Source organism: Clinocottus analis, unplaced genomic scaffold (genome assembly GCF_023055335.1).
Source record: "Clinocottus analis isolate CAN_PGR_092001 unplaced genomic scaffold, fCliAna1.0.p SCAF_34, whole genome shotgun sequence".
Taxonomy (NCBI): Eukaryota; Metazoa; Chordata; class Actinopteri; order Perciformes; family Cottidae; genus Clinocottus; species Clinocottus analis.
The window spans coordinates 1,275,730-1,346,578 of NW_027176087.1; the positions used below are offsets into that span (position 1 = coordinate 1,275,730).

At 44.6% G+C, this 70,849-nt stretch overlaps 4 protein-coding genes across 9 annotated transcripts in view; 3 read left to right on the plus strand and 1 right to left on the minus strand.

Annotated features, from left to right (window-relative positions):
- The first annotated feature begins 25,473 nt into the window (after positions 1-25,473).
- LOC137799043 (fructose-bisphosphate aldolase A-like) lies at positions 25,474-30,337 on the plus strand. The gene is made up of 8 exons (XM_068596128.1): positions 25,474-25,572; positions 26,726-26,842; positions 27,636-27,902; positions 28,375-28,535; positions 28,724-28,807; positions 29,019-29,193; positions 29,278-29,477; positions 29,598-30,337. The coding sequence occupies exons 2-8, from the start codon at positions 26,731-26,733 to the stop codon at positions 29,688-29,690; spliced, it is 1,092 nt and encodes a 363-aa protein (XP_068452229.1). The 5' UTR covers positions 25,474-25,572; positions 26,726-26,730; the 3' UTR covers positions 29,691-30,337.
- Positions 30,338-32,060: 1,723 nt separating this feature from the next.
- On the minus strand, positions 32,061-43,129 carry gps1 (G protein pathway suppressor 1). Of its 3 annotated transcripts, XM_068596134.1 has the most exons (15): positions 42,970-43,119; positions 41,773-41,837; positions 40,611-40,703; positions 39,793-39,974; positions 37,004-37,168; positions 36,184-36,319; positions 35,979-36,056; positions 35,832-35,892; positions 35,027-35,112; positions 34,318-34,412; positions 34,125-34,230; positions 33,903-33,983; positions 32,903-33,040; positions 32,667-32,801; positions 32,061-32,460 (listed from the first exon to the last, which is right to left on the minus strand). In XM_068596134.1, the coding sequence occupies exons 2-15, from the start codon at positions 41,803-41,805 to the stop codon at positions 32,386-32,388; spliced, it is 1,464 nt and encodes a 487-aa protein (XP_068452235.1). In that variant the 5' UTR covers positions 41,806-41,837; positions 42,970-43,119; the 3' UTR covers positions 32,061-32,385. The 3 variants fall into 3 exon arrangements, with proteins under 3 accessions (XP_068452235.1, XP_068452234.1, XP_068452236.1); XM_068596133.1 differs by lacking the exon at positions 41,773-41,837 and having other exon boundaries at positions 42,970-43,129; XM_068596135.1 differs by lacking the exon at positions 41,773-41,837 and having other exon boundaries at positions 32,061-32,549; positions 42,970-43,129.
- Positions 43,130-44,071: 942 nt separating this feature from the next.
- LOC137799047 (mitochondrial adenyl nucleotide antiporter SLC25A23-like) lies at positions 44,072-54,687 on the plus strand. Its single transcript, XM_068596132.1, has 10 exons — positions 44,072-44,780; positions 50,257-50,380; positions 50,558-50,645; positions 51,480-51,591; positions 51,764-51,922; positions 52,430-52,582; positions 52,942-53,055; positions 53,302-53,469; positions 53,932-54,082; positions 54,173-54,687. Exons 1-10 carry the CDS (start codon positions 44,568-44,570, stop codon positions 54,355-54,357), a joined length of 1,467 nt encoding a protein of 488 aa, XP_068452233.1. The 5' UTR covers positions 44,072-44,567; the 3' UTR covers positions 54,358-54,687.
- A 4,576-nt stretch (positions 54,688-59,263) lies between these two features.
- Positions 59,264-70,849, plus strand: part of pdxdc1 (pyridoxal-dependent decarboxylase domain containing 1) — a 28,793-nt gene continuing 17,207 nt past the window's right edge. For 3 of the 4 annotated variants that reach the window (XR_011079415.1, XM_068596093.1, XM_068596092.1), the window contains exons 1-13: positions 59,264-59,452; positions 60,796-60,889; positions 60,985-61,053; positions 61,600-61,683; positions 61,984-62,133; positions 62,400-62,589; positions 62,926-62,994; positions 63,077-63,155; positions 63,262-63,346; positions 63,629-63,677; positions 64,084-64,185; positions 65,427-65,552; positions 65,647-65,697. Coding sequence is in view for 3 of the 4 variants with exons in the window: in XM_068596093.1 (XP_068452194.1) it covers positions 60,813-60,889; positions 60,985-61,053; positions 61,600-61,683; positions 61,984-62,133; positions 62,400-62,589; positions 62,926-62,994; positions 63,077-63,155; positions 63,262-63,346; positions 63,629-63,677; positions 64,084-64,185; positions 65,427-65,552; positions 65,647-65,697 (1,131 nt within the window). In the remaining variant the exon portion in view is untranslated. The remainder of the gene's footprint in view (positions 59,453-60,795; positions 60,890-60,984; positions 61,054-61,599; positions 61,684-61,983; positions 62,134-62,399; positions 62,590-62,925; positions 62,995-63,076; positions 63,156-63,261; positions 63,347-63,628; positions 63,678-64,083; positions 64,186-65,426; positions 65,553-65,646; positions 65,698-70,849) is intronic. The other variant, XM_068596094.1, reaches the window with a different exon arrangement.

Here is a 70,849-nt window from a genome sequence, read left to right on the forward strand (position 1 = left end):
GCCACTGGTCCCTATGGACATATGCAAACCGAGACTCTTGGTGTTAGGTCTCGTGCTGGATTATTAAGGGTTAGTTTGGAGTAGAAGCAGATGATCCGGTGTTAAAGGTTCCACATCATTCAAGTCATTTGTTTTCGTTCATTCATTATAGCTTCCAACTCACAGCAGATCCTAAGGCCTCATCATTCAGAATTTGATCTTTTACCAAAGAGCACAGAATTATTTTGAGTGACTTAATGAGTTTCTCCCATACGCCTCCGTTTGTGAACGCCTGCCGGGTTAAATATCCTTCTCTTCCTTTTTTTGTCACGATTGGGTGCAATCGTTCCAGCTCCACGTTCGCATTGCAAAAGAGGAAGAAACCTTCTAGAGAGCAACAGAGAAGGATCCTCTATTTCAGGATGTTTAATAGAAACAATCGATGTCATGTGTACAGAATGAACATAACTCTCAGATGTCCTCTGCAAAGTCTTCAACACTTACTTTGCAGAGGACATGTGGTGTTTTTGTTTGAGAGCATATGATTTCTTCCTGAATGACTTAAGGTAGGTGTGTGAGTATTTTAGAAAGATTTCAGATATGTGGGATTTTTTGGGTGAGACTTTGCGCTTACTGGCACGGCTGATCTGTTAATCCTTCTGTTTACTCTCAAGAGACCTTGATCTAGAATTTGATCCATTTTTGATGTGGGGCTGTTGTTTCTGTCTTTCCTGCAGTGATTTCCTTTTCAAGGAGGGTAATGTTTTGTGCAAAGTTGTTCAAATGCAAATAATAAATGCTCAAAATGCCTTTGAGCATTTTTTATATCTCCCACAGTCAGATCTGCACTCAATGTCATTTTTAGGGATATGGCCCGTTTCTTCAGTTATTTATCAAATGATTTACTTTAGCAGCAATCCAATATGTTTCATCTTTCCTCTGAGTGATCTCCAAGAGCAATCTTTTCAATTTTAATATCCAAGCTAGCTTTTTTCAGGCTGTTCCAAACCTGAGTAGTTTCAATCAGTTTACTGCTGGGACGTTTTCCTTTAATACTCAGTGTTCACAATCACATCTCATTTTCACTTTGGGATCATCTGAAGAAAGATGACTTTGTGACCTTTTGTCCTTGATCTTTGCCCACTAAGATTATCTTTTAGCATCATTTCTGGTCATTGTAGCCATCTTTTAACTTCAGGAACATTTCAATGAAGCGTCATCTGCAGGATTCGATTCGTCCACGTATCTCCACTGAGGCTCCGTTGTCAAGTCATACCTGGTAAAACAAATCAATTAAAATAAAACAACTGGCAGTGCCAGAACTTTGCTCACTGGCATCACAGAAGTGGTGCAACTGTATTGTTCCCAATACAGTTTGTATTGTCTGAGACTATTTGATGCAGCAAGTGTTGCTGGGGCGAAGCAGAATGATTGGTAGAAGAGGGACTGAGGGATTTCCACTGAGTTAACCAGAGAACATGGCACAAAGTAAAAAGAGAAACAGTTTCTTGTTACCCCGTGAGTCTGCCCCGAGCACAAAGATACTTCAAAGTGAAGATAGCGTTCTCAACACATTTATTGGTTTCTACAGTTCCACGCCTCCTCCAGCAGGTGCGCTCTTGGCCGAGCGCACCTGCTGCGTCAGGTTCCTCCGTCGGCTGATTGTCGTGTCTTGTCTGCTGCTTCAGGCAGACTGAGTCCCTGCTCTCCTCTCTTGCTCCTCCATCCCTACTAGAGTTTATGTAGGGAGACACACAAACACCCAGATCAAGTCCAGCTGAGGCCAGTTAAGCCTCTTCCGGCACCGTTCCCTGAACCACTCTGTGCCCACTGCAGCTGAGCCCGACCACGCCCACCTCACACAAAGCCAAAGGCGAAATACATGACTCTGAAAATAGAAGTCACGCTGACCCAAAATACCAGTAGATGTAAACTTGAACCCTGACAGTTGCTTGTTCCCCACAAGACCAATCAGGTGGCTGCTTGTTGAAACTAGATACCAAGACGTCAGCGTTTGTGAACTTTGGAAGTGTTCCCCTAGAGCGGGGGTCGGCAACCTGCGGCTCTTTAGCGCCGTCCTAGTGGCTCCCTGGAGCTTTTTCAAAAATGTATGAAAATGGAAAAAGTTGCGGGGAAAAAATATATTTTTTGTTTTAATATGGTTTCTGTAGGATGCTGTAAAAATGTGTAGAAAAATATAAAATTTCAACACTTCTGTCAACGAAGATTTGCATCATAGCCTGCGACACGTTTGTTTCAGCTTGGCACGATGCCAGGCAGGGTGTTGCAAACAAACCTGCGGATGTGTGACGGGCCATGAACCCCAAAGGGAAAAAGAGAAAGTTAGCTGAGGAGAACAGAGGATTCAACAGTTCTTGGACCAAATCATTTGCTTTCATTGCCAGTGCGGAAGCATTGCCTGCATGTTTGCTTTGATGAGATGATCCGAGTGTCTGTTGAGTTCACTGCAGAGGTTCACTGCACTAGATGGAGTTCATCTCCCCCTTTGGGCTGCATTCACAAACAACCCGACTTAGCGAAGACCGGACCGGTGCGCCACGGGCCGTTACCGGCACCTTCGGCCCCGTTATCGGCCTCACATCGGCAGCCAGGCGGTCCTCAGACCGGCCCCGTTACCGCCTCTCACCGCCCCTTTTCTTTTCCTCCGCAGAGTTTAGAAATTCAAATATGCTTAAATTCAGCGGGAAAGCAAGAAAACAATAACACAAACACACAATTTTAAACGTATTTGTAATAAACAATGAAACTATTTTCTTCGCGACGACGACGAGAAATACGCGCCGCCGAACAGCTGTGGGAGGGCGTGACTTAAGATCGTAATGAGTGACAGTCACGCTCAATACCTGACACTTGAGAGCCCCGATACCTCCGTCTCTCTGCCGGCGGTCGCGCGAGTTTCTCCCGTTTGGGGTCAATAGGATGTCTGCGCAGCGGATAGGTTTACAGATGCGCTCCTTAGCGCCATCTATCGTCGGAGTTTAAAAATTCACGAATGCGCCTCAGACTTTTTTCTTGCCATGAGATATTGGTTGTGTCGCGTGTGAAAACATGAAAACGCGCGTGTCACACGGCAAAACCGTGAGAGTTGGTTGCTCTGTTATAAGGCTTATATAAGGCTTTTATTTTTTTGCGGCTCCAGACAGATTTGTTTATTGTTTTTTTTGCTCCAACATGGCTCTTTCAACATTTTGGGTTGCCGACCCCGGCCCTAGAGGCTGGCTTTCACTCAACTTGCTACAGGCGTTTCACTGACAAAAAAGTGACAGAAAAAGGCCACACCGCTTTCTGTGCACCTCAGCAAACAGGAACTGCCGGGTTGCTATGCACAGGAACATGTGGTCAGTCGGCCTTCTCGGTTGGAGAAGCAGAGCAATGGAACCGTCACCCAACACAAGACAATTTTCAGGTTTTAAATAAAGGTCTTAAGTTATGGTTTAGAGATAAACAACATTATTCACACTCTTAACACCCCTGTTACACACACTATTGCTTTATGTATGTATTCTATTTTTTCACATTATATATTTTAAGTATTTTTATTATGGGGTGAAGCAGAAATCTATTGAAAATTAGCGTTTTTGCTATATGCACCCAACACAGTGCATCTGTTTCTTTGTGCATAGATGTAGGTTGTTAATTCTGTGAAGGACAATGGTAAGAAAACAGGGAAGACAGGGTAGGGTGTGAAAAAAATAAGGATTTTATTGCCCCTGATAATATTTACAGGTTGAGGAACAAAATCAGAATGTGAAAAATTAACAGATATTTTACACCTCACATCCGTAGCTCTCCACAGCACAGGAGAGGTTGTGGAGAGCTAGCTTTCAGGGCAGGATATATACGAGCCGGCAAGTCCATGTTTAATTGGCTGGGGGAGAGGAGACCTCTCTCCCTAGTGATTGGAATCGCCTGGCCGCTGAGAACACCCCTCTAGCTGAGATATAATGGCCCAATCCAATCATCCGGGCCAGTCCATTTAAGCAGGTGTGCAGCAGCAGCGTCAGTCTTTCCAGGGTCTGGGCTGCAGGGAACTCCCATTGGGCCTGTCGCTGTGCCGGCTACTTCCAGCTGTCACACACTCCCCTCCTTCTGGTATCACGCCATGAAAGCGTGATAAAAAAGGTCAGCACTAGTGTTATCTTGCCCGGGAATGTGCTGGACAGTGAAGTGGTAGGGCTGCATTGCCAGGTATACCAGCGGGTGATACGGCTGTTGGCATCTTTCATTACTTCCATCCACTTCAGAGCTTTATGGTCCGTTTCCAAGAGAAATTCTCTTCCCAACAGGTAATACCTGAGGGAGTCCAGGGCCCATTTTACCGCCAAGCATTCCTTCTCCACTGTGGAATAACGTGTCTCTCTCTGGAACAACTTCCTACTAGTGTAGACCACTGGGTGACGCTCGTTGGCCTCTTCCTGCAAAAGTACAGCTTCCAAACCTCTCTCTAAGACATCTGTTTGCAACACAAAGTCTTCAGGACGATACAAAAAAGGGTTCTTAAGCAGGGTATCCTCTAGGTCCAGCGGAGCACACTTTGCTTCCTCACTCCACTCCAACTGCGTAGGGTTCATGCGCCGGGTCAAATCTGTGAGAACAGCGGCACGAGAGGAATAGTTAAGCATAAATCTTCTGTACCGACCTGACATCACTAGAAATAATTCCAGTTGAGTCTTTGTCTCTGGAGATGTGCAGGACTGGATGGCTTGGAGTTTGTGGGTTTGATAACCCCGTTGCCAATGATATAGCCAAGATATTCAGTCTCCGTTTTGACAAACCGGACTTTGAGGAGTTGACAGTTGGCACTGTCCAAAGACTGCTTTTAGGTGGTCCATATGCTCCCCCAGGTGTCACTGTGAAAAACAATGTCATCCAAATAGGCTGCTGCTTAATCAGAAACTCCAACCAACACATCGTCCATTAATCTTTGGAAGCCATGCAGTACAAACGGCATTACGGTGAACTGATACAGACCCCATGGTGTATGGAAAACCATCAATTTACAGGACTGCAGATTGAGTGGCACCTGCCAGTAACCTTTGCAGAGATCAATAGTGGTTAGAAACTTTGCAGTTTCTCCCTCGTGGACAATATAGGCAATCACACTCTGTGGCTCAGCTATTTCGTGCTTTTTTTCCCAATGAGTTTTAAGCAAAGGAAGGTGGCCCTCTTACCTCATGTCCATACAAGCGTTCGAAAGGATAGAAAGCCGTTGACGCCGGAGGAACCTCTCTGCAAGCAAAAAGCACATAGGGTAACCATTGTTCCCAATCGGATCCCGTATCATTGATGAACTTCCTTAGCATTTGTTTGAAGCTAAAAACATCTTTTTAAATCCTGCGAAAGAACTCCCATCTTTATTTATTTGTTAAGATGAAATGTATTGTCAGTATGTGTTAACAACTTCAACCAATTGCTAATTTTAAAGATGATCATGTTAGAAATTCAATGTGTTGCTATCATCTGGTTATGAGTATATTTTTTAGTATATTCAATTGATTTTCATTGTGAATGTAGCTTTCTATGCTCTTATATTTTATTGTATTGTATATATATTTATAGTATTTTTCTTTTTTTATGTTTACTCTAACTTTCCCTGGGGATGAATAAAGTGTATATCTCTCTATCTTTATTTTGCTTGTACATTATAATTGTATTTTTTTTGTTGCAGGCACGATCAATTGAAGAAGGCTGACCGTCAATTTCCCCCGGCAGATATTTCATAATCCCAACAGGCGCAATATGTGTGAGATGGTTATTGTCGAGGCACTACTGGCAGAAATGTTGAGAGACAGGCTACCTCTTCTGTCAGGCACAGAAACAGCTGAATCAACGGATTGAAGCAAACTGAGTGAAAGCCAAACAGAAAGTGACTGGTCCGCCAAGATCAAGTTGAAGGGCTTCTGTCAGAACTACAGAGGACACGAGGACACGTTACACTGCGGCATTAAGGTCCTTCTATGTGACTCTCCCACAATGACATGCCTACATCAGATGACCTGAAGGTGAATGAAGCCAGATCTGTTGTGCCACTCAAACTGTACTATCTCATCTGATGGATTATAGGTGTAACTGAGGAACCAACACTGGAGGTCTTCCAGATGATTTGAACCAAAAAGTGACATCTATGTGTCAACACATTGTTTAGCTCATTCTAAGGGCCGTAAGCAGACCCCTAAAATCGTTGTGTCTTGGGATAACTGTTTTACAACGTCTGTCTAGTAACTAGCCTTGTCCAACTTCAACTAGTCGGAGGCAGATGCAAATACCAAAAGCATTCTCAAAGAAACCTCCTTCAATACTTCTGTGGGAGTACATTGACTTTGGGGAGGAGACGCTGTCATGTCATGAAAGTATTCCATTACAAGTGGAGACATGCAGATGGAAAACTACAAAGCCTGAAACACATTTCTGTAGTAAAGTGTCCAAATTGCTCATCAACTCCTCATAGGCTACTGGACCCTATTTAAGGTTTTGACCAAGCTTTATGCCAAAGCTCAGCAAAGCCAATGAAGAGACGCTGACTTTACACAGTGCTTAGTGATTAGACTGGGTGAATTTCACACACGCATGTCCTACCTTAGTATTTTAGGAAAAAGGTTTGGAAATGCAGGACTCATCAAGTCTGAATTTGTCGCCCCAGGATCGATCAATGGCGTGACCAGTGGTCCTCAACACAACCGCAGCAGGAGGGCACACAAACGTTGTATGAGTCTGCAACGCATCAGATTCATAACCTTTCTTTGCCACCAGAGGACAGAGCTGAATTTATGCATCAATTAGATCAAACATTGGATGTGTTGTGTTCTAATAAGGAATTTGACATGATGCGTTCAAAGTATTTAGACGTTGTGTTCACTTGTATACATGGGTCATGACAAATATCTGTTCAACATTCTTGTTAATAAGTCAAGATGTGGCTTGCTGGATGGCCTAAGGGCACCAGATTGCTGCTGCACAAATAATTAGCTGGCATTATCCTGTTGTTGTTATTTGTGTGTGAGTAATGTGGGTATAGAAATTGTTGTAAGGCTGCATGTGTGTGTGCATGAATAGGCCAATGTGGTTGTTCTTGCATTCAAAATGTGTGAGCATGTCCCGAGGTTGTATATTTTTGCATGCCTATATTTCACTTTGCCTTATTCCCAGACCACAGAGAGCCCAGATAAGGAAGCCATTAGCCCAACGGCCGAGATCTCAGAACTGCTGGTATTTTATACTCAGAGAAAATAGATATTTTTTATGGCATTTCTGCTTTCAGCTTAGGCCTTGAGATTGGGTGGTTACAGGAGGAACTCGTTCACACTCTTGTCTTCCTCGTGCATTTAGCTTAATAACTGGTCTCTTTTTCAGGAATACCCTGATCACATTCACAGTTACACATTCACCTGGAAGCTTCCCAGTAAAACCACCGTCTGATCTGCAAGGCAATGAGCTGCTCCACTGGAGCAGTTCGGATTAAGAGCCTTGTTCAAGGCCATCTCATGCTACGTTCACGCTGTGCAAGTCACATAAAGTGTTGCTCAAGCACTCTTATGTAGTTAAGCAAATTAAATAGCACTGACAACTAATGGCACAAATATGTTTAGTTCCATTGTTTGACTTAATGAAACTGGAACTGTGCCGAGAAAGATGAAACATATGATTGGTAGATGCTTTACCGCATAATTGTCACTGACAATATGTTAAAGCCGACATAACAAAGTGACTTTTTGAAGGTGGATCTCCGGTGATTACTGTTGAAGTACGATGGCCAGTGTTCCACTAAAGATGTTTTGTTTTTAATAAGGGAGGTAGTAAACCCAGACACCACAATGGACCTTCAGCTTGGTCAAATTGTTATGAAGTCCAGTCACACGCTACAACTAGGCAAGCACATATCCCTACTTTGATGCAAGGCTGCATTGAGGGTACCTCCAAGATGACAGCCTGCCACATCAACCTGACCTTGCTTGGAAGCTGTTTCTCACGATGGCACAAAATCACTTGAGAAATGCTACAACAAATATGACTAAAAAATTGATCTTAGATAGAAAGATAATTACTTTATTGATCTCCGAAGGGAAATTAAAGGTCCAAATAGCTCGAGACGTCACACAATATAATATATACATACACACAATATTGAAAAGGACTGTATAAAAAAAATAAAAACAAGTTGGGTGGGAAGGCGTCCAGGCTGGGGTGGAAGGAGAGGGGGGGGGGGGGGGGTGTTGTGCAGAGGGCTAACATAGCCAGTAGCGAGTGAAGATTTGTTAGGTTAAAACAGTTTGGGAGTTGGGGGCTGTGCATGTTTGAGGGGGAGGAGACTATGCAGAGAAGTCTAACACAGTAGCTTTGATAGACTTTGACAGGTTGAACAGTTGTATGGCTCTAGGGATGAATGATTTACGCAGCCTATCGGTTCTGCATGGCAGCGAGCGCAGTCTGCAGCTGATCACTCTCTTCTGTTGAGTGATTGTACCGTAGAGTGGATGTTTTTTATTGTCCATGATGGTGACAGTTTGGTGAGGGTCCTTTTGTCTGGACTGAAGTGATGCACTCCAGTTTAGCACCGACCACAGAGCCAGCTTTCTTCACCAGCCTGTCCAGTCGCCCTGCATGCTTCTTCTTCGTGCTTCCTCCCCAGCACACCACCGCATAGAAGAGGACGCTGGCGACGACAGACTGGTGAAACATAATCTTGCCGGGCTTCAAGCAATGTGATTGTATCTAGCCCCTGTGAGGAGCTACTGGCATCCTCATGGCTTTGCTTTGTGCGAGACCACATGTTCTGGGCAGCAGGTGACTAGCAGCTGATACAGGCCCAAGTAAAGCTGTGTTTGCAGACACTGGCTGCTGCACGTAGCTTCACCTGGACTCTGTGATCGCTTGGCTGGTGGCTGTCGGGGGAACCGCTCCACTGCTCGATCTCGCTGGACGGCTTCCTCAAAAAAAAACCTCCAGGGCTGTGAGCCGCTCCTTGCTTTTCTCAGCTCCGTCTGTAACATCCTGACCAAATTTTGTGAAGCAGCGCCTCCCCTGTCGCGTATCCTGTGATTCGTGGCTGTAGTGGAGGTGTGGCATTGCAGTTCAGTTTACCTCATAGAAATCTCACCTCAACCCAAATAAGTAGGCCTACAACACTGCAACCAAGGTAATAAAATGGAATAGCATCCAACAGCATTCTGATACAAATATGAAGCATGCCCAAATAGCAATTATGATACATAGATGCTGAAATGGCATGTAATGCTTGAGTTTCGTAAAAATAAAATACAAACTATGTTACAGCTGTCCATGTGTGTGTGTTTTACTAGCTGAAACTAATGCAGTGTGTTATCCTATCTAACCTGCGTTCAAACAGCAAGTCCTATGCTTTCCCACGTTGTTAGTCCAATTTTAGACAAACTGAACCACTGTTACAACTCTACCAAACTCTACATGTGCATAGGACCCAGTGAACACCAAGGCCACATTTACACATAGCCGGGTATTTACAGAAACAAATATTTCTGCCCCGCCGTTTTCAAAATAACATCGTACACACAAGATCGTTTTCCAAAAAGTTTTGTTTACATTAACCCTCATGAATACTCCAAGCGTATAACTATGCCAAACTTGTAGGCGGCAGTAAGCAAACTGTAAACGGAGGACGCTTACATTTGACGTGATGCATTTTTAGTTGCATACAGTGACGTTTGAGGACCTAAAACTCCTTTTGACCGAGTACACACGCAAATACAAAAACAGAGAAATGATCATTTTCCATGATAAAACCTGTTAAAATGAAGTGTAAATGAAAGACCAAACCGCATCAATATATGTGTGTTTTCCCCTCCGTGTAAACGGGGCCTAAGGTTGGGTACCGAAAACCCTCGAAGACCGGTACCTCCCGGACCGAAACGCAACGCAGATTTCGATGCTTCCTTTCGGTGCCAGAGACGATAGAAATAGTTTTTTTTAAATACTACTCTGATGACTCTGTCCTCCGAGAAAATGCTGAAAGGTAAACAGTCAAGAGGATGGCTGTTTCACAAAAAACTATTCGAACAACGCAATGTGCAGCAAATGCAACAACACAATTGCGTGTAAAGAAGAGAAGCAGAACTCTGAGTAAGAAAAGCTTCGTTTTAAATGCTGGCATCTAAAGAAAGAAACAAGAAACATACACTTTTATTAATCCCCTTGGGGAAATTCTTCTCTGCATCCTTGACCCATATGAACCTCAAAGAGGTTCTGGCAAACCATCCGGCGGATCAGAAAGGGAAAGCAGGGCCTACCCCAGGCTGTTCTCAGCGGGGGAGGGGAACTGCTGACTCGGACTGGGGACATCGTCGGACGGTGGAAAGAGCACTTTGAGGAACTCCTGAACCCGGCCAAGATGTCCCCTGGGGAGGGTGCAGCGCCTGAAGACCTTGGGGTGGGTGCACCCATATCCCTGGCAGAGGTCACTAAGGTAGTTAAAGAGCTCCTTGGTGGCAAGGCGCCGGGGGTGGATGAAATCCGCCCTGAGATGCTGAAAGCGCTGGACATTGCTGGGCTGTCTTAACTGACACGCCTTTTCAGTGTCGCATGGGGGTCGGGAACAGTGCCCATGGACTGGCAGACCGGGGTGGTGGTTCCCATCTTCAAGAAGGGGGACCGGAGAGTGTGCTCGCACTATCGTGGTATCACACTGCTCAGCCTCCCGGGAAAAGCTTATGCCAGGGTGCTGGAAAGGAGACTCCGACCGCTTGTCGAACCTCGGATTCAAGAGGAGCAGTGCGGATTCCCTCCCGGTCATGGAACAGTGGACCAGCTCTTTACCCTTGCGGGACTACTGAAGGGGTCTTGGGAGTTTGCCCAACCAGTCTACATGTGCTTTGTGGACTTGGAGAAGGCTTTTGACCGGGCTCAGCCTTAGAGATAGGGTAAGGAGCTCGGACATCAGGAGGGAGCTTGGAGTCGAGCCGCTGCTCCTTCGTATCGAAACGAGTCAGCTGAGGTGGTTCGGCATCTAATCTGGATGCCTCCTGGACGCCTCCCATTAGAGGTTTTCCAGGAACGTCCAACTGGGAAGAGGCCCCGGGGAAGACCCAGGACACGCTGGAGGGATTATATCTCCCAGCTGGCCTGGGAACGTCTCGGGGTCCCCCAGAACGAGCTGGAACATGTTGCGGGTGAGAGGGAAGCCTGGGTCAGTCTGCCGGGTGTGCTGCCACCGCGACCCGACCCCGGATAAGCGGCGGAAAATGGATGGATGGATAGTTAAGTTTCAGTTCAGGCACCGTTTAGGCACGGTATTGTTTAAAAGTATTGTTTTAGCACTGGTTTCGGGGGAAAAGTAAAAGTAAAAATACCCATCCCTAGTGACTTCAGGACAGTAACTCTTTTGATGGTCGTTTGTTGCACTGCTCACAAGTAAATACAGATACAAAATCAAGTAATATAAATAAACAGGGGCACAGTACTAATATATATATATATATATATATATATATATATATATATATATATATATATATATATATATATATATATATTAGTACTGTCAAACAATTAAAATATTTAATTGCGATTAATCGCATTTATTTCATAGTTAACTCACAATTAATCACTTTTTTTTTCATTTTTATGCTCTTAACATGAAAAAGTGGATTGGCTTGCTTCATGCACATGTTATATTTTATTTTATTGAAAAACAACTTATAATTAAAATTATAAAGTGCACATTTCAGGTAAACAAGGGCGAGAGAGGTAGAGAGAGATAATTTTAATTACTTATTGTTTTGTTATTATTGTTGTTATTTTTGTTATCTGTATAAGTTGTGTTTTTATGCTTCAGCAATATTGTTGTTGCAACATTCATGCCAGAAAGAGAGCGAGAGAGAGGTGAACATAGCAGTCAGGCTTCATAGGTCCTGTCGTTGGATGTGATGTGTATTTTATCAGCTAGATCCTCGTCCTCCACAACGCTAACAGGCTACTCGCAGTAGCATCATTTAGCTTTGGCTGCAGTGAGTGTGTTCTTGGTTGTGGTGTCCATGTGTTTCTGTCTGAAGTCATCCGTTCCTGTCTGGCTATGACGAGGGGGCGCAGAGTTAGCATCTGTGTGCTCGTCCATCGAGTGGTGTTTCAGCCTGGATAGCTACGATGATAGCTCAGTTCACAGTGACAAATGGATCATTCCACTTCGGTCTTGTTGAGGGAACCCTCTGACAACTCGTTGAAAGTAAACTTTCCATTCATTAGCATCTTATCATTCATTTTGCCGTATCGCGCTCACCATTCATTCATTTCAAACTGTAACATTAGCCTAGCTCCCAAGCCCCAACGGCGTAGCTATTGTTTTGCTGTAGCTCAGGGGGATGAGTGGTCGTCCCCCCACAGTTCACGTTCACGTGTCTCTGAGCACGACCCTTAACCCCTGGTTGCTCCCGGGCGCCTCACAGGGCAGCCCACTGCTCCTTCATCAAGGACGGGTCAAAGCAGAGAAGAATTTCCCCAGAGGGATTAATAAAGTGCTTGTTTCTTTTTTTTCTTTTTTCTTTCCGGTTGAGCATCATCCAGCGTTAAAAAATTAAAATGCGTTAACCCCGTTAAAATTTGTTTGTGTTAAGGCTGTTAATAACATGCTAATATGACACCACTAATATATATATATATATATATATATATATATATATATATATATATATATATATATATATACATATATATATACATATATATATATATATATATACATATATATATATATATATATATATATATATATATATATTTATATATATATATACCATCCTTTTGACCGTTTACCTTTTAGCATTTTCTCGGAGGACGGAGTCATCGGAGTAGTATTTTTAAAAAAAAACTATTTCTATCGTCTCTGGCACCAAAAGGAAGCATTGAAGATTGAAGACACAGCCGTAGACACAGCAACGGGGAGCAATTCATAAGTGTCTTGCTCAGGGACACAATGACGAGGACGAGCAGAGCCAGGACTCAAACCACCGATCCCCTGATTGAAAGACGGGCATGCTAGCCTCTGAGCCGCAGTTCAGCTATGAGGGCATAATGTGATCTCTTTTCTTTGTTTTTGTTAGTACATGAGCTGCAGCATTCAGAATCAACTCGAGATATTTAAGAGACTTTTTAGAGAAGCCTGATAATAAGGAACATAATAAGTAATAGTTGTTAGAATGTTTCCCCTTTGTTTTGAGACAGGCCCTCAACAAACCAGCAAAAAGTCACAACGGCCTCGTGTTCTTGTGACTTGTGATTGTATTGTGGTCCTTCTGGCTGCTGCTTTCATGATTAATGCTCCTTAATAGTTCTAATGCGTGGATACAACGTTCCCCTTACGGATGACAAGAAATTCTATCAATCCTCAAGATAAAGAGAAGTGAGTCACTCTGCTTAAGAGAGAGCGTCAGACACCTGACTCACTTTATCGTCACTCCAGTCTATTGTTCAACATGACTGTAGTCATTCCACTTCTATCTCTTATTCTTGTCCTCCTGCCAGTCCCTTTCTTCCCCTCGTCATTTTTCTCCCTATCCGTTGTCAATCAGCCTTTCTTTTCCAATCTGTGACACTGAAAGCATTTGACAGAAGCTGGCATGACATCATTCCCCTGTATTCTTCTGTTTGTCTCTCTTTTCACTGCCGGGCTCTTTCAATCTATTCTGTCCTCCCTTTGTTCCTCATTCTCCTCTGTATGTAATCTCTTGAAGGGATAATAGTAATAATATGGATGTGAGTGCTCTTGCTCAGTCCGGAACGTCACTGTTCACTTCTTGATATGCTTAAACTCTTTGAAAGGCTTATTTTGCTCATTTCTAGAAGATGAGTGTTTAGGTGAGGCCTGCCACTTCAAACACTTAGCTATGATTTGCTCGTGGCCCTGCAGGAAGTAGAAACATGAACATTTACAATCTTAAACTGAGAGCACAGAAACCAATACCTTCTCTTCCCAAAGTGTCACAGACGGACTCTTGGTCAGGACCCTCGGTGTCTGACGCACGGGAAGCTGAATTCGCCTTCACAATAATTTACTACATATTTAAAACCAGACAGACAAACTCATTAAAATATACAATAATTAAGATGAGTGTATATTCAATTCAATTTATTTTGTACATCCCGAAATCACACATTTGCCTCTGAGGGCGTTACAATCTGTGGCTGAAGTCGTCCACGAATAAGAGGATCAGCGCTAATGAGCCTTTCACTAATAGACAGACTCTTATATGTTTATTAATCCCACAACCAGTTCAAAAGCAGTATCTTTAGAGCAAACGGACCGACTCACATCCAAAATTAAGGCAGAGAAAAATAAACCTAAGAGCCCAATATGATCAGAACCCTAAAGCATGAATAACAATGAAGTAACAGAGTGGATAATTGGGCTGAAACAAGGTTCAATAACCAGATAAAGTCCTCGCACTCACACGCCTCTTTTTCAGAATCAGCTTTATTGGCCATGTGTGAACATACAGAACATGGAACTTGACTGTGGTTTCACGTCGCTCTCATCGTACATGTATACATATTATATACAGTAAAGAAGATAAATATTAGAAACCATTAAAGACAACAGTAGTGCAGATGCAGGTGTCTGATTAGTTGTCCATCAGAGTGACGGCCGGTGGGAAGAAGCTGTTTCTGTGTCTGCTGGTTTTGGTGTGCAGTGCTCTGATAGATGACAAGAATATAATATCTTGGCTTTTTTGATTGACATCGCTTAGCGCCTGAATAAAACTGAATTTAAAGCTGCAGGACAATTTAGTTAAATACATCTTTCCAAAATCACATTTCTGTTTGGAATGCAGTCTTTATTTTACTTTGAAATGAGAGAAGATAAAGTATTTATTTTTAGAGTATGTATTATTTGTATTTAATCCAGTTCAATTTAATTTTCTTTATTTAATTTGACCATCAGTAATTGACTATACAGACGTTAATACAACTGCTGGCTACTTCAATAAATGTGGCACAAAATCATATAGTGCAGATTTGACATTATTGTGATGTTCAGGACCTTTGTGCGAGGAAATTCTCTCTAACTGGACCATGCTGATTTGAGTTGAATCTCTTGGTGTATACCACGGTCAGGCTCTTGTTTGTGATGATGTGAGGAGCTGCAGCTCCATCAGCACTTTCAAAAACAACCTAAAAAGTCTTGTAAGTGAAGTGTATTTTAAATTCTCCTTCGGGCGCTAGAAAAAGACATTATTTTCCTGTTCCTGTCTCTCTTGTCTCTTGCTTTCTCATTTATCAGAAAGCATTTCCTCTCTCCAGCCAGGCTTTCAGAGCGATGTGCAGCAGTCATCAATCTGTCTGTCTCCCTGAATGTGCCCCATATAATGTGAGAAGTAGTTATCAATCTGTCTGCAAGTCTCTGAATAATATGAGAACGAATGCTCTGTTAAAGAGTTGCTATTACGTTCTCGCTTCAGCAGCTTCGGACTGAAGTCATCACCAGAAAGCCGTTCAGAAACAAAGCCGGGTGGCCCATAAATTAAAAAGAGTCAGTGAGCTTCATGGTCTCAGACAGACAATTTAAAAAGACTTCCTTATCTCATCATTTCCTGAGTTAAAGAAAGATCCCCTCAGAGAGGCACATTTCAAGATGTTCCCTCGTGAGTATCATTTTGAAAAATGTCACATATCCGTTTAGAGCAGCAACAGTTCATCAGTTAGTGGCTTTGAAATTTGCTAAATCTTGTGGGAAAGTGTTATGATTCTCTCACACTCGACTTAAATCACTTGTGTGTCAATTTGGTTCTTAATCACTTTGTAAGTGTAGATGTCTTTTTATTTTTTCAGAAGGCAAAGCGATGTTGATCGATGTGAGTGTGAGGACTGCATAGGGGCCGGTACCGGAAGCAGGGTTTTAGGGAAGTAGGGTAACTTCAGTGTTAACCTCAGTTGTATGACGATGGGTCACTTCTTCCCAGATTGCATTGCAGTGGATACTACACTGTGCAGGTTGTGGTCGACACATTCTTCTAGAGGTGTCTGTTGTTCTCTGTGAGCCAAAAACATCTCAAGTCCATCAAAGTCCTGCATTAAAAACCATCAGAACCATTTATTGCCATGTATGTTTTCACGTACAAGGCATTTGTCTTGGCAGGAGGTGCATGAGATTAAACAATACACAGAGATGGGAGCATGAAATATATACAATTAAATCTACAATAGAAAATAAAATGAGGATAAAGTACAGAGACAGACAGGTACGTTGAGGTGTGATGTCAGTGATATGTGAGAGTCACAAAGTGTATTAAAATATGAGGTGTGGAGGGATGTGCAGGGGAGTGACCGGTGAGACATGTCTGGGGCCGATAGAGTCGGGCTCTGTTGATGAGCCCGACCGCTGACGGGAAGAAACTGTTAGAGTGGCGTGAGCTCTTGGTCCTGATGGACCGCAGCCTCCTGCCAGAAGGAAGGGACTCAAACAGTTTGGGTGAGAGGGGTCGCCCACAATCTTTCTCGCCCGCTTCAGAGTCCTGGAAGCGAACAAGTCCTGGAGGGACGGCAGATTGCTCCCTCTCGATGATATATCTAATTAAATATATATGTATATGAAGTCTCAACACATATACATGAAGCACCAAATGTAAGTACACACAGTATGCAGAACAGTCCATTTCAGTATATTTACAGAATAATGTATGCAATATTATTTAATTGTCACTTTCATGTTGAACCTGGTAACTTCAAGCCTAAAAAGATGGATATTCTTGTGATCTCCGATCCCACAATCCTCGAGTGATCCAGCAGGGAACTTGCCGCCGAGCTCGGTGAGCATCCTTTCTGCATCCTCCTCCTATCCTTTGGTACCAGGCAGCTCCTCCACTCGACATAAGCACTTCATTGCCGTCACGGCCGACACAGCTGCGTTCCACAAGCCATTGTTCATTTGTGTTGACTACATTTTTAATGAATTCCATTTGTTGATGTATAATTTTCAGGCTCCCTCCTTGTACCATTTCCTGAGCCAGTTGAGAGTCAAGTCATCAGCCAATGTACTTATCACATGGTAAAATATGACAAAAGTGCATTTGGTTGTGCAACCCTGCATGTGCAATGAGAATAAATGAACCGTGAACCTTGAAATAACGTTCCTGAACCCTTGAATTAAAGGAAGATGCTAACCATGTTACTCTCCTCTGACACTCTTTACCTGCTGCAGATGTTCAGTACTGTCATATGGTAATAAGGCCTGGACTGATGTTCTTCATGAAACTGTAGCAATCCTATTTCCCTGAGACCAAATTATTGTTTAGTCAAAAATGTTGAAGAGCAAATAACAGCTGTAGCAAAAATACATAGGTGTGAATTTACAGGGTTCATATTTGATGTCTTCATATGTGTAGTTGTTTTTGCTGTGCAGTTCAATTAAAGATGATTAAAAGGTCAGAAACAGACGTATGAAATTAGTTTTAGGAATCAATGGAAGATTTCAGACGGATCCGTGTGATTTTTTTGTGGCCGGTTAATCCCACGGTGTCTGTCTATTGAGTGTTGTTAGTTCTTCCCCAAGTGCAGTCGGGCACTGCCACCCAGTGGCTCTGCAGTAACACACATTTTCTGAGGCATTTCTCTTTCTCAAGGTCCTGGGGTTTGCAGAAAATGACTGTACTTACTTAAATAAAAGCATAGGAACTTCAAACTACGGAGGTATCAAGAATGGATCAAAGGGCCGTGCCACCTCATCACATGAACATAACAGGTCTGTCCACTCGGTTCTTCTTGTTGCTCTCGTTATTGTGATGAGAGAAACTGTGTGTAGGATTTACGGAGGATTTATTAGCAGAAAGGTTGTATTCACAGCTGTTTCCTCAGGAGGTACAGCCGTTGTCCCCCTGTAGGTTCAATCCCTGAGTTGAGATGTCCTTCGCCGCTGAATGTTTGTACCGACGACCCGCTGCTGTGCTGCTGGAGGGAAGGGAGGCACGGAGCACCAGGTCAGGATGCCCTGCTGTGAGATGAAAGGTGTCCTGCTACACGACCACTTGTCCACAGGATCCGCCTAAATCAACAACAAGCTGACATTCCTCGTACTAACTAGCTCTACAAAGTCCTTTTCTCCATTTGATATTTGGTGTGGAGACATGATTCAGAGATGGCCTTCAACTGAAGACGGTGCATCAGCACAGCAGTGAGCTGTGTAACGTGGCAGCGGAGCAACAGCAATACAACTAGATGTGACTGCACCAGTAATGGTGCCCTCACATCCGACCTGTGAATCTGCTTCCTCCTCCCTCTTAACACTGAAGAACATTCTGGACTAATGTCCAAATAAAGATGGATAGTTCCTTAAAGGACAGCAGCAGTGATCCGCCTCATATTGGTTATAGTCACACGACCTGTGTGTGTGACCCGACCTGTGTGTGACCCGACCTGTGTGTGTGACACGACCTGTGTGTGTGACACGACCTGTGTGTGACACGACCTGTGTGTGTGACACGACCTGTGTGTGTCACACGACCTGTGTGTGTGACACGACCTGTGTGTGACACGACCTGTGTGTGACACGACCTGTGTGTGTGACACGACCTGTGTGTGACACGACCTGTGTGTGTCACACGACCTGTGTGTGACACGACCTGTGTGTGACACGACCTGTGTGTGACACGACCTGTGTGTGTGACCCGACCTGTGTGTGTGACCCGGCCTGTGTGTGACACGACCTGTGTGTGTGACACGACCTGTGTGTGACACGACCTGTGTGTGTGACACGACCTGTGTGTGACACGACCTGTGTGTGTGACCCGACCTGTGTGTGACACGACCTGTGTGTGACACGACCTGTGTGTGTGACACGACCTGTGTGTGTGACACGACCTGTGTGTGACCCGACCTGTGTGTGACACGACCTGTGTGTGTGACCCGACCTGTGTGTGTGACCCGGCCTGTGTGTGACACGACCTGTGTGTGTGACACGACCTGTGTGTGACACGACCTGTGTGTGACACGACCTGTGTGTGACACGACCTGTGTGTGACACGACCTGTGTGTGTGACACGACCTGTGTGTGTGACACGACCTGTGTGTGTGACACGACCTGTGTGTGACACGACCTGTGTGTGACGACCTGTGTGTGTGACACGACCTGTGTGTGTGACACGACCTGTGTGTGACACGCCCTGTGTGTGACGACCTGTGTGTGTGACACGACCTGTGTGTGACACGACCTGTGTGTGTGACACGACCTGTGTGTGTCACACGACCTGTGTGTGTGACACGACCTGTGTGTGACACGACCTGTGTGTGTGACACGACCTGTGTGTGACACGACCTGTGTGTGTGACACGACCTGTGTGTGACACGACCTGTGTGTGACACGACCTGTGTGTGACACGACCTGTGTGTGTGACACGACCTGTGTGTGTGACACGACCTGTGTGTGACACGACCTGTGTGTGTGACACGACCTGTGTGTGTGACACGACCTGTGTGTGACACGACCTGTGTGTGACGACCTGTGTGTGTGACACGACCTGTGTGTGTGACACGACCTGTGTGTGTGACACGACCTGTGTGTGACACGCCCTGTGTGTGACGACCTGTGTGTGTGACACGACCTGTGTGTGACACGACCTGTGTGTGTCACACGACCTGTGTGTGTGACACGACCTGTGTGTGTGACACGACCTGTGTGTGTCACACGACCTGTGTGTGTGACACGACCTGTGTGTGTGACACGACCTGTGTGTGACACGACCTGTGTGTGTGACACGACCTGTGTGTGTGACACGACCTGTGTGTGTGACCCGGCCTGTGTGTGACACGACCTGTGTGTGTGACACGACCTGTGTGTGACACGACCTGTGTGTGTGACCCGACCTGTGTGTGACCCGACCTGTGTGTGACACGACCTGTGTGTGTGACACGACCTGTGTGTGTCACACGACCTGTGTGTGTGACACGACCTGTGTGTGACACGACCTGTGTGTGACCCGACCTGTGTGTGTGACCCGACCTGTGTGTGACACGACCTGTGTGTGTGACACGACCTGTGTGTGTGACACGACCTGTGTGTGACACGACCTGTGTGTGTGACACGACCTGTGTGTGACACGACCTGTGTGTGTGACCCGACCTGTGTGTGACACGACCTGTGTGTGACACGACCTGTGTGTGACACGACCTGTGTGTGACACGACCTGTGTGTGTGACACGACCTGTGTGTGACCCGACCTGTGTGTGACACGACCTGTGTGTGTGACCCGACCTGTGTGTGTGACCCGGCCTGTGTGTGACACGACCTGTGTGTGTGACACGACCTGTGTGTGACACGACCTGTGTGTGTGACACGACCTGTGTGTGACACGACCTGTGTGTGTGACCCGACCTGTGTGTGACACGACCTGTGTGTGACACGACCTGTGTGTGTGACACGACCTGTGTGTGTGACACGACCTGTGTGTGACCCGACCTGTGTGTGACACGACCTGTGTGTGTGACCCGACCTGTGTGTGTGACCCGGCCTGTGTGTGACACGACCTGTGTGTGTGACACGACCTGTGTGTGACACGACCTGTGTGTGTGACACGACCTGTGTGTGACACGACCTGTGTGTGTGACACGACCTGTGTGTGACACGACCTGTGTGTGACACGACCTGTGTGTGACACGACCTGTGTGTGTGACACGACCTGTGTGTGTGACACGACCTGTGTGTGACACGACCTGTGTGTGACGACCTGTGTGTGTGACACGACCTGTGTGTGTGACACGACCTGTGTGTGACACGCCCTGTGTGTGACGACCTGTGTGTGTGACACGACCTGTGTGTGACACGACCTGTGTGTGTGACACGACCTGTGTGTGTGACACGACCTGTGTGTGTGACACGACCTGTGTGTGTGACACGACCTGTGTGTGTGACACGACCTGTGTGTGTGACACGACCTGTGTGTGTGACACGACCTGTGTGTGACACGACCTGTGTGTGTGACACGACCTGTGTGTGACACGACCTGTGTGTGACACGACCTGTGTGTGACACGACCTGTGTGTGACACGACCTGTGTGTGTGACACGACCTGTGTGTGTGACACGACCTGTGTGTGACACGACCTGTGTGTGTGACACGACCTGTGTGTGTGACACGACCTGTGTGTGACACGACCTGTGTGTGACGACCTGTGTGTGTGACACGACCTGTGTGTGTGACACGACCTGTGTGTGTGACACGACCTGTGTGTGACACGCCCTGTGTGTGACGACCTGTGTGTGTGACACGACCTGTGTGTGACACGACCTGTGTGTGACGACCTGTGTGTGACACGACCTGTGTGTGTCACACGACCTGTGTGTGTGACACGACCTGTGTGTGTGACACGACCTGTGTGTGTCACACGACCTGTGTGTGTGACACGACCTGTGTGTGTGACACGACCTGTGTGTGACACGACCTGTGTGTGTGACACGACCTGTGTGTGTGACACGACCTGTGTGTGACGACCTGTGTGTGTGACACGACCTGTGTGTGTGACACGACCTGTGTGTGTGACACGACCTGTGTGTGACACGCCCTGTGTGTGACGACCTGTGTGTGTGACACGACCTGTGTGTGACACGACCTGTGTGTGACGACCTGTGTGTGACACGACCTGTGTGTGTCACACGACCTGTGTGTGTGACACGACCTGTGTGTGTGACACGACCTGTGTGTGTCACACGACCTGTGTGTGTGACACGACCTGTGTGTGTGACACGACCTGTGTGTGACACGACCTGTGTGTGTGACACGACCTGTGTGTGTGACACGACCTGTGTGTGTGACCCGGCCTGTGTGTGACACGACCTGTGTGTGTGACACGACCTGTGTGTGACACGACCTGTGTGTGTGACACGACCTGTGTGTGTGACACGACCTGTGTGTGACCCGACCTGTGTGTGACACGACCTGTGTGTGTGACACGACCTGTGTGTGACACGACCTGTGTGTGTGACACGACCTGTGTGTGACACGACCTGTGTGTGTGACACGACCTGTGTGTGTGACCCGACCTGTGTGTGACACGACCTGTGTGTGTGTGACACGACCTGTGTGTGTGACACGACCTGTGTGTGACCCGACCTGTGTGTGTGACCCGACCTGTGTGTGACACGACCTGTGTGTGTGACACGACCTGTGTGTGACACGACCTGTGTGTGTGACACGACCTGTGTGTGTGACACGACCTGTGTGTGACACAACCTGTGTGTGTGACACGACCTGTGTGTGACACGACCTGTGTGTGACACGACCTGTGTGTGTGTGACACGACCTGTGTGACACGACCTGTGTGTGTGACACGACCTGTGTGTGTGACACGACCTGTGTGTGACACAACCTGTGTGTGTGACACGACCTGTGTGTGACACGACCTGTGTGTGTGTGACACGACCTGTGTGTGTGACCCAATCTGTGTGTCACACGACCTGTGTGTGTGACACGACCTGTGTGTCACACGACCTGTGTGTGTGACACGACCTGTGTGTGTGACCCAATCTGTGTGTGACACGACCTGTGTGTGACACGACCTGTGTGTGTGTGACACGACCTGTGTGTGACACGACCTGTGTGTGTGTGACACGACCTGTGTGTGACACGACCTGTGTGTGTGTGACACGACCTGTGTGTGTGACACGACCTGTGTGTGTGTGACACGACCTGTGTGTGACACGACCTGTGTGTGTGTGACACGACCTGTGTGTGACACGACCTGTGTGTGACCCGACCTATGTGTGTGTGACACGACTTGTGTGTGTGTGACCCGACAAGTGTGTGTGACTCGACAAGTGTGTGTGATTCAACATGTGTGTGTGGCCCGACCTGTGTGTGACATGACATGTGTATGACACGACATGTGTGTGTGACACGACATGTGTTTGTGATTCGACGTGTGTGTATGTGTGACACGACTTGTGTGTGTGTGTGACATGACCTTTGTGAGTGACACGGCCTGTGTGTGTGTCACGTCTTGTGTGTATGATACAATCTGTGTGTGACATGACCTTTGTGTGTGTGTGTGTGTGTGTGTGTGTGTGACACGGCCTGTTTGTAGTGACCTGTGTGTGACCCTCCGTGTGTGTGTCTGAATGATATGATACACATATGTTACACAGTTAACTTCCTGTAATCCACTTCTTTTTTTAGATTCACTACTGCTGTTTGCTTTTATTGCTGTTAGACTAGTGCATCCGTTTTCTCAACATTCATATCGACCTGGTTCATCTGCTCTTGTTCCCCGTCATATGCCATATTTTGATTGTAACTATGAACATCCAGCATTATAGGAGCCAGATTCCCCCAAAATGCCTCCTGGAGCGGTCAGAGGTTTTTCAAACTGTGTGGTTTAGGGCCTAAACAACAACCCACAAACTAATTAGACACATTTTTGGGAAGCTTAGGACCAAAAAACGGTGGTGTTTGGTTAAAAAATGGACAAATTACTTATTTTATGACAAACCATTGGGGCATGCTGGGACTTTAAATGTTCAGGAGCTTCTGCACTTGTTGTCATTTTAGAAATGTGTGTCGAGCAGGAAGGCTTCAGGAGTCAGATGGCGAAAGGAAAACAAAGCTCCAGACGTTTTGTGACTATACAGATACTGATAAGGGGAAGTTAATGATGTATCGCGATGTTAGACTCCCACAAGTACGTAGGGTTACGAGGATGTGTGTTTTATTTAAATCTGACTTTGTAAGGGGTACTTACGAAGGATTCAGTGAAATGTTACAGCGTTTACGTGAATATTTTAATTCAACGTTTTTTTGAATTTTTAATTTTAAACCTTTGGTCTTTCTCACAAGGGTCGGGTATTGTAGCATTTAATGAAGTCAAACAACGATGTGGTTGCAGAAATAAATAAGTTTACGTTTTGAAAAACAAGATTTCTTCTCTTTTTTTGCGAAAAATAGGGCTTGGGGTAAAAAAGGTCAAACAGGATGTCTACGCCAAAGAGATTTGACTAATTCCCTCTGTTTCAATGTGAACTCATCATGTGAGGTTGAATAAGCTAATGGATGGCTCACACATGGGCAAGAGGCAAGTTAGAGATTCCCTCCATCTTCTTCACAGACAACCATCCCCCTTTTATGTAAGGGGGGGCAACCCTCCTTCTTTTATGTAAGGGGGGAGGAGGGGGCAACCCTCCTTCTTTTATGTAGGCCCCCTTTCATGTAGGGGGAGGGTTCTCCTCTGGACCAGCATTCAGATGAGGCATGTTCTGCGTTTAGATCGTGAGAACTAGAACAGCCAACTTCTAACCAACTTTGACGTGTGTGTGTGTGTGTGTGTGTGTGTGTGTGTGTGTGTGTGTGTGTGTGTGTGTGTGTGTGTGTGTGTGTGTGCTTAATAAGTGGTCCTGTCATAGTAGTATGCAGTGGAGTCTGTTGTAACTACCTTAATGCACTGACCCTGGTCTATGTGGCCTGAATAGAAACAGCAGCACTGAGGCGTTGTGTTGGTGTTGTGTTGCAGAAGGTTCCAGACTGTATCTGGTTCCTTATCCAGACACTGGGAGTCACATGACAGATGGGAACTGACTGTTGGACTACTGAGACAGCTGGACATGTGCATCATCACAATGGCAAAGCATGAGCCAGAGAATTAAGTCATTATTCATGTTTGAAGGCCAGAAGAGAGATGGAGAGATGTGTTTGCCCTATGCCACATATTTATTACATGTGCATATCATACATTCAGCTTCACCCTGACTCAGTGGTAAAGGTGTCCGATCAACTACAGACATGTCAAAGTAGTAGTACAAGAAACACGTCACTGATTGTGGCTCTGCAGCAGCCGGATTTCCTCAGTGAGATGATGCTCTGGTCATGTTCAGCATCTCGCATGTGAGGATCTGCACGTACGCCGAGCAGCGTTCCTGGTGGGTATTGGGCCCTCAGATAGGTCTCACAGGCAACCATCACGACGTTTGTAACTTAGAATGCAGAAGAAAACACCGAGGCAGAGAAGTCAAACCAACAAGTGCAGTCTGTTCATTTACAGTCTTTCATGTCAGATTGTGCAATAAATAATAACACGTTTGAGTCTGGGAGATTTAACAGTACAAAAGCTGGCAACCCTCATCTCAAAAGGCAACAACTGAACACATACGTCATGACAATATAATTTTGCTCTATCTGATCTTTACATGTAGATTTTTTTTGTTCTCGAAGGGAAGACAGACAAAAACCTAGTATGAATTATGTGAGCTGGTCTTTAATCATAGTCTGTGTGTTCATTAATCGTACCGTTGTAATATTTGGTTTTAGCATGGCTCTCTGTCATGGTTGTGGGTTGGAGCAGACGTTCTAAATCTGGAGACCTGGCTCAGTATTATGTGCGGCTCAAGAGGAAGAAGTCTGTGTATCAGGAAGCCTGAGCAACATGTGAACTGCAAGACAGCGATGAGGGTTAACAACGCCCAGAGTGGCAGCATCACTGTAATCGTTGCGTCGATCCTGTCGCTCGGTGAGCTCTGATTGGTCAATCCCCGCTGAGGCCTCGCCCCTCTTCTGTCTCCATCTGTGGCTCTTTCTGTAACGACAGCAGCTTCCTGCATATCTCCGCTGATTCCCACGGACACTGCCCGACCAACCGACTGGTGAGTTGTATTGTCTCCATCCCAACATTTCATCTCTTTACTTCCGTGTATTCGTCCAGCTCGGCCCGCCATTATCACGCCGTTCCGGGCCCGTGAAGCTCCTCGCTGTTCGTACATGTCGCCTCAATAGAGGAGCTAAACGCTCATGAAGTGCTTCTTCCTGGAGTTCTCTGGAGGCCATTTGTATTTGGGAACTCCCAAAAAGTCCTTCAGCTGGCTTGGCAAGGACGCGGAAGTGGCGTCACAAGAAGCTCCGACCTTGTAAAACGTTACTGCTGTATTAATACGTTACATTACGTTACGGTAGATAACGCAAGCAAGAAAATACCGTCTGAGAAACGTGTGAGTGCGTGAATGCAGCAGCGTCCTGTTGAGGCCCGTAGACCGAGGGCAGTGCCTCAAAATGCTGCTGTCAGTGAAGCTCCACTGAGTCGCAGCTCGCTGGGACATTGAGGCCCAAAGGTGGGCGTCGGGCCCCTCAAAGGGTCGCGAGATGACTGATGAGGAAGTGAAAAACATTGTATTCACAAATCTGTCAACAGTTTTAAGATAATACTGAATTATTGAGACACTTTCATCCTGCAGCAATAGCTGAAACATGTGAGGGGAATTGCTTTCTATTGTTGTATTTCTATTACTACTGGGATGATTATCAGTATTTTACTCAGATATCTTTGTGTATTTTTAGGAGGATGCCCATGTTCTGCTTTACTGTTGAGATTTTCATCTTTAAAATGTATCAAGGCAAAAATACGTAAATATATATACATGAACAACAATGCTATTTTTAGGGAAGAAAAATAAATACCTTTTAAAAAAAATAGAAGTATTTGTCTCGCTAGAATTGAACTGGTCGTGTAAGTGAAGAGCCTGCAGACCTGACAGAGAAACTTTGGAACACAACACAAGCTTTTCAAGAAAGAAAATGTCCTTTCTGAATTGTGCAGTCTTACAAAAGCCAACCTCAATATGTCAACAGCGTCTTCTCCGAGTCTGACAAGGAAGTCAGACGTAGAGAAAATGCTATCGACATATTGGGGTTGGCTTTTGTAACACTGCACAATCTCCTTCTGTGTTTTGCTTGGCAGTCATAGGGCATCATTATGAAATGAGTGAATATTAACGTCTCCCTTCCCTCCCGTCTCCGTCCCAGTCACCATGACTCATGCGTATCCCTTCCTGAGCACTGAGCAGAAGAAGGAGCTCAGTGGCATCGCTCAGAGGATCGTAGCTGCCGGAAAAGGCATCCTGGCCGCCGATGAATCCACAGGTACGACTGCAGCCGAGCCACAGTGACCCCCCCCCATAGTGACCCCCATAGTGACCCCCCCAATGACCTCCACAGTGACCTCCACAGTGACCTCCCACAGTGACCCCCCACAGTGACCTCCCACAGTGACCTCCTACAGTGACCTCCTACAGTGACCCCCACAGTGACCCCCACAGTGACCTCCCACAGTGACCTCCTACAGTGACCCCCACAGTGACCCCCACAGTGACCCCCACAGTGACCTCCACAGTGACCACCACAGTGACCCCCACAGTGACCCCCACAGTGACCTCCACAGTGACCACCACAGTCCAGCTCAGTAACGCACTCATCACATTCAAGGCAGTGTGCACATCTCTCTGCTGACATAATGTACAGTAACTAACTGCACTAGATGTATCATGATACAGAGGTTAAAACTCCATTATACTGCTATTTTTTAATTTTTTTTCGGAAAACTGTCACGGTGTAAAGAACACAATCAGCATTCCGAACAGTGAGATCTGCATTCATAAGCATCAATGCTCTTCCTCATGGACTACTGCCAGTGTCATGTCGTCAGAGTTTGAGCAAATACAATACAACAAAACAATATATTTCAAAATGTAGCAACTAGTTTTAAGACTTAAAGAGAAGTATGTGTTAGGACGCAATAACTCAAGCTGACCGCTTGACATCAGAACTGGTTCTCATTCAATCTCACTGAGCAGAATGTATCTGGAGAGTCTCCAGCCTTCCTCCCGTGTTTTAAACCCCTCGCACCACCTCCTCCCTGTCTCCTGGCGGCCTCCAGGCAGCGTAGCCAAGCGCTTCCAGAGCATCAACGCCGAGAACACGGAGGAGAACCGGAGGCTTTACCGTCAGCTGCTCTTCACCGCCGACAGCCGGGTGGACTCCTGCATCGGCGGCGTCATCTTCTTCCACGAGACGCTCTACCAGAAGGCGGACGATGGCACGCTCTTCCCCCAGCTGGTCAAAGGGAAGGGCATGGTGGTGGGCATCAAGGTGGACAAGGGCGTGGTTCCCCTCGCCGGCACCAACGGAGAGACCACCACTCAAGGTACAAGGAACAAAAGAAGAGTCACAGGAAAAGGAAACATAATGATCAACAGGATCAGTAGGTGGTTGAAATAGTCTCCTATGATATAAATAACATGTGCCAAACAAGCACAGACACATGACTACGAACACCACGGTTACATGTCTGCACCATCTGTCGTGTGAACGGCTCAGTTCAGTGATCATCAACAGACAAACTGACTGCTTTCTGCAACACATGTTTCACTGTGTACTTTATCCCAATGTCTTTAAAAGACAGAAATGCATATTATTTTTTGGAACTATTTCTTTTGACTGCAGGATAGATACCTCTGGATATTTGTCTGTTCTACATACTAAATTAGAGGCAACATCCCATTAGCAGAAAAAATGAATGAACAGTAGGACTTCCTGAACTCATGTTTATTTGCAATATGATAAATTCAAAGTGTTTAGCAGCAGCTGCTGTTCTCTCACGGTCGTGTCCCCATCAGGTCTGGACGGGCTCTACGAGCGCTGCGCTCAGTACAAGAAGGACGGGGCTGATTTCGCCAAGTGGCGATGCGTGTTGAAGATCACCGCCAACACCCCGTCCCAGCTGGCCATCATGGAGAACGCCAACGTGCTGGCCCGCTACGCCAGCATCTGCCAGATGGTGAGAGACTCAAACACATGCAGAAGCAGCGACGCAACACGAGCAGCCGTTACACCACTCTGTACACGGTTGGCTCATCGGGCTCCTGACTAACAGGGTAGCGGTTGGTACACAGGCCGCCACCTCGGGAGAGGAAGTGCTGTTGTCTCTGCTGTCATGACGATGGGTGCCATGTTCTCTCCCCTCAGCACGGCATCGTTCCCATCGTGGAGCCTGAGATTCTTCCAGACGGCGACCACGACCTGAAGCGCTGCCAGTATGTGACTGAGATGGTGAGTGGTGGTGGTGGTCAGCCGGAACAGACGGGGAACTGGTCTGAGACGGAACAACAGATGTGTGTGTGTGTGTGTGTATATATATATATATATATATATATATATATATATATATATATATATATATATATATATATATATATATATATATATATATTCTGATACTCCATCCTGTTGTTCCATCTGCTGTGTTCATGAAATGTTCCAGGTGTTAGCAGCTGTCTACAAAGCGCTGTCTGACCACCACGTCTACCTGGAGGGCACGCTGCTCAAACCCAACATGGTGACTGCCGGGCACTCCTGTCCTAAAAAGTACGCCCCCCAAGAGATCGCCATGGCGACCGTCAGCGCCCTGCGCCGCACGGTGCCCCCCGCGGTGCCAGGTGAGATGCTAGACCTTCACACACGGGCCGATCACACGTGTCCCTGACCGGTGCCTGACCTTCCTCCTGTGCATCCTCCTCCAGGTGTGACCTTCCTGTCCGGCGGGCAGAGCGAGGCGGAGGCCACCATCAACCTGAACGCCATCAACCAGTGCAGCCTGCACCGGCCCTGGGCCCTCACCTTCTCCTTCGGCCGGGCCCTGCAGGCCTCCGCCCTGAAGGCCTGGGGAGGCAAGAAGGAGAACGGCAAGGCCTGCCAGGAGGAGTACATCAAGAGAGCCCTGGTGAGGAGGAGCAGGAGGAGCAGGAGGAGACCCAGTAAAGAGACCAAGTAGTGGTTTAGGGGATGGCTCATACAAACCCATGTTGTAAGGAATTCTTCTTTGCTTTGTGTTTCTCTACAGAATAACAGTCAGGCAGCTCTGGGGAAGTACGAGGCCTCTGGAGAGCAGGGAGCGGCTCAGGAGTCTCTGTTTGTGGCCGACCACGCCTACTGAAGTCAGCTCGCCACTTCCTCCCCATTCCACCCGCTCCACTCACCCACCCCACTTCTTTTTCCCCTCAGCCACACAGATTAACCAACCATGCAGTATCATTCCATTCTTCCATTGGAGAAGAGAGCCCAATGAGCTCCCGGATAGAAAACCTTTAGAATACTACAATACCCATAAGCCCAGTACATAAACCCTATCCTCCCTTTGAGGTGGACTCTTGTAACATCAGTGTTGGGCCCAGTCCTGATCTCCACTCTCACACACTTTGAGGTGTGTTCCCGTCTAGTCTGAGGGTTTAAGGCTGCCTAGTGTCTGAAGGCCCTCAAGACATTTGATCTCTATCCCTGCTTACCAGAGAGAACCAAATCCACTCCGAGGTAACAGAGGGGTTTAGGCCCCACGGTGGAGACCAGGACTCGGCCCAACAGCCTGACTTGGTTTGCTGTGTGACTTTATTTTGTGTTTGTGCACTTAAATTAAACCCTAGAGAGAGAAGAGTTGCTCTGCAGAGTCGTCCTCAGGTAGTGACATCATGCCTTCCTTCTCCAACTGGACTGCTGGAGGACACTTTGCAGAGGACGGTGTCGTGAATATACTGTATTGGTGTATACACTGGAAAGACATTCAAATAAAATACTCCATAACAAACAGCGTCCTGTGTTGTATCTATCAGTTTGTGTCCATTTGTGTATTCAGAGTTGCTGCAGCGCTCCGGGGCCGAGGCGGTGACGTGTCCGGACTCGTTGCCTCTCGTCCATGTGCACAGGGAAGGAGACGCACGGCTCTGCCTGAAGCTTCACTGCTGGAGCTTTCATTGGTTTCAGTCCAGCATGGATAGCGCACACTGCTGAGGGGTTCAGAAACACCACTGGAACAATCGAGCTGTGTTGAAATGTCATCACACAGGAGAAGTGTGTCCTCATACCTCAGATTTTAATCATGCTTATTTTCAGGTTGCTACACGTATTTTGGGTTCGAACATGCCTCGTGCTTATCAAAAGCTGTTTTAGAACACGTCTCTTTGAGCTCTCTCCTGGAAAACCCCAGTCTGCTCCGATCGGCTTGCGTGAACAATGCGGGACACATGTTACGATAGTTTTCTTCTTGAGCACCATGGTCACCTAATGAACTGAATGAACCCCTGACTGCTCAGAAGCAGGTTATGTTGTCAAGAGATCATCTACTGACCAATCAGAGCTCAGTGTGTGGATCATAAGATACTATTACACAAATATGAAGTCATCCAGAATAAAGTAACACTTTGGTTTCTTGATGTCCTTTCTGCATTTTCAGGTTAAACTGTTACTTTAGATCAGCTGATAAAGTTTTAGGTTTGTGAAATATGCTGCTCTGCCAGCAGCAGACTGGTTCTGGTTCGTGATTAGTTACAATTCACAGATTGATTCACCAGATTAATAACCAGCGTCGTAGGTCGTGCTTGTTGGGTTAATCACCAAAAGATGAGCTGGTTGAACTTCATACCTCAGTATGAAAAACTACTAGCCCATTCTGTTTTCATTCTTTTAGAATGAGCACTGACAGTTACATCCGCCATCTTACACCACCATGTTTCTACGGTGGCCCAGAACGGACAAACCAAACACTCTGGAGAGACTCCCACGTGGTCACCTGAAGGACATCGTAGCTCTTCTACCTCTTGGGAGAGATGTGTTGTTGGCTGCAATCTGCAGCCTCACCACTAGATGCCACCATAAGCTACATAATGTATTTTTAAACCTGCAGCGAGAGGCTGACTGAGAAGCGGCACTATTTAAGCCAGTGGTTCTTAAACTTTTTTTGTCACGCCCCACTTTAGAGGAAGAAAAATGTTTAGGCCCCAACAAAACGCCCATCTCCCTGAGACAGGTTGTTTGCTGGTGAGTCGACAAGAATCCTGGCCGCCGCGCATGCGCAAGCATAACCTGTTAACAGTGTAATGTAAACATTGCCATGAAAGTACATGTATTTTACCATAAACCTATTATTAGGGAGTGGGCATCCTGAAAGCACAAGATCCCTGATCTCCCCATAGTTTGCATGTTGAAGTGTCCTTGAGCAAGATACTGAACCCTAGTTGCTCCGCAGGCGCTTTACAGCAGCACACTGCTCCTGAATTACTAGGGATGGGTAAAATGCAGAGAATAGTTTCCCCACTGTGGGATTAAAAAAATATAAAAAATAAAAATAATCTGCACCACACACACACACACACACACACACACACACTAGTACCCCTGCACCTCACTAGAGGGTCACGCCTTACAGTTTGAGAACCACTGCTTTAAGCACACATCACATCCAAACACTACACCCCCCCCCTTGTTCCAGCTGCTGGCAGACAACAGAGCTGCTGCATGAAAACAACCAGTGCGCTTTTGTCAGGTAAATGGTTTATTTTAAAATCTTGTTTGTTATTGAGGCCTCCATTATGTGTAAGCAGAGCAAAGTGCGTCTGCTACCAGCAACGTGCAGCTTAAGTGCTGAACATTCTTCAAAACATCCACATCAGACTAACAGAGGACTTCCCATTTCACCTGGTGGGGATTCAGAACATTACAGTCTTTATACAGTGGGGTGTTTCTGTCCTTAGCAGAGAAACAGGAAGTGGGCAGGACTGGGGGTTGGTGAATGACACGGGGAGCCCTCCCCCTCCGGTCTGCGGCTGTTGTCAGTGCAGACTTTGAAGAGGACTTCCCCCTCACATGTTGGTGCTCATCCTGGTCTGGCTGTTGGCTGGTGTCAGCTCACCCTGGCTTCCTTCTCTGGGTGGAGACTGAGAAGAGGACACCGTTTCAATTCAAAACAAGATCCAATCCTCGGATTCTGTGTGTGTTGGTATCAGCACTTTTCACAAATGAGAGCCTGTGGAGAAGACAGGCAGCCGCTCCATCACTCGGTAGCTATTACTGAATTTACGTATTTCACTTTAAGCCTATTATTGACCTTTAAAAAAAAAGAGGCTATCCCTATTTTCCCTACCTTGACGTGGATCTGGTTGCGCAGCACGGCAGCTCGGAGGATCATGGCTTTGGCTCGTCTCTGGAACTCTTTGCCCATGTGGATCGACTTCTCAAACGTGGTGCTCCTCTGGTCCACGTCCCTCGCATACAGAATCTACCAACAAGTCGGAGCACCCGTTCATAATGGTCCAAATGACACGTTACTCACTTAGGCGCGTGTGCATGTGTGTGTGTGTGCGTGTGTGTGTGTGTCACCTTGCTGTGGGAGTCGATGCGAGCGTTGATGAGCCCCTCCAGTATGAGCTGGGTGAGCTCGTCCTCCAGAGCCGCTACTGTGGTGTTGAAGGCCTGAGCCATCTTGGTCATGTCTGCTGACACGTAGGGGCTGAAATACTGAACAAACAAACAAACAAACAAACAAACAAACAAACAAACAAACAAACAAACAAACAAACAAACAAACAAACAAACAAACAAACAAACAAACAAACAAACAAACAAACAAACACACACACACACACACACACACACACACACACACACACACACACACACACACACACACACACACACACACACACACACACACACACACACACACACACACACACACACACACACACACACACACACACACACACACACACACACACACACACACACACACACACACACACACACACACACACACAAATGCTATTAGACAGTCAGAATCAGAATTGTTTATTTGCCAAGTACGTTGAAACATACAAGGAATTTGACTCTGAAAGGTGCATAACAATAAACATAGAATAAAGCAATACAAATATAATATACATATGGTAAATAACATACAGATAACTGCTGTATGTGTATTTGAATAAGAATAGAACAAATGTGAACAGGTGTTTGCAATAGTCCTGGGGATGTGATGGGAAGATGTGATGATTTATGATTTTTCATGTAAAGATCATAACAAAATGTGATGGTCGACTGCAGATGGGAAGAAACTGTTCTTGTGGCGTGAGGTCTACGGCCTGTAGTCCTGTAATGTGAAGGTTCTCTCTCCGACATTCAGAGCATTAACAACCAGCGTGCCCTCTGGTTAGCTCACAGCTGTCGCTCTGCTCGGCTCTCATGCAGTGGTTTGAATCCAAGAGGATGAATATTTATTTTTTTCTGAAGGAAGCTCCAGGTGTTTCTGAGATGTAACGGACAGACGGACGACATCACGCCTTAATGTGTAAAGTGTAAACGCACAGAGTGCCCGTCTCACCTGGATGAGGGCTCTGTTCCGGATCTGGCTGTACAGCGTCTTGACGTGTGGGGCCAGGTACATGTCCAACAGGAGGTTATCCTGGAGAACACACCAGTCACATGCACTCATCACAGTCATGTACTCCCACAACCTCAGCACAGTCTCAAACTGACAGTAATATTGTTATTAGTAGTACTATTAGTAGTACTACTACTACTACTAATACCGCGTTACACTCACCTTCATTTCATCCAGCAGCTTGAGACAAGATGCGTACTTTGACTCGTAGAACTTGAAGATGATGTCACGGATCTGAGGTTCCAACTCTAGAAATAACTTAAAGGAGCTAAGAACAGAAAGTTAAATTATTACCAAACCTTCTCATCATTAAATGTACCACGGTATGTTTCATCATCCACTAAACTACTCCTACCTGCTGGAGATGACGTTACGTTGGAGCTCCTGTCTGTCAAATGTGGCCAAAGCACACAAGCCTCCATACACAGCGACGTTACTGGGTGACAGGAGCTGCAGGAAGCGCACACACACACGCATTACACAGCTGTTTGTTCATGGTAGTGGTTTCAAACCAGCCCAAGGTAGTGTGAGACAGCAGTCTGACACCAGAGCCGTCAGGAATCCATAAACAGCGAATTGCTTTATAATATTTATGATAACGCAACCAGCTATGTGCCATGCGTGTATATTTTAGGAGCACAAGGTCTCCGGTTTTAAATAATCCTGTCTGTATCAGTCCCAATGCTCTCTATGTCCTCAGCTGAGATGTGCTGAGTGAGATAAACCACATCAACAACAGCATTGACTGCAGTCAGGAGACGCCCTTGTTAGACGGCTACTTCACAGAACGCTGCACCACACAACCATCAAGGAAGAAACTAATTCATTCTCTTCATCTACATTGGGCTTTCAGACGTTGAGTGGTATAAAAGATTTACACGATTGAGCCATTTGAGTCACATGATCTTCCATTACATTTTTGGCATATGACATGGTTTATTATTTAATCTAAATCCAATCATGTTATGTAGACTTGATAGAATAGATTAGATTCAAATGATGTTCCCCCGCTCGCCTTAGTTGACCTGTGGAATGTGTGGGTCAGGAAGGCAGATGTCACTCACCTCTGGACAGTCACAGTGGTCAAAAGAAGCCTGCAGGAAGCACTTGGCAGCTGGTTTATATTTTCGAGAAGCCAACTCTGCCAGCCCTGAAACGCCAACAAAGCAGCTCAGACAACTACTACATCCTCCACAAATGATCAATAGGTGCTCTCTGTAGAGCTGTCGTGGTGGCAGCAGCTCTATAGAGAGCTGTCATGGTTGCGGTATCTCTATAGAGAGCCATCATGGAAGCAGCAGCTTCAAAGAGAGCCGGTATGGTGGCAGCAGCTCTATAGAGAGCCATCATAGTGGCAGCAGCACTATAGAGAGCCATCATAGTGGCAGCAGCTCTATAGAGAGCCATCATGGAAGCAGCAGCTTCAAAGAGAGCCGGTATGGTGGCAGCAGCTCTATAGAGAGCCATCATAGTGGCAGCAGCACTATAGAGAGCCATCATAGTGGCAGCAGCTCTATAGAGAGCCATCATAGTGGCAGCAGCTCTATAGAGAGCCATCATAGTGGCAGCAGCACTATAGAGAGCTGTTATGATGCAGCAGCTCTGTAGAGAACCATGATGGTGGCCGCAGCTTTATAAAGACATTGTGGCAGCAGCTCTATAGAGAGCCGTCTCGGTGGCAGCAGCAGCAGCTCTATAGAGAACCGTCATGGTGGCAGCAGCAGCTCTCTCGAGCGCCATCTCGGTGGCAGTAGCAGCTCTATAGAGAGCCGTCACGGTGGCAGCTCTCAGGAAATTATTTTTTCACACAACTGGACGCACACAACAGGACATACTTGGAGCTTCTAACAGAGCATGAAGCCGTCTTACCTGCAGCACACTTTAATTTGGTGAGGACTGCTTGATTTTGGCTGTCTCGCTCTCCTCTTTGCTAAACGAACAGAAAGAGAAACATTAACGTAACAGTGTCCGTCATCTTAGTAAAATAGTGTTAGTAAGGTGAAGACCTCTGCTCACCTCTGCTATCTCTGGTGTGGATTCTGCTTTGTTGACGTAACTCAGTACATGGGACCAGTTCTGGAGGTAAACACTAACCTGTGAGGACAGGATTTACACATTCAGATACTTGTTTGCTCAAGTCAAATTGTTGAAACCCCTCCCACCACCAGCTGCTACAACGATTACTGCCACATGACAACATTGTGGGACGCGGTTGCTGTACCTTGATGACATTCAGACACATATTAATGACATGCTTAGCACTGGTGCAGTAGTCTCTGGCTCGGGAGTAGCACTTGAGGGCATTGCTGAGGTCTCCACAGTCCAGGTAATGATCTCCCAAGTCGTCGTGACCTCTCCTGGGGAGGAAGGCAGATGAGTTGGACATAAAGAAGTGGTAAATGGAGGGACAAGGGCAAAGGGTCAAATAAAAAAAGGGCCGACAGGAGTCAGCTTGGCTCCCCTAGCACTTATAAACAAGCAGACAAAACAAATTAGCAGGTAGCCCACTGGTGACAAACCAGCTGTCTTTGATGGTGTTTTTCATGGCTTAATTTTAAGGCTCATGTACTAGGGGCCCTGCGAGAGATGCCCCGATCAGGATTCAGACGGCTCTGGGTCCGTCCACGGTGGACTGGTCCCTCCTGAAGGCCCCGCTTGAGTCTGAGCTGAAGGAACAAACCTATAGGAACAAACCATGTTCTCTCTGATCGTCTTGTTTACTCATGGAGGTCATATAGAAGACTCCTTGAAAAACTACATTTTCCAGTTACACTTGCATCATGATAGTGTTATAATTTACCACCACCTAATTCGACATGAAGCTTGAACGCATTAATAGAAGTCAGTGAAACCTCCATTATCGTAGCCGTTTGGGTTTGTGCTGTCACTGATTCATCTGAGCAGCAGGATGGGAATGAATTACCATATAACTGTGTGTGTGTGGCTGTGACGTTACCAGCACAAGAACTATGACCGTCCACGCACCTGCAATAGCTGATCATCTGTAGTGAGAACATTGACGCTGCCGTGTGCCTTCATACCTGATGCTTTCTTTGATGGAGTTCCCCTTGTAGTTCTTGAGATCAGTGTCCAGTTTCTCCAGTTTGAGCAGAGCCTTTTTCCTTGTGGACTCGGCCCAGGCGGAGTCCAGGGGAGGAGGAACAGCACCAGCTTCTGGTACCGTGTCCGGCACACCCTGCACTTCCCTAAACACAACAACAAAACAACACTTATGTTGACAAAATGAGAGAACAGGTTACATGTTTTCCATCAGACTGTGGAGCTACACTGTGGGTCCTCAAGTACACACACCAGCCTTTCTCATAAAGCTGCGCTTGTATACAGCAGCCCATATTGATATGTGTAAATATATATTACATTCAAAACAAATAAAAAATATTGAGCAGTGTGCCATAACCTAAGCTTTAATAAATAAACAACATGAACTAAGCATCAATAAATATACTATGTGACCTAAGTTTTATTAAATAAACAAACTATATGATCTTTGCTTGAAGTGAAAAACAAAAACAGATAGAGCTCACATTTAAACAGAAGTATTCTTAAATTAACAGAAGGGCCTACAAGCAGCAGGAGGTTGACAGGAGAGAGTTCATGAGACCAGTTCAGGACTTGGAGGTGACACAGAGGATGGGTATCATTTGGGGTTTGATTTTTGTCAACTAATCACAAGAGATCAACGTCTATGCCTGAATATAAGGTCATTTTATTAAGGCAACAGGTGATCAAAATTAAAAACTTTTATTCAGCAGCCCAAACGCCAGAGGCCCTGAAAAATTCACAGACATCGGGGTAATTCTCTCCGATTGACCCGCCGCCTACTCTACTCTGGCTTTCGTCAGCACTACAGTACTGAAACTGCTCTTGTTAAGGTTTTTAACGACATCCACTTAAACACAGATAGTGGCAGAACTTCAGTCTTAGTGTTACTGGATCTCAGTGCTACATTCGACACGGTCGATCATGACATGCTACTAGAAAGACTGAAAGTCTGAGTGGGACTCTCTGGCGCAGCACTTAACTGGTTTGAATCCTACTTAAAGGACCGACAATACTTTGTGTCGGTAGCGAATTACACATCAGAGCTTACTAAAATGACATGTGGTGTTCCCCAAGGCTCAATACTGGGGCCTCTTCTGTTCAACATCTACATGCTTCCACTGGCTCAGATTATGAAGAACAACGAAGTGTGTTATCATAAATATGCAGATGACACACAAATCTACATAACTATTTCACCAGGGGACTATAATCCCATACAAGGGCTCAATGCAGTGAAGAAATCAACATCTGGATGTGCCAGAATTTTCTTCAATTAAATAAAGATAAAACAGAAGTTATTGTTTTTGGTCCCAAGGAGGAACGATTGAAAGTGAGCGCTCAGCTTCAATCACTGATGTTAAAAACCTCAAACCAAGCCAGAAATCTAGGTGTAATTATGGATTTAGACCTCAACCTGAACAGCTACATCAAGACAATTACAAAGTCAGCCTACTATCACCTGAAGAATATATCGAGGGTTAGAGGACTTATGTCTCAACAGGATTTGGAGAAACTTGTCCATGCATTCATCTTCAGTAGACTGGACTACTGTAACGATGTGTTCACAGGCCATTTATCTTCAGTAGACTGGACTACTGTAACGATGTGTTCACAGGCCATTTATCTTCAGTAGACTGGACTACTGTAACGATGTGTTCACAGGCCATTTATCTTCAGTAGACTGGACTACTGTAACGATGTGTTCACAGGCCATTTATCTTCAGTAGACTGGACTACTGTAACGGTGTGTTCACAGGCCTCCGTAAAAAGTCAATCATAAAGCTGCAGCTGATACAGAACGCTGCAGCTCGAGTTCTCACTAGGACCAGGAACGTGGATCACATCACTCCAGTTCTGAGGTCTTTGCTCTGGCTTCCTGTCAAACAAAGAATTGACTTCAAAATCCTGCTGCTGGTTTATAAGGCGCTGAATGGTTTAGGGCCTAAGTATGTTTGTGATCTGCTGCTACCTGATGAACCATCCCGACCCCTCAGGTCCTGGTCTACTTTCTGTTCCAAGAGTCAGAACTAAACATGGAGAGGCAGCGTTCAGCTCTTTTGCTCCACATTTATGGAACAAGGTCCCTGAAAGCTGCAGGTCTGCTGAGACGCTCAGCGCCTTTAAATCCAGTTTGAAGACTTTTCTGTTTGAGGTTGCCTTTAATTGAACTAGAATCAACTGCTGCATCTCACTACTGCATTTTATTTCTAAAACTGCACTGCAACTTTTATTAATTTTATTTGTATTTTTCTGAACTGTTTTAATGTTTTCTAGATTGTTTTTAAATCTGCTTTTCATTTTATTTTCATTTTTCTTGACTGTTTTAATGTTTTCTTAACTGTTTTTAAATCTGCTTTTTATGGTTTTATGTGAACAAGGCAATTCACTTTGAATTGCCTTGTTGCTGAAATGTGCTATACAAATAAACTTGCCTTGCCTCTGGAGGATTGAAGACTGAATAATTGATTGAGGATTCACTATGTTTTGTAAAGAGGTGGAAGTCAGAGCCCAACGTTATGGTTACAAACACAAAAGTGGAGGATTGGAGGAGAGTAGAGAAGAGGGCCCGTGGGATGCTCACGGAGAAAGAAGCTAAGACGAGTCTCAACCTGGCATCTCGTAACAGAACCACAGAGGTCAACGCTAAATGCACAGCAGCGTCCCTGCTGGTTTTAAGATACAATTTTAATTCCTGAATGGGAACTAATCAGGATGCACTTTCTCCTAAAGCAGTGTTCACATGCCACAGGGAGATCGACTAGAATACCGTGAGGCCTCTGTGAGTTTGCGGTGGATCTCTTCATAGGTGTCGACATTGAAGGTCCTCTGGACAAAGGTGAGGGCCATCTTCAGGGCTTCCACTCGGAGCTGAGGGCAATGCTCAGCGATGAACTGAAGCCTCTCAATGCGCATTAACCCACTGTAGCTGGTGGCATACTGCTCCAGGTCCTAGACAGAGAGGGACAGGTGAGAGGTCTGCTGACGTCACATTGTAGTTGGATAGGCTGTCAGATTGAAGTGATGTCATAGTAGCTTTACTGTATGTTGCATATTTGGTTTAAGGTGGTTTTCATGTATTATTAAATGTATTATGTACTATGCTGTCGTTCAAAGGTTTGACCCCATTTAAGCTCAAGCAAGAGGAGAGGTTCATGTGTTTAGCTGCATTTGTGTGTGACTTTTTTTGCGACAAGACAAGAGATTGAAAAGTAACTCTATGATGAACATTACTTGTAGGTTGTACCTTATTTACAAGAGCACAAGACGGCACCATCTTGGCTACTGAGAAATACTTCTGGCCAGTAAAATGACACTAAACTCCTCATGTCTCAGATTTTACAAAGTCAGAGAAATAAAAAGTTTGTCCTGGTCATAATCAAAGTGTGAAATCCAAGTGTATTTTGGAAATTCCGAATTCATGTAATAATAAATGTACCCCACAGAAAAGCACATAAGGCAAATGTAGGTATTTTTGTACTCCATGACATTGATGAATTGTCTCAGCCACATTGAAAGAATTGCTCCGTTTGGACAAACCGTTACATTGTATGCCGCCATCACAGATTAGTGTTAGAGTGTGTGTACCAGCGTTGGGTTCTCGACTATGTAATTGGCATCCGGAGCATTCTGCTGGTCCTCCTGGGGGTCTGCGTCTATCTGCATGGGCTCCACAGACCCCTTAAAGAAGCACACCAGACCCAGGGGTTAGCAGAAATCACAATACAAGACATGATGCACATTATAGCGGAAAAAAACATTTAAAAATAAAATATATGTGTTTTGGTAGCATTGAGATTAAGACAGTCCTCGACAAAAGGAATTCCTAAGTCAGCTAAGAGTCACATACCATTTTGTCGACTAATTGGTTAGTTGATCGACTGATCTGTAAAACTGAGTTTCTCCACAAAGAATCACACCACGGCACCGCTTTAAATCTTTGTGTTTCACAGAAATGTGCTCATTAGTTTCTTGGAAAGAAGTCATTTAGTGTAAAAGAAAAAAGCATGAAAACACAACAAGCATAGTGAATTGTGTGCTGCAGGTGCTGGTCCAGCAGCTGAGCTATGTTCACATCCACAGGCTCAACTTCTGGAGCTAATGTTGATGTTGGCTGGTAGACCTCAACAAGAAACCTCTTTGAGAGCCAGGAGCTGGTGATAGAACAGACTTTGCTTTCACTTTGCTCTCCATGGGGATGCTTATCATTCGATGTTCACTGGGGTTTAAATCAATGAGGTGTGTTCTTCTGCTACTGAACAACTGGCCCAACCTCACTACAAGAATAAAAAAGCTTCAAGACCTTGTTTACATTACTAATGGCAGATTGGGGAATGGCAGTGTGTGAATAGATTGTACTGTAAATGCTCTACAGTTGGATAGAATGTGATGTATACGATAATTTAAACAGTGGCAAAAGTGACACAGCAGATTTGCAGCCTCGTTTACATGGGATGCATGGTTGGCAACAAGCAAGGCAAAAGGAGCATACAGGACTCTTAAGAGATGCAACAATCGCTATGTTATCATTTGCTTGGTTAGCCTTTTAATACACGCTAACAGGCGGACATGGTGAACAACCGCCACCTTTAGGAAGATAAACTCGTAGAGTTAGTATGTGTTAGTGCTGCATGTGTTACCACATGTACAAGGCTCATTAGAGATGGCCGTGATGTCGAAGCTCCTCTCACTCTGGTGCAGTGCACTGTTTCAATGCATTGTGTTGAAGCTGGTGTTAAATGAAGAATACCACGAGACTGATGGCGTCCGAAGCTTCAGACATCACAGGTACTTCAGAAAGCGCTTCAGTCAGTTCTACAGTTTTTACAGTTCAGCAAAGATTAGAATAACAGAGATGGCAATGTACACAACAAAGACATGATCAGAAGTACTATAACATTTCCAACATACACCTGTCATAATGTGATAACAGCAACAGGCTAATTGAACGAATGGGAAATCCAGTTAAGACTCATATGAAACGTAAATGAGTTAAAATACAGAAGTGACACTAAAAAGAAAAAAAAAACATTATTCATGTCAGCAAAAAATATCTTATAACTAGTCTTTTGGTACAATGCCTTATCAAAATTGTAGTGTAAATGTTGCACAACTAGATCTATGTGTGATGCAGCACTCCGGAACAAATGTTAGATGAAGGCTACTTCGAGATGGAAACGATTGAAATTCCCGGTTTTGTGGGGCTTTAGCTCGGGCTATGCTAAGCAAGGAGCTAAATGGACACACTGCTAACAACAGGAAGTTGGCTAGCAATGGTAGCTAATGATAAACACAAGCTCTTCAGCCTGGGTTGGATTGTGCTTGAGAGAAGAGTCGAACTGAAGACGTGTGCATGTCAGCGGTACCGACACCCGGGGAGCGCTGTGGCCCGTTACAGTTACAGCTGTGCTGATACCGTCACCACGTTCAGTCAATGGAGGCCTTCAGTCAGCTGTTAGCCTGCAGCTCCACACTCCAGTAAAACAGTAGCCCAAATTAATCCGTCTCGCCAGTAAACGTGTGCGCTTTTAAAACCTGTTGTGTCAACAAATGGGACGGGGCGTGTCATTCGGGCAGTAACGAAGCTAGATAGTTTCTTTTTCCTGTGCTTGTCTTCACATCGCACTTTAACGTCAGGGACCGACAGTGACGTTACCTTTGACAACACTAATTATTTCAGCTAGTGAATAAATGAAACTACACATATATATATACACACATATTGCGTCGTAGACAATTCATGCGCTTTATCAAACATATCGACCGCACGGTGTCTTACTTAGTCCTAAACTTTGGGCTTTAACCATGAACTGAACTGAAGCTAAAGTTTATTTAGCTAGCTTAAACTAGCAAGCTAACGTGAACTGCTAACATTAGCTAAGCTTACGCCGCTGCAATGGAGATGGTCTGGTTAGAAATTACAGAAACAACGATGGCCAAGACTTACCTGGAAGTTAAATACTTGCAGAGGCAAAGGCATCGTATTTATGTCGGACTTCGCGGTGGTTATTGTTAAAGGGGGGGGTAGAGTATAAAGATATTGATTTGCGGCGTGCACTCTAGCAACAGAGCCTCTAGTGGGCGGGGCCTGACATACTGCTCGGTACGGCTCGCTGGAAGGCACAGTTGGCGTAGTCGTTTTTCTTCTTCTTCGTTTTAAGATGGGCTACAGGTCAGCTTTAAAGGTGCACGTCCTCGTGCACTGCCCCAAGAGTCCACGAAAGATTTTTAAATAAGCCCCCTTCCGCCCCCCCCCCCTCTTCCCCTCCGCTATCGTGTGGGTCCGCCCTGTAACAACCTAACAACCCGTTAGAAGAGCCTTTAGGTGTGCATATGGTTGGTAGGGAAGGGCCCACTAATATTTTAAGAAAACCGAGCTGCCCCTATCAATATACTATATGTATATATATATATATATATGTATATATATATATATACATGTAAAGAAAAAACACAACATTTATGATTCTTTTTATAAATATATTTCTGACTGAATTTATTCAGCTGAATTTTGAGAGAAAAACGTAGTCTTCTATTTATTTCCCTATTTATTTCTCTGATGGTAGACAATTATCTCTCTCTATCCCGTGAATGCTGACGGGGCACATTATCCTTTGCTGCACGTCACCGCTCACAATCCTCATAATCAATGCTATTAATAGGCAATAAGCTATCAGTCGTGTTCAGTTTGTTCACTTGAGTTCAAGTCTGGTTCATTTAAATGGCAGGATCTGTGGAAAGCAACAAAATAAAGACTGGCAAAGTATGAACAGTAAACGTGCTCATTAAAGGGAACCTTAATGCTCTATGATTACATTATTGACAGTAACACATCCTCAGCAGTAGAGGACACATGAATGAACTGCTATGGAAGGCGATGCTCTAACAGCGCGTGCGTCTTGTAGTAAATGGGTTGACCTGCTTCTCTCGCGCCTCTCCAGTGTAAACTGCTGTGAGCGCGCGCGCTGGAAATGCCGTGGCGTGACGTGACGTATCAGAGCCGCGCGCCGTCAGAGGGAGAAGGTGGATGTGTGACGGTAAATGCGCTTTTCCCCTTGAGGTCCATTAGGACTGTTTATACCTTACTGATGAGAAAATACAAATACCAGACCATACAAATGGACGACACTTTTATTAGGACGCTTCGCGCGCACACAGTTAGTTGTGTCTTCGCTGGTTTGAGAGACTGCGGTAAAAGCCGGCTGCGCGTTCGCGAGCTGTGACGGAAACTTTAATTCATCTGAACGAATTTATGGATTTGCGCGAGCCGGTGTGACAGAGTGACCCGGGTAACTGATACGGGGATTAATCTCACTAGAGCCTGTCTAAGCCACATCCGTCCATCCACCCAGCACTCCGGCAGTGCCTCCCGGGGGAAGGAGACGCGCAGCCCCGTTTATGTAGCCGCTCCTCTCCCGTTCTGCTGTCAGCGCGTCGCTCTGGAAACAGGAACAGCGCGCGCGCCCTCCACACCTGCCAGTGTTATGCGCGGCCGGGCAACGACCAGTCGACCACACGAGAAACCCGGCTCTCTCTCTCTTTCACATGGGCGAAGACGAGGAGGGGTCCTGCGCCCAGACCCGCCGCAGAGGAAACGACGCCAGCGGGGACACCGGAGCGTCTCTGGACCCGGACCGCGAGAGCAGATACGCGGAGCTGTTCAAGCAGCTGGACCTGAACAGCGATGGCAGGGTGGACATCAATGAACTGAGGACCGGACTGGCAGCTCGTGGTTTACACCAGGGAGAGGCGGAGGAGGTGAGGCGGCGACCGATGGGAGCACAAACACACACACACACACACACACACACACACACACACACACACACACACACACACACACACACACACACACACACACACACAAACTCACACACAATCCCACTCACAGCTGTTTCATGGCAGCAATAGAGCGGATTCATGTTTCATAAAAACCACGTTGTCTAAATTAGCGACATGTTCTTGGCCTAAAGGGGGACAGCTACATGCTGTAGCATCTTAAATACCCACATATGACCTCTTTTCTCATGATGAAGGGTGATGAAGAGGGAAGGCACATGTTTCTTCTTGTGTGAAAATTGCTGATAGGACCCGTTAGTGTCAGTGAAGTATCAGGATGCTCCACTAACCATCAATACAGTTTGTAGCTTACTGTCAGCCTCATGCCTGAAGCATTCACTTTACATCTAAACGAATGACAGCGGTTTCATTAATTCAAAAGGTCACATTGATCATTCGAAAACAAAATTAATACAACCATGAACGATCTCTGCGATTGGCATTGCTGGTTGTCCAGAAAGTCCAATGACAACTCAGCATTTAAAAAAGAGAGCATATCAATCAAAAAGCGAACCAGTTCTTAAAAATAGAGCAATCCACTTTCAGATGCCAAGCAACTGTGTTCTCACAGGTTTAACCACCTGAAGACCAAATGAGCCTACGATGAATTTCACATCCCATTGGGCTGTGGTTCAGTTCTCAGAGTCACCAGTGATTCAGCATCACAGAGACAGACATGACCTCTGTGTGGATGCTCTCATGAGTGGAGCTATTATGTAATAAGAACATCCTGAGGTCATGAACGTCCCAATGAATGGAGATTCATTGGGAATCTCACCCACAGTGTTGTAAACATCACATATTGATGATGATGATGAGTTTGATGACTGAATTTCCCTTCGGGAATCAATAAAGTAATTATCTATCTGTCTATCTAGAAGGAGGTATATTTTGTGTATTGCATGCTAATGATGAAATCAATGGTTGATACGTTATTTCTTCAGCGACCTTTCAGTCCACTAACTGTGCGTATATGTTGAGCTGCTTCCATATATTTATGGATGAATAGAAATCCGTCTCCACGTGGAATAGTGATCAGGGATATTTGGGACAGCAATATTCTTTGTCATACATGATGCTGCTGTGTTTCTTGGCTAACGGACACAGAAGCTCCTCCTTCATCACAAGGAGAGCTTAATCAGCTCTTGTCAGACCAGAACTTTCTCTTCACCATCTGAGTGTACATGCTGTTCAATAAAGTATGAGTGCGCTGAGGGCAGTGTGTGGGGTTACACTCTTGTTTTCTTTATCACAACCGAGGCAGCCGCCGCAGCGCCAACGTCCCAGGACTGAACATGCAACTGGAGCACAATCATTTCATTCCAGTCGTTCTGATCCTGCTTCAAACTTTCAAACCAAGTTTCAAAAATAATCTCACCGTGTCTTTCTGCAGTGGATGCTGTATGCATCTTTTAAAAAACAATGTATTTTTCGGCCTCTGCTCGAAAATTGCTTTAAAAAATTGCACCTCAAACTAAAAAGGGTGTATCTCTGAAACCATCATTTGAATAATTTTGCTGTTATGATAAAAGACATGTAATATTTTGTTCAGATGTGTAAATAGCAGTCTATATGTTACTGGTTAAGAGTAAATGAAGATAACACACACACCAAAAAAAATTAAAAGGTTTCAAGTCCGCCAAGAAAAAAAGTCCTTTCAGAATGATTGTTTCTTTGGAATGATGCAGCTGCAAGGTGTAAACATCTCCCAAATCATAGCACAATATGTGAACAAGCAAAGGTTGACAAGGATCAAATGAAGCAGAACAAAGTTAGAGAGGGTTTTAGTTCCCAAAATTCAAGCGAGGTCTCATTTGGGCTATTTGAATGCTATTTGAATGTTCTCATGTACCAAACCATGTATTTCTCCTGGATGTTACTTATGGTGTTCAATTCATCCAAATACAGCAGATTTTGGCTTTTATCTGAAAAATTCATACAATTCATACAATTTACAGTTTTATATAACAATCGCTCAGTCCCCCCCTCCCTGTTTTAAAAAAAAAAAGGTTTTAAGAAAGTAAGATAGAAAAAGGATAAAAGGTTAAAGCAATTGAAAATGTGATCGACAACTCAGTCATAATGTAGACTTCCTCTCTCATACGTTTTCACCTTGCAAAACATTGACTAGAATCTTACACCGAAATAACAATTTATTTGTGTTACCGTCTTAGACAAAAGTTTAACCTCGTCATTTGGACTTATTGTATTTCATATGATCAGTGAATATGACATCAGACATGTTGAGATCACCCTTAGAGACTACAGAGGTAACTGTGGTGTAAACCACTCTTCTGCTGCATGAATAGTGATGCCATAAATCTCTTGTCATTTCTCTATCAGGTCAATCACTAATTGGTGTGTGCTGGTTCTGACACCATACAAAGACAACCTGTCCCAGTTTGCAGTGGAATTTAACCCTTTGTGGGTGAATAGTTCAACAGTGCCTCTGCTGCATCTCTGTGATCTACTTGTTTCTGTCCTCCAGTCCAAAGAAATAATTCATTTTAATGGTTATGAAGATTGATGCATAACTATTTCTAGTACACACTCATGGACCACCCATTCCATCCACCCGTCAAGAAGAGAACCCACCTGTAGACCTCACAACGAAGTGCGTCAACAAATTAACAGAGTAGCTTGTAGGGTCGACCCTCACGCAAGAGTTACCGCCCAACAAATACTGCAGCATTAAACAAATTCAACCAACTGAGACAGAAAACAACTCTACCAGTAATACACCACTAAATTGGCTCAGATTGAAATTTATACTCATTTGGATAATGGCTGTGTCATGGACCTTTGGCTGAGTGAATGAATGATTTGTGTAACCTTCAGCTCAGGCAGGGAGAGCGAGTATTGAGTTGAAACAAGCGCTATAGTGATATTTCTCACAGCCGGGCTAGTAGAAGGTCGTAGTAGAGAGTCTAGGGTGACCATATTTTGTATAACTTCCAAACCGGGACCTTTAAGTGTATGCACATACCATAGACACACTATTGTATTTTGCTTTCCACTATGAGTGACCTACAGCTGAGGTTGACTGATTAATCTAAATTGCCTGTAGGTGTGCATGTGAGTGTGATTGTCTCTACCCAGACCTGCGATAGTCTACCGACCTGTGCAAGTTGAACCTTGCCTTCACCCAATGTCAGCTGGGATCGGCTCCAGCGTCCCACGACCCTGAATAGGATAAGCGGTAAAAGATAATGAATGGCTTCCAAAATGACCCAAACTGTATGAGCATTTTCTGGTTAACCACCACTTTGAATATGCAATGCAAGTGGGTTTCATTTGCTTCTCTTCACAGATAGCATGCCGGTCCTTAAAGAAATACTTGCGGGGCTGGCTGAACACAACTGTGTAGATGAATGTTCGGGGGGTATTTGACATGAACGCCCTGAAACAATGAGGGCCAGCCAAACTTAATTCACTTCACAGAAGAGTCTTCATTCCAAGGTCTACAAATCCAACTCGTTCTCTCTAGTTTAGAAGTACAAAGAGCATACACAATGACGTAAAGGGTCATTAGCTGGGAGAAGCTTTGACCGATGAAGGCTCTTGTATTCAACGGTGCTCAATGGCCATCAAGTGTTCCCAGCAACCGAGACAAAGTACCTGCGGGAAAACTGAGCGCCAACTGCAGGACTTTTTATACATCTGTGCCAAAACCATATTCATCATTCTTTGCGCTCCCTTCCACCAGATTTCAAGTTTCTAGGTATCCTAGTAACACATAGACAAACAAATGTGGCTGGAAACACACCTCCTTTAATACAGAGCCATGTTTAAGCAGATGTCTCTTGCATTTTCTCCTTGATTTGACAGAGGACAGTAGAGAAATGGTGGAGGGTGGGGGTCACAGGGCGGTAACAGTGAATGGCGCACAAACCTTGTGGTTATATAGAATGCACTGTAACCATCAAAGCACCGGTATGGCACCTATATGAGAGAGTAGAGAAGAAGAAGAAAGTATTCCTTCATTAATTAAACCTCTTAGTGATATGGTTGTCTGCATTTAACAGCATCCAACTGTCTTGCTCAAGGACACCAGTGAGACAAGGGATCGAACCTGCTACCTTATGGTTTCAGAAGGAGCACGCAGACAGGAAATGAAGAATAAGACAGAATGTCCTGCTCTAGCCAGAACTGAACCAGGAGTGCTGCAGTTGGTACTGGAATAGTCACAATGCCAGTAGTTGTACCAGTACCCTCAAAGCAGTGGTTCTCAAGCTTTTTCTGTCACGCCTCACTTTGGAGGAAGCAAAATGTTCGGGCTCCACCGCCACAACAACACTGGAACAAAATGGTGCAACTTTTTGAGACTCCTCCATCGGTTCTTTTTTTATTAATAGATTGAAGAAAATTAAAATCCTTTCAAGTAAACCAGATTGCTCCATCTGACAAAAACTAATAACATGTGCAATCACTTTGTTAAAACAATGCAAATAAAGTTATATATGTGCAAAAAAAACCCTCATATTTGGCCAAAAAGAGGTTGGATCCCTGTTTTCTCCCCGTAATTTCATGTTGAAGTGTCCTTGAGCAAGACACGGAAGCCCCAGAGCTTCACAGCAGCACAAAACTCCTTCATTACTAAGGATGATGACACGCAGAGAATAATTTCCCCACTGTGGGATTAATAAAGGATTCTTACATCTGCATCTCGCCCGAGTGGGGGAATTATTCTCCCCCCGCGCCCCACCTGTACCACCTCCGTACCCCACGAGAGGGTCTTGCCCCAAAGTTTGACAACCACTGCCTTAAAGTGACACCATAGCCATCATGTATTTCATTGAATACCCATCATGTTGCTGGACGCTGTGTGTGTCTCACTGCTAATCACAGCCAATCTGCACTGGGCTCACACAGCGTTACTGCTGATGGCGTCGACTCACCAAGGCAGGGCCGGGTTGGCCTTGAACAGTAACAATTCAATTCAGTTTAATGTGATTTATTGGTATTACAGGTGAGGCGCGGGGGGAGAATAATAAGTAACTGTAGTTTGGTTAAAGCATAGAAGAAAAACCTGTATGTGAGTGTGTTTTTACGACCTTCTGAGAAGAAATAGCCTTGTATTCTCTCTCTCTCTCTCTCTCTCTCTCTCTCTCTCTCTCTCTCTCTCTCTCTCTCTCTGTCCTGATCAAGAGAGGAGGCGTAATGTCTGCAGGTAAGAGGTGCTTCACTTCTTGGCTTTCACCAGGAGCACCGTTACGTTCTGTCCTCTTCTGCTCTCTTGTGTCTCCGTTGCACTCGCTGCACTTCCTAACCCCCGTCGCCTCTGTTCTGTCTACATCACCGACACATCCCTGCCCGCCTCTACCTCCACCTGCTCCACCCTGTCTGTCCCCCCTGTGCTCCCAGCTGAATGACAGGGTCTCCCTCTGCCCCGCAGATAGTCCTCGAGAGCGACATCAACCACGATGGTTTGCTGGACTTCCAGGAGTTCTCTCAGTACATGTGGGCTCACGAGAAGAGACTGTGGCACATGTTCCACAGCCTTGACCGCAACAATGACGGTGTGACACCCACAACACACACACACACACACTTAAGATCACTATCCACTACCTGTTCTCCAATGATACACACACAATACATGTATTCATCTCATCTATTTATTAATCTGTGTATTTATTATTTGATGTAACCGACGGATCAAACAGAGGAGTTAACTCTTTCTGTGCTGTTTTTAGGTCGCATCGATGTCGGGGAGATCCAACACTCACTGCACAGGCTTGGTGTGGAGGTCACCACGGAGCAGGCCTCCAGGATACTGCAGAGGTATGAGTGTGTGAGAGAGAGAGCACAGCAAAGGACAAGGAAAGGTTTCCACCTCTTAAACAGCTCAGAAAGCAGTGATCTCAGAGACCACCGCTGTGAAACCTGGTTCAACACATCTGCAGTAGATCTGTGATTGATGTCAGCTCCACCCCTTACCTCCTAGATCCGAAATGACTCTGACTTCAGAAGAAATGTGACAGGGAGTTAGAACCAACTGGGCTCGAATTGATCCCAAACAGGAGTAATGTCTTTCTGTAGGATAACTACCTGTACGGTTCTTAAACTGGGAATGACTTCTTGGCAAATGAAATATTTGATGTAATAACAATGCTTCCATTACCCACATCACAAATATATTCAAATAAAGTTTGACCTTGGAACTATTACTATTATTTTTACACTAAGAGCAGGGGGACCTGTGGGACCTGCAACAATGCGGGAGTAAAGTTAATGCCAACTAAACACACAAGAGGAGTAAGATGTGACCACATATGTGTGGTATTGTGAGCCACAAACACTGGTGTTTTCATCTATTTGCCTGATTAGTTTGATTGACATCTGTCTGACCCAGTTAGTTGTGTTGCAACTTTTGGGCCGGAGAAGTTCGACCTTTATCTGCCCCACTGGTTCATGAGCTCTGGTGACCTCATATAATAAACGTAAGCAAGTTAAAAACACATACATTTGTAAGCCTGACTAGGAGCACAACTTAGGTTTGCATTGCAGCTTGAACATGTGGATGCGGGTTTGAACTGATCAGCTGTTTTGAGCTGTTTTGTCTCTCTCTCTCTCTCTCTCTCTCTCTCTCTCTCTCTCTCTCTCTCTCTCTCTCAGTATGGACAAGGACGGCAGTATGACAATTAACTGGAATGAATGGCGTGATCACTTCCTGTTTAACCCTTTCCACAACATGGAGGAGATCGTCCACCACTGGAAACACTCGCATGTGAGTCATCAGTTTCCAGTTGATAATAATAACAGTATGTGTGGTCTTTAATGATGTGTTGTGTATGAGGCAGTCAAAAGATGAAGAGATATCCTTCTTTAAAGGAACTTGTTAATTTTTTAGGCTAAAAAAACAATACAGATTGTCTCTTTCATTTCTAATGTCGTTATAGATGTTTGACATTGGGGAACATCTGACGATACCAGATGAGTTCTCAGAGCGGGAGCGGAGGTCAGGGCTGGTGTGGAGGCAGCTGGTTGCTGGAGCGATGGCAGGAGCTGTGTCGCGGACAGGAACTGCTCCTCTGGACCGGATCAAAGTCTTCCTGCAGGTGGGTCAGTACACTCCCACTCTGAATGAGACACTAAGTGCAGTGATTAAGGAACCTTCTAGGCATTGCAATGTAAACTATATACATTGTATATAATAGTGCCTGAAGAAATACATGAAATAATAACAGATGCAATCATGTTTTTACATAGAGATACAGCTAACAAGATATCAACTGTTGGTGAATGCAATGCTGTGGTTTTCTTTCAGAGCCTGCAGCTCATTCTATCGCCCAAATGCTGCTCTGACATTCACTTAAACTCACTTACAAAAACGAAACAAAGCACATGGTGGGTAGTGCAGGTGGGTGGTTGGAGCATTACCAGTAAAACACACAGCAAAGTCAGCGGTGCCTGTGTTGACAGCTTGAAATGTCAGCATCTATTTAGGAATGATGGGCACCACTAACACCTCCTACTGATTTATTATGGTAATTTTCTACAAAGAGCCAATGAACTATTACTATTGTAATAAAAAAACACAAAATCTGTTGCGTTTGTGTGTCCAGGTACACGGCTCTAAATCTCGAGCCATTAATCTGTCGTCGGGACTCAGAGGGATGGTCCAGGAGGGAGGCATCGCCTCACTCTGGAGGGGAAATGGCATCAATGTCCTCAAGATTGCCCCGGAATCTGCCATTAAGTTTATGGCCTATGAACAGGTCAGTGCACTCCAATGATCCAAAGCAAGGTGGAACTCTATCTGCTTGTGTTTAGATAGCTAGCAGAGAGTTTTGCTGCAGTGAAGTGTCCTTGTAAGTCTGGTCATGTCAGATATAAATAATTGTTATTACGGCCAATAGTTCTCTGTCTCAGATAAAGTGGATGAATCCTATATACATTATTTGCATGTATGTCAGGGAAGTCTAATTCTGTGTATACTTTTACACTTCCTTTTATCCTCCATTGGATCACAATCACTCATCTGCTCTCTCCAAACATCTCCATCCATGGCTTCTCCTCCTCCTCCTCCTCCTCCTCCTCCTCCTCCTCCTCCTCCTCCTCTTCCTTCTTACTTTAGATCAAGTGGCTGATCCGAGGAAGTAAAGAGGGGGGAGGATTAAGGGTACAAGAGAGGTTTGTTGCTGGCTCTCTGGCCGGAGCTACCGCCCAGACGATCATCTACCCCATGGAGGTTAGTTTGAAAATCACCAATGACATTTTTATTACAAAAATTGTTCTGGTCTGGTCCATGGCAAAAGATGGGTGATCATGTACTATTTTAACTAAACAAAGACTTTTATTTAACAATGGTGAGAATAATTTATCAAATGGAACAAAAACTAGTTGTACCTCCTTGTCCAATGTCCAAATCAAGAATAATCTCTTGTTCCTATCTGTTCCTATCTTCAACCTCCCCCTGTCCTGCTGTGCTGGTTAGGTGCTGAAAACTCGTCTTACTTTAAGGAAGACGGGACAATACTCAGGTATGGCTGATTGTGCCAGACAGATCCTGAAGAAGGAGGGCTTTCGGGCTTTCTACAGGGGCTACGTACCGAATACCCTAGGCATCATCCCCTATGCTGGCATTGACTTGGCTGTGTACGAGGTGTGTGTACATTTGCCTATTTCTATTTTACAGGTAATGTATCCACACTTCCACAACTATTGAATGGTGGTGGAAACTACACAAAATAAGAGAAGGTCTAATGTTATTAGAAGTAATAGAAGGTCTTTGAATTGATAGGTAATTTGATGGTTTGGGGAAAAATGTCAAGCTCCCAAGTAATAACTCATTATTCTGTATTTGTTGTTGTCACTAAATCCCATGACAGAACAAAACCAAACATCCATTAGTCTGTGTCGCAATACTTTTGGTTGCCCGGCTAATGTTCTCCGGCTCTCAGTCCCAAGTCAGTCAATTGGTTCCCACTGAAGACGTAAATCTTTAAAAAACGGCTAATAATTATAAAGTTTAATTTAAAAGACAATTGCTTATAGTAAACCTAATTGACTCTCTCTCTCTTCCTCTGTCTGTTCCTTTCTTTCCTCTCACTGGTCATGCTTTAAGACTCTGAAGAACGCCTGGCTCCAGAAGTACTGTGTCGGTTCACCAGATCCAGGGGTGTTGGTGCTGCTGGGCTGTGGTACCGTCTCCAGCACCTGCGGCCAGCTGGCCTCCTATCCCCTTTCTCTTATTAGGACACGTATGCAGGCACAAGGTGAGACATACTGTCGATTCAGACATATTCTGAACATGCTGAGCATAAACAATGATCCAGCAATGAGCTCCATCTTTCCTCTTCTTTCAGCCATCACTGAGGGTAATCCCAAGCTGACCATGGTGGGCCAGTTCAAATACATTATATCCAATGAAGGGGTACCGGGCCTGTATCGCGGCATCACCCCCAACTTTCTCAAAGTGATTCCAGCTGTCAGCATCTCCTACGTGGTGTACGAGCACATGAAGAAAGCTCTTGGCGTGAGTTACTACTGAGCGAGGAAGATGCATTAAGACAATGAGGAGAGACAAGGCAAAGGCATCATTGTGCTTGAAAGAAGAAGAGAAGAGGTCATAATGCCGCTCCTCAGTCCTCAGCGGAATAGAAAAGCCTAGGACGAGGAGAGAGGGGAAGAAAGCCATTAAGATGGCACTACTGTATGCTGCACTTCCTGTTGACTTAGCTCATGTACAAGCTTGCAGTTTGCAGGAAGGTCATATTCATGTGTGAAATTTCGAGAAGAGAATGACACCTTCTGAGACCTACGTGTTGAAAAATCTTCAATCCAGAACATTTACATCAAGATTAAAATACATAAGTAATTTTCTTGTTCAGATATGTGACTGGATAGTTTTAAACACAGGTGAAAGATATGTGAGTAAACCCATAAAAACTCATTACCTCTTGATTGAAATGTTGCTACATCCTAAACGGTGCTCAGACGTACTCGTTTCAAAATGAGTGACCAGTGAGAAGAGCACAAGTCAACAAAACAGTTTGAACTTTGGCACAAAATATTGTGTCAATGTAAGAATCCACCATTTAGAGAAGGAGATGAGAAACAAAATATGTTTTCTGGGGCTTCTGCTTCTGAAGAACATTTGAAAATATCAATGGTATTCCTTAATTTGAAGTTCTTGGTACGAAGGTACTGTCAAGGTACTTTGTTACATGGCAACAACAGAAACCAAACCAAGTAAAACACGACAGGATCTAATTGTACTGGTATTAACTGAAGTATACACCTCTACTTGGAGTAGCAGTGTCGATGTGTGATTGTTTGCTCTGGGCCAGTAAACAATAGTTATGATATTATTTAGCTAAATGCAACACATTACCTTGTTGGTAACCCATCATTCTGTTTGAAGCTACATCCCACCATGTGTAGACACAGAGTTCTATTTTCATATGGAATAACCAATGGGTAAATTAAAATGCTTGAAAGTGAGTTAGTGAAAACTAGCGTAGCTGCATTTTATATTAATTTGTATGGCAGACAGTGAACTATCACACAGTCACTGTGCTTCGTGCTCTGAATAACGAAGCGGCACAAACCAACAGCCCTCTGATGTTTACAAACGGTCTTGTTTGTGCCAGCATGCACTATTCACCTTAAGGAACTAGGTGGCGTGAACATGGAGGTTGTTGCAGGCGGTTGATTCCAGAAGCCATCATTTAAAATGCAGAATACCGGCATTCACGGGACACAAGACAGAAACGTGGCACACTCCTTTTGAGTAATTCCAAAAGTTTTTATCGCTAAAAACAGTTCCTAAAGAGGCTCCTAAGTTACTCCTGTATGACCAAATCACAAACTGTAAGTAAAAGTTCCTCCCAGCAACTTCAGAAATAGTCTGAAGCAAAAAGTCATAGCAAGTCAATTGTATTGGAATACTTCCTGAATGTGGCCTCAGGTACATGCACAACCTCTGCCCTTCTTCCTTTCTACTTTAACTGCAGGACAGTGTATTGTTCTGCTCAGCAGGAATGAGGTCCAGACGGTTCACCTTTTTTACAGCCGCTGTTTGATCTGACAGTGCTGCTCATGGCCAACCACAACTCACCCTCAGCATCTTAATGCAAACTGTGGTTAAATGAAGTAACACCTTAATCTGGGAGCAGTTGAGTCTTTGAACAGGAATACACCTGTGCTTTGTTGCTGTGCTGCCATTTGAATTTGAAATGATTGAGAGGTTTGTCGTTGAGGAGAGAATGTATGCATGCTCACTTTAAAAGACTCAGGGTATCGGGGGATAATTGTTACCTGTGTTTGAGGTGGAAGTAGACTCTAGTTTCATGGCGGTGTAGAAGCTTGGTCTTATTCCTGTGCAGCTGTGGCTGGAGGCAGGGTGTCCATCCCCTGCTCTTGAATGGGATATCTCAGAAACGCCTGGACCGAACGTCTTCAAATTTGGCACCGATGTCAATTTGGAGTCAAGGACAAACTGATTCAAATTTGGCGGTCAAAGCTCACAAAACACGTTTGGGCATCAACTTTTTATAGTAATTATGACAATTTCACAAATTGCCTACCGCAGTATTTTTTGTACATTCCCCTTGAGTTGTGATTATTTTGTCCAAACTAACAATTCTCAGGTCAAGAATGAACTTCCATATTAAACTTTAGCTGAAGCAGTGCTTGTTCTATTAGCTTGTAACCAGATAACTCCGGATCCAACCAGAGTGACACATAACACTGCTGCTGGTTTATTGGCTGTCGGCCCATTTTCTGCCATGAAACTAGATGCCAGTGTGTTGTTGGTGCATTATGGAACATTTCTAATGACATGATATGTCGTCCCAAATTTTCAAAACCATCTGATTTTCTGACTTGCAATATATTTTATAAACTCAAAATCTATTTTCTATACCTCGTTCCCAGGACTGGAGTTTCAGCCAAAAACCTAGCTGCAAGTGTCAGAGTATTAACCGTTGAATCAACAGCAATTTTAAGAGAAAAGAGGGAAATGATCAAGTCTGTATGTGCATGATTTATTTGATCATATTTAGGTATATCTTGAATATGAACTGCACAAAAATGTTCAGTTGTTTGTTGGTGCCATGTTATAGCAGCATGTAAAGGGGGTGTTGATACACTCTCATACACTTTGAATGTTATTGTTTTGCGTAGGAAGCAAAAACATCTATCATCTTTATTATCTTGTGAACGCTTTTTTTCCCTCCCTTGCAAGCGTACTTGAAATAATGAATGCTTGTTGCCGCTGGGGCCTTGCAAGCATTACATACAATATTTGTAAAGCATGAGTGCATGTTTCCAACCTGTTCAGCTTCAGATTTACTGCCTTTCCTTGATGAGCTTTTTCAACCCAAAAGACAGAAGAGCTGCTGTGATTTGAAAACTAAGAGCTTTCTAGTTTTGATAAATCAGTTATGTCAGAAGAATATGTATGTGCACTTTACATGCCTGTGGTATAATAAACATACATTGTACAAAGAAGAGGGCTGTAATTGTTCAGTAACGAATGACACCATGCAGCTGTTTCCATCCCAAACATTCTCATAGGACATTTGTAACACTAACCCTTTAAACATTAATGTCCTACTTCCACTTACGGCAGACACAAAGTAGCATTCCTTTTCATTTGGAGACATTTTGAAATCCTTAATATTATATGCTCCTATTTAGGTCTCCACCAATCCCTTAAGGTAAGTATCTATCTCTTTGGCTGCTGAATGATTGTATGAAAAGGATTAGTGCAATGGAGCGAGGAGTCATAAGTTGGGGGCCTCAAGAAAGTATTAATAACAAGGGGTTTCACTTCTTTAAATTAAACATAAAATTCACAAATTGTCTTACAGGAGCCAGATTAAAAGACAACCCGCTCCACCACTGAGCCACAGTCGCACCGGAATTTACAAATGACCACTAACGGAAACGACTTGACTCTGTAAAGGGCTCTGCCTCACTCCTACCACGGTGGAGACTTTGGTCAGAGACAGATGAATGCAAGTAGGACGTAGGCAGGCAGACACAGTGAATGAAATACATATATCCATGCGCCTCCGCCAACTGTGTTTGCATCTTCAACAAAAATGGCGTCGCTACCAAAAGTCCCGCTGAGCGCTTGAAAGAATTGCAACTCAATTGGCTGTTTCAACCACATTAGCAGATGTTGTAGTGTGTGAAGCTGCATGATGTCATCCGGTTTCACCAGATGAAGTAAAGAATAACTCTAGAAACAATCTTCATTTTTTTGGTCATGTTTACTGATGAAGGTCAGAGGACTTATGTTAAACTAAAACTGTTTCACATTCAGATAAAAGTTCCTCACACTTTGAGTAATATTAAAAACACAACAGTGTTAAAATACCCAACAACAACTAAAAACATATCAAAATAGAATAAAGTAAAAGTAACAATAAGTATAGGTGTTGGCAATAAAATGTACTTCAAGTATCAACAGTAAAGGTACACGTTCTAAAGAAAATGACTCATGAGTAATACATCTTTATATATGACTTTATTAGATCATTGATGAGGCATCAGTGCATTAGCAGCAGCATGAGTTATCAAGCAGTTTAAATATTGCATATACATTTTAGGCTTTTCTCTCATTTTAACCTTTTGTGAAATATTGTATAGTTTGACCGCTTGACCACAAATAAGTTAGAAATTAAATTAAATTAAACCACACCTGGTTCTGTCTGTCAAATCAAGACAGGTTCACACAGATATGCCTCTGTTTATCGTTCACAAGAAGATAAAATAAAGGTTGGAATTACAAGATTTGTCTTTCTTATTTCACGCTGCAGTTGACAGACTTCAAAGGTAAATCCTGCAGAGAAGCTTCTGGCTGATCAACAAGGGAACTGCATGCAGCTGTGCTGCTCGGTTTTTGTCATATGATTGTAACACATTGCTGCTCTATTATTTGTATGGTTTGGGTGATTAGGCCACTCCTTCTAAACTGTATTTAAAATCTGCAATAAACGCTTGACTTGTCCTTACGTTGTCCTAGACATACACGGATGTTGTGGCTAGATTACACAAAGGATAACTGTAATCTCACAAAACGTGTGATCATCTCACAGCAGTATGTGGCAGCAGGTTTGGATCTATCTCTTTGGATGCAGTTGCTCTGGTGAACTCAAGTGAACCGCTAAACACAACATTAGACTTAATAGATAATGAATATACTGTTTCGTTAGTCTGCCTGGGGATCCAGCTCTAATGGAACTATCACTGTTTATTGCCTCCAACCACGATGGAAATATTCACATATGACAGAAGCACATTAGCAGGTTGTGTTCACTGGCTATAAAAATGAATCCTTAAGACAAAACACATCGTCATCAGCCGCCACCTGACCGGCCACTTCTGAGGCAGAGCGTGACGTCGACGCTGCCAGCGTGGAACTCACGTCGCCGCCGATCCCGGAAGTAAACTGTCCAGTTCGGTCTTGAGTCTGCGGAATAAAAGACACCACAGCTCGCGGATACGGGTCCACCTCAGAGCTCCAGCGAGCTTTCCCGAAGACGTCTGAGGGGACAACGTGTCCTACTATCGGACTCTGTGTGTCCCGTCCCCTCTCTCAGACCCGGACCCGCTGACAGCTGCGTGCAGGGACGGTAAGAGCTCGGTCAGGTGTGTGTGTGTGTGTTGCTAACTAGCCCGCCGTGTGAGAGGTGTGAGACGGGCTGTGAGAGACGTGTTGTGTGAAGCGTGTTGTGTGAAGCGTGTTGTGTGAAGCGTGTTGTGTGAAACGTGTTGTGTGAAGCGTGTTGTGTGAAGCGTGTTGTGTGATGTGTTGTGTGACGTGTTGTGAGAGACAGACTGTGAGACGTGTTGTGTGAGACTTGTGTGAGACGGGCAGCGAACACACAGCTTCCCGGCTGTCCTCCGGCTCCGGAAGCTGCTGGCTGACCGGAAGCAGCGTCAAACGGGTGTTTTCAGTCTGCCGGTGCTCTGCCGGTGCTCTCAATATACAACATGAGGGAAACAGACCTGAAAACTTGTTTCTAAGTTATTTCTGGTCCAAGAGAGTACTGCACTGCAATACCTGTAGTACCAACAGCAGTATTTTGATTTAAACATTGATATGTATCACATTTTAAAGAGGTTTACACTTAAATGAATATTACAATAGAAACTATGACACTAATGCCACCCTATAAGACACACAAACAATAGCAAAGGGGTCTGGTAGATCATGACACAATGTTGTGTGTTTGTGTTTAAATATCTCTGGTAAAAACTTTATTCACTCATTTTCTTTCGTTACATATCTTCAAACTGTCATTACTTTAAGCAGAAAGTCTTTCTGTATTTATACACCTCTAGATTGTAATTATTGTACCCCCAAATCTCTAAAGTTCCTCCTAAGCTCGCTATTGATGGAACTCAACGGATACAATCTATATTAAAAGAAAATTAAAAGATAAATGATTAAACATATTTTAAATTAAATTATATTATGCCACAAGGACATTATTTTAGCAGCTGCCACGTCTTGAATAGGCCTGATATGCTTTTATAGAGTGGCGTGGTCTCGGTGTCAACACAGGGAGTGTGCACATGAAGGTCCACACCCATCTGTTCCTCCTCTGAGGCCGAACATGTCAGCCTCATGTACAGAGTTCAGCTTCGGTTCACTTTCTGTCCCACTGGCTCATAAAGCTGTGACAACACAGTGTTACAGTAATGTACATGGAAAATGCACATAGTATGTACAATGCCAGCAGGTAAACGCCTTTCACCCTCTGTGCTAATATTGTGTAATGAACAAGGTGCAACGAGATAATGTATGTGTAGCTATAACTTTGTGATATATATATATATATATCTATCTATCTATCTATCTATCTATCTATCTATCTATCTATCTATCTATCTATCTATCTATCTATCTATCTATCTATCTATATATATATATATATATATATATATATATATCTTTCTTTCAACCACCCAGATACACAAACACTTTAGATGATGGTGGACTCAACATTGGCTCAAGTGGGCAAGAATCTGACTGACGCCATGAGAATCCTGGGAGACGGACAGAGGTGATGAGAAAATATTCTACTTTATTTTAGAAATCGAGCATCAAATCTGACGGCTGTAAAAGGACTACAATGTGTCTTGTTGTGCATCTGTCTAGAGAGCCGGACACGGGACCAGAGAAGTGGCGCCTCAGCAGAACCAGCATCCCTGGACCCCTGCAGGGAGAGTAAGACACTCACACTCTCACACACTATCTCTTTCAGCTTATTTAGGTCTTTAAGATTCCGGAGGGATTTTCTTCCTTTTCTGGTTCATTGTGGTAATATGAGAGCTCAGCAGTATTTCATACTTTCTCCCCTGAGGTTTTTTTGGGGAGATTTTCCTGTTCGGATGTGAGTGTCCAAGGCCGGAGGAGGAGGTTTTTTAAGTCAGTGCACAGACTCTTCTGAACACACTGCTGGGATATAATTATCACAGTGTCACAAATGTGGAAAATACAGCAATTTTACAACTATTTAGTCCTCTGTTACCTTGTGACATGTGATGGAGCAGTTACCATTGCAGTCAATGGAGAACTGGATGTCTCTCTGGCAGTTTTGAAGCTCGTTGAGCAACATGTAGAAGACTGTTCATAGGATATATGTATTCAGGGATGGAGGATGAGTGTGTTGAGGATGACATTTAATACCACATGTGTAAATTGTGTTGTTGGGGAAGAATTTGAAGTTATTTTGTGAAGCACATCACTGCTTCCTTTGCGTCTTCTGTGCAGCGGTCAGGATGTTGCCACTATACTGCACCTTGTTCACAACCTCATTCATGATGAGGAAGAGGAGGAGGACAAGCCAAGCCAACAGTGAGTAGAACTAATACATGAGGATAGCACTGTCAGCATGTTGTACCCCACCTGCTACAAATGAACCATGTTGTGTTGGACACTGTTTTCTTCTGCCAGTCATGTTTAATCCAAATCCATCAGCTAATATGTAAAGAAATAGTGTTACTATAAGTACGATGATGCAATGTCTGATACCCATGTTGATTCGTCCTTTAAGGACAAGGCCAGACTGGCCTGATTCAGCAGTGTTTCAACTCCCCCAGGGGAATAACGTAATGAAGGAATACGGTGTGTGATGAAGCTGCTCTTTGTCTCCAGAAGGATGCAGCATGTGGGTGAACAGGGTCACATGGCCTTGCTGGGTCACAGCCTGGCCGCCTACATCTCGGTGCTGGACAGAGAACGGCTGAGGAAGCTGACTACTCGGATCCTGTCTGACACCACGTTGTGGCTCTGCAGACTGTTCAGGTAGACCCGTGGCTCAGTACAGTACAGCTTTGGATCCAAACTATTCACTTGTGCTTTGCGTGTGACCAGCGTCAAAAGCAGCAGGAGAAAGCTTCCCCTGCTGGCCAGTGTATCACCTCTAGGTCCCATTGACACTGTTGTTGTTAGTAGATAGTAGAAAATTAATCCCTAAAACTCTGATTCTGTAGTTTTACCAGTTGTTGTCTTTGTGCTCATTACTATAGCACTTTCTGCTGTCACTACTCTCCATTCTCACCGTCACTCAGGTATGAGAGCGGTTCAGCCTACTTCCATGAGGATGAGCGGGACGGCCTGGTCAAAGTGTGTCGGCTAGTGATTAACGCCCGTTATGAAGAATATGCCTCTGAGGGCTATGCAGTCCTCAGCTCCAGACAGCCCGTCATCTACCAGAGTGCCTCTGGCCGGCCTGGACTGGGGCAGCATCTGTGCAACCAGGTACAAACTTTCACATGATGAAGATTAAAGCCCCTGTGTGTTCCAATCCAACTGGGATTTTAGATATATTGGAACTGTACATGAAGGGACTTTAAAAATGTAAGAGATTCCACATGGGCTCCATTTACCTTCAGATCGTATCTGTTGAATGTCAACAAACTACGGTATTTAACAAATTCACTTTTGGTAGCACGACTTGTACTGTTGAGATTTTTGGGAGACCAAAAATCTCTGACTTCAATAGTTTCAAAGTGTCTATCAGCATTCTGTATTTTGTAGCAATGCAGATGTAAAAGAAAGTTAGCGTCATTGTAATATCAGCCTCTGTGTCACCAGCTCGGCCTGCCTCTCTCTAGTCTGTGCACAGTCCCATGCAACACCATCTTTGGATCCCAACACCAAATGGTAAGAGAATCCAAATGGAAATCCCTTTGAAAACAGAGTTGAAAATAATGAGTTTTGACTCTCATCCTGTTTTGTCTGTCAGGACGTCGCCCTGTTGGACAAACTGATCAAAGAGGACATCGAAGCCGGGAAGCTTCCATTGCTGTTGATCGCCAACGCAGGTGAAGGATAGCCATAGTTCAGACACTTCAGGTTCCACGGTGTACAAAGTGGTACGTTACAGGAGCTGAATATAAGACTTTCTGTCCTGCTGCTTTTTTTTCCCAGGTACCCCTGGGGCGGGACATACGGACAAGTTGGCTCGTCTGAAGGACCTGTGTGATCAGTACAGCATGTGGCTCCATGTGGAGGGGTGGGTCTGTTATTTTATTTTGTGCACTATATGGTTGGCCTGCTCATAGTAGTTAATGTTATGGATATTACCTGAATTATGATATTCAAGCTAAGATGATTATGTTAAATGTTTTTACTGTGGTTTTGCTGAAATACAGACTTTTGAAATGGAATTTTATGTGAATAGAGGAGACATTGCTACGAAATCTATTTGTATTTCTGTTGAGATGCTGGAGTACACAAGTCTGTGTAACGTTGACCTTTTAACATGATGTTGTGTTTTTCTTGTTTTGTTATTCAGGGTCAACCTGGCGACCCTGGCTCTGGGTCAGGTCACTTCTGCTATCATGGTAAGCCAATGTTACAGTTCCAGTCACAGCCTAAAAATTAAAGGACATGTTCACATTTGAATAAATCAATGTTACAATGATAACGACATGCTACATGTCCATTGAAGGGATTAGTGCTCTTATTTGTTGATCCTGACCTTCAGACTCAAACCGAGTGGACTTGGAAGCCAGTATGGACAGGTGGAACAGGGACCAAAAACAGTTTTTACATACACATGGGCATGGGAATATAGTTTGAAGAGAAATCTGAAAAATTTAAAAGGGTTTAGCTGCTAAATGAATTTCTGAACCCAACGTTGTGGCAGCTTACGACAGAATGAGAACACATCACTTTTACAAATGAATGAAGCCAGACCCCCAGGAAAAACCATATTATGTTGACCTTCCCTTGTTCTTTTCCTCCCAGGCCGCCAGCAGGAGTGACAGTATGACACTGACACCAGGTCAGTGGTTGGGACTCCCTGCAGTTACTGCTGTCACCCTCTACAGACATGAAGACCCAGCACTGGTAGGCTATTCTCATTTCATACTAAGTGGTTGAACACATTCATACATGTTTTTGGTGGTTTGTGGCAGTTTGTAGTTGTCTGATCCTATTTTCTGCTCACAGTCAAACTCACACTGATTTAACTTGAAGTACCCAAGTCCATTAGTGGCATTCTGTTCAGCGCTTCATGACACTATCTTTGCCTTTCTCTGGCTTAGTGGCGTGGCTGTTTGCTTGGCCCCTAGAACCGATCATCGGTCACAAGAATGAAGGCTGAGACACGGTCTCTGATCCCATACTAGATATGGACGACGTAACTTCCCAGTTGTCCTTTGGGTGCATTCTCCCTGACAGAACGTTTTGGGCAGTCTCTCTGAGGATTACAATAGAGTTTTGTTGTTTGTTGTGTTGTACCTAAAAGATATGACGCGTTAAGACTTCTTCTCTTTTTGGCCTCTTTGATCGCTCGTTGACTCCTAGGACGTGAAGAAGAGTTTGGTCGTCCAATTCGGTAATCCATGTAACTGCCTGCTGCAGATGATTTGCTCAACTGTTTTTGGAGGTTCACTCCAGTAAACAAACAGAAAGGCATGCCATAAACCAAATGTTCAGATTTTTGCAGAAGTTTGCTCTGGGCAGTGGGCGGGGCTTGGTTTCGGCTTGACTGTTTTAATTTGGCGGTCACTAACTTTGTCATTTGACAGCTCAACAGTAACTAACAGAACTCATTTAAGGCCAGAAGAGGCAATCTCGTGACAACATCTTGACTCATGTTTGATTAGCGCTGCCCAACTTGACAGTTTGTGCTGAGTGTCATGAGCCTGGTGAGTTGGGGTGGACAGACCCCATTTGCATAAAGTTGAGGTTGAGCGATGTTTTATGCAAAATTAGATGCAGCGAACAGTCAGTCAACTCTGCGAGCTGCATCCACCACGCAACGCATGGCCGGATCAAGGATCCGCCAACTTCACATATGTCAACAGATCCAGTGACTCTCCACCTTTGTCAGCAGTCGCAGAGCCCTGAAGCCCCGCCCCCACTGCTACACAATGGGGCTGTTGTTTGTTAAAAGGTTCATTCATTTTGAACGTGTCACCTGTCCAGATTGCACTAACCGTGACACTGCACGTCCTCGCGATACGCCTCCCAAGAGTAGATTAGATGATCGGTTCACACACACGCACGTGCACACACACTCGCACACAGATTCCTTGTTTCATAGTTCCATGACTGTTGCTCTGTCTCCATGTTTTGTGTCTCAGTCTCTGGCAGCAGGTTTGACCTCCAGCCAGCCGGTGGCGAAGCTGCGAGCGCTGCCTCTCTGGCTCTCGCTGCAGTACCTCGGTCACAGTGGAATTGTCCAGAAGATCAGACATGCCGCCGCCCTGGTGAGCATCTCTTAACTCCCCCTTAACCACAAACTGTCCCAACAGATTGAACTATTTAAAAAAAACAAAAAAACTCTCTCTTCTCCCTCTCCAGAGCCAACAACTCCTGCAGAAGCTAAAGGCTCTGGCCTCCATCAAAACATCGGTAGGTGTTGCCTTTATGTTCAGCCATGAATAACAGCAGAATGTTTACCATAATAAAGGTGAACCGAGTTTTTGTGAGAATAGGAAGACAGTACCAACTCCGCGATACCCAACTGAGTGAAGTGATAACCATATGTGCAGTTACTGATTGTAACTCACCAAAACATATCCAAACATAGATATTTCTGAGTTCCCCTTAGGCTTTGCATTATGCCTCAGTGAAAGTAGAGCCCCATTGTGTCAGTGAGAGTGCTGCAGTCATAGAGTCACAGCACACCTCTCCATGCTGCTCTGCCTGCTTTTATTTACTGCTACATACCTGGGGTTTAAAAAAATCCACTGCTAAGGAAACAGGTCATCTTTACTCTAAACTAGGACATTTCACATACGATCAAAGATTTGCAACAAAATATATTTAGAAATGACAGCCGTCAAAAAGAGATTCTTAGATTTGTTTAGAACTTGTTTAGACTTTGGCCTCTAGTTTTAGTCCGCGTAGTTTAATTCACAGAAGGCCTCGTCTCTAAATTTTGAGAAGTTTGTGTATAAATAAACGTAGGCAAATCATAATTTTACTCAAATTAAAGCATTTAGCCCACATTTTCAGCCCCATCCCACCACCATGAAACAAGGCGAGTACTCGCCTTGTACTCTAGTGACTAGATGACCTGATGATATTTTGGCTTATGATATTATCTTATGATATTGCCATGCACATGAAATTCAAACACATTTATTGGCATAGACATGTTGGTTCACGAATGATCTCATGTGCATGATAAACAGCTGAGGTAAAATGTTTTGGTACAAGGATCGACGCCTCTCCATGTACTCATAAAGAACATGTATCACATGAAGAAATGACCTCCAGATGTTCAAAGACAACATCCATGTGTGTTGATAGGACATGCTTCAGACAGAGATCTCCCTCTTCGAGGCTTTGATCACGGTAAAACCAGAGTTGTGTTGACACGGAAACCGTCTCAGGGGTACAGACTTTGCTTAAAGGATTGTTCACTGGCATATATTGAAGGCAAATACTGCATCCATATAGTCACTGGGATGCGAGTACTCTCCAGCTGGGATTAGCAGTGTTTTACACTAACACAACTGTAATACACATGCAGTGAACAATCAGAGTGTTGGGGAGCAGGGTCCTTACACAGTGGTACTCAAACTCACAGGAGCTTGTTTGGTCTCGGTCAGCAGCATTCTCTGTGAAGATGCTATAGTTAGAGTTTAACATACCACTGTGTTAGTAAGAGGTGGCTGTGTATGAGCTCGCAGGTCCATGTGTGAATATGCTTGTGTGTGTGTGTGTGTGTGTATAGCTGCAGTTATAGTCAGTGTGGGTTGCCTTGGTTCCAGGGCGTGGTGTCGCGGATCCCGCCCATCTCGGGGGCTTCACTGCGGGACGTTCTGGGCTCTCTCATGCTCTCTATTGTAGGTGGGACCAAGCCTCTGCCTGTCACCCTTACTCCCCTTTGTCCTCCCTTCTCTTCCTGTTCTTTCTTCCTGTCACTCCTGGTCATTTTCCTTCACTCACACCAGCTGAGCAGTATTTGGGTCTCCATTGGCTGATGGACTGTTCACTTCTCCCTAATTGTTTAGGATGTGGACCACTCAGGCATGTTCTTTGAGGTACTTCAGGGAATGCCTCTTCACACTCATTGTGTTTTGTTGCCTTTGGAAGAAATACAAGGGTCATGAATAATGAATAAATGTGTCATGTGCTGTTGCATCTCATTACTTAATTTGGTTTAAAATGCAAATAGTTTTGGTGATGCCCCCTGCTTTTCACAGCAGCAGAGTAGAAGGTCTTTATCACTCCCAGACGCCCTGAACACACAACATGCGTCTTGGAGTCTGGCTCAACTACTCGTACCTGGTATTTCAATGGGTCTCCACTTGAGTCTCAAGTGACCATTTGTGATTGGATCTCACTTTACAGCTCTGCATTCAAACAAACATTTTCATCATTTCTGTTTGCAAGGCAGTCTTCCCCAGGACACATTCACTTACAGTGCTATCAAGTCCTCAATGCATCCTGGCTGCATTCACTCCGGTACTTAGTTAAAGCTGTCCACTTGTGGACACGTCAGATTATTTGTGGCAGGACTCCCAAGTACCTAAAGGTGTCACCCTTGTGCCACAGGGTGTAGTGGTGTGTAGCTCTTCTGCTGTTTCCTCCTAAAAGCCACTGACAGTTTTGTTTGTTTTGCTGATGGTGGTTGTTGGCCTGGCACCATAGTGATGGCTACTTCTTCCAGGTAGGCCTTTTTGAATTGTTGATGACACGGTACTGTATCATCAGCATGTATGATAATGAAGTTTGAGCTGTTTCTCAACATGTGTGTACAGTAGGGGGCTGAGTACACCACCTTGAGGGACAAGTGATGAAGATGATGGTTTTGAAGTGTGACTCGCCACCTACGTTCTGGCAGTCAGAAAGTTTAGGATCCAGACACAGAGCGAGGTGTTAGGTCCCAGAACCTTTAGTTTAGCTGCCTGTCTGCTGGGAATTATGGTATCTATAGTTAAACTGAGGTTTATCAACGATCCACGAATCCTAAAACATTTCAGGATTTTTTTAAAATTATTTACTAGATTTTATGTACTTACTGTTCAGATACCTTCACTGAACATTTAGTCTAAACCCGCCTTGTTCACTGCTCATCCTGGACTTGGTGGCTGCAAGTCAAGCAAAGCTGCCTAAATATCCTCTTCTTCAGCCATGATCTTCATCTCGTAGAGGCGTTCTTGTGCCTGTTGGGATATACTGTACGGTCGTTCCAGTGTCTTCTAGGTCTTCCCTGGGTCTCCTTCCACATTGCAAAGAGGTGTCTTGAAGGCAACCTCCTCAGATGCCCCAATTACCTGAACTGGCTCTTTTCCCCATGAAGGAGCAATACTGTTATTTAAGGCAGACTTCTTCCATGTTGAAGTCCAAAGCTACCTATACTGGCTTTCAGCTGACTTCAAATAAGGTTAAATGCAGCTAAAATGAGCTCATTCTTTGTTGTCTATGAACTGTGGGTTGTTTTGTTTGTAAAACAAAACACAACCGACAGTGTGTTGTAGTAGACCAGGCCCATGGAATCCATGGCAATCCTCTGTAGACTAGTTTGAAGTAACTATGTAATGATCACCAGTTTCTGGTCTAAGACTAATCTCAATTGTGTTGGGACGATTGTTATTCTAGTTTGGTTATATAAAAAAAAGAGAAAAATAAAGCTGTTTTTTATTTATCATAGTTATGACGTCATAACATTTGTGGTAACTATGAGCTTGACTGTATTCTGTTTAAACAACACAGTCAAAGTGTTTGCACAAGTAGAGGCCTCCCATCTGGTGATCTTTTGTTTGCTCTTTTCTTGCTGAACAGTTCATTGTCTGAGCTGATGTCTCTTCTTCCTGCTTGGTTGAAAACCTCTGACTGGTTGCATGTACAGTATGGACTGGTGTGGACTCAAATCCGTTTTAGTTGTGCCCTTTGCTCCGCCAGAACTTCTGGGTTCTGTCTTAGTGTGTTACTTGCTGTGCATCAACCCACCAACAGTTTGTCTAATAGATGAATTAAAACCTTCAGTATGATTTAATTGAACTCGGTCACAATGTGTCTGTTGTCCACATCCAAAGGGAAAAGTGCTACGACTTTTTCCAAGTAGCCACACTTGAAGGCAGGGTGAAAATAATGCTTCATAGAGAAGAGCAAGCTGGATAAACTGTTCAAAAGAGGATACCCGCCAACATTTCCTGACAGTCTCTTATTGGAGGCCTTCAAGGAATGTAGACCTTCACACAAACGGTAACAGTAGCAGCTGTGGTAGTGGAAAGTAATGAAAAAGACAACAGTTCAAATTCAACCTACTTTTACAACTCCACACAGGTGGCCAACCGATGGGTGTGATTCAGACAGCGACACGCACTTAGCATGTTGACGCCTTCAACCCTGTCCCATTGTCTATTTATGGATTAAACATACTACAGTCATTTTGGTTTCCTAATTTGACAACACCACATATGCTTGTGGATTATTCATGACCCTCCTATCATACTTCAGACACACTAGCCTTCATCTCAGCCCCACCCAGGCATGATGCTTGCCTTAACCTTTCACCTGGATGTCATCAACAATGGGCTTCGCTGTCGTTCATTTCCTGTCTGGTTTATAAATGCACCACATGCAACTCCACTGAGATTATTTGTTTTTTTTAATTGTATTCTGGTTAAATGGCATTGCGTAGCACAATTTGACCCAAAACAAGAAAGGTAATGCAGACACACGTCCAGGTGCTACCTGTATCAGTGGCTTGGGCGTATACTTCGTAAACTTGCTTTTGGAATATTTTCCAGTGAGAATGGAGTAGTTAAAATACCCAATGTCACACACATTGATCACTTTGTACTGAAATCTATGGCCCAATCCCAATCTCCACCCTTACGGACTCACGCACTTAGAGGCGCGCTCCCATTAGATGCTGACTTTGCCGAAGGGAATTACCCACAATGCATTGCAACGTGAGGTTTAACACACAGTTCCCAATGGAAGAATGGAGACGTAAAAAAAAAAAAGGTAAACAAAGAGGCACGTGGGCATTTAGCTGGTAAAATACCTTTACAACATTATGGAACATAAAAACACATGAATTAGAGGAATGCAAACATAATATATATATATATATATATATATATATATATATATATATATATATATATATATATATATATATATATATATATATATATATATATATATATATATATATATATATATATATATATGAGTCACATTCATCATACATTTTATTTTGACAAAAACAAGTGAATAAATAATTTAAATTACTTCTCATGTTATAAGGAAGACGTTTGAACCAGTGAATAAAAATAATAAAATAAATACATAATTGTACACAATATTTTATATGTAGTCACGTGATGTTGCAGTAAAGTGCTGTCCCATTCATATTCACACCAGCTCAAGCCCTCACAGACTCTCACACTCAACCAGTTAGCAGCTGACGTCAGTGAGTCCCTGAGGGTTCAGGGCTCGAGGGTTCAGGGCTCGAGGGTTCAGGGCTCGAGGGTTCAGGGCTCGAGGGTTCAGGGCTCGAGGGTTCAGGGCTCGAGGGTTCAGGGCTTGAGGGTTTAGG

Excerpts from the sequence above, each read along its gene's own strand:
- LOC137799047 (XM_068596132.1), top strand. The coding sequence starts at position 44,568 with ATGGGCGAAGACGAGGAGGGGTCCTGCGCCCAGACCCGCCGCAGAGGA. Across the intron at positions 50,646-51,479 it reads GCCTCCAGGATACTGCAGAG|TATGGACAAGGACGGCAGTA; the intron begins GTATGAGTGTGT and ends TCTCTCTCTCAG. Across the intron at positions 53,056-53,301 it reads CGATCATCTACCCCATGGAG|GTGCTGAAAACTCGTCTTAC; the intron begins GTTAGTTTGAAA and ends TGTGCTGGTTAG.
- LOC137799043 (XM_068596128.1), top strand. The coding sequence starts at position 26,731 with ATGACTCATGCGTATCCCTTCCTGAGCACTGAGCAGAAGAAGGAGCTC. Across the intron at positions 27,903-28,374 it reads CGGAGAGACCACCACTCAAG|GTCTGGACGGGCTCTACGAG; the intron begins GTACAAGGAACA and ends TGTCCCCATCAG. Across the intron at positions 29,478-29,597 it reads AGTACATCAAGAGAGCCCTG|AATAACAGTCAGGCAGCTCT; the intron begins GTGAGGAGGAGC and ends GTTTCTCTACAG.
- gps1 (XM_068596133.1), bottom strand. The coding sequence starts at position 43,002 with ATGCCTTTGCCTCTGCAAGTATTTAACTTCCAG. Across the intron at positions 39,975-40,610 it reads TAGTCGAGAACCCAACGCTG|GACCTGGAGCAGTATGCCAC; the intron begins GTACACACACTC and ends CTCTCTGTCTAG. Across the intron at positions 35,113-35,831 it reads CAAATTAAAGTGTGCTGCAG|GGCTGGCAGAGTTGGCTTCT; the intron begins GTAAGACGGCTT and ends TTGGCGTTTCAG.